Source organism: Muscardinus avellanarius (genome assembly GCF_963383645.1).
Source record: "Muscardinus avellanarius genome assembly, chromosome: 3".
NCBI lineage: Eukaryota > Metazoa > Chordata > Mammalia > Rodentia > Gliridae > Muscardinus > Muscardinus avellanarius.
In genome coordinates, this window is record NC_137788.1 from 59712215 (window position 1) to 59784303 (window position 72089).

The 72089-nt window shown below is 38.3% G+C and overlaps 2 protein-coding genes across 4 annotated transcripts in view; both read right to left on the bottom strand.

Annotated features, from left to right (window-relative positions):
- Positions 1–9819: 9819 nt before the first annotated feature.
- On the bottom strand, positions 9820–33410 carry RPE65 (retinoid isomerohydrolase RPE65; the record flags this gene model as incomplete). Its single annotated transcript, XM_080692656.1, has 14 exons — positions 33371–33410; positions 32676–32756; positions 29807–29957; positions 28040–28147; positions 27795–27936; positions 23621–23768; positions 22056–22137; positions 21685–21817; positions 21441–21580; positions 20467–20596; positions 11928–12042; positions 11741–11835; positions 11522–11633; positions 9820–9971 (listed from the first exon to the last, which is right to left on the bottom strand). Exons 1-14 carry the CDS (start codon positions 33402–33404, stop codon positions 9820–9822), a joined length of 1623 nt encoding a protein of 540 aa, XP_080548782.1. The 5' UTR covers positions 33405–33410.
- A 38091-nt stretch (positions 33411–71501) lies between these two features.
- Positions 71502–72089, bottom strand: part of DEPDC1 (DEP domain containing 1) — a gene marked incomplete at both ends in the record, with an annotated part of 18367 nt that continues 17779 nt past the window's right edge. For 2 of the 3 annotated variants that reach the window (XM_080691139.1, XM_080691137.1), the window contains one exon: positions 71502–71642. In XM_080691139.1, the coding sequence (XP_080547265.1) occupies positions 71502–71642 (141 nt within the window). The remainder of the gene's footprint in view (positions 71643–72089) is intronic. The other variant, XM_080691138.1, reaches the window with a different exon arrangement.

Here is a 72089-nt window from a genome sequence, read left to right on the forward strand (position 1 = left end):
TGTTAAGTATAGGTGAATATAAAATGTGGTAGCAAAAGTTAAAGCTTAGTGATAAGGGAATAATTGTGCATTTTATAAAGATATATGATATAAGTAAATTGTAACTTAATCAAGTAGAGAGTAATGAGCTGCATCATAAGTCTGATACCTTGCAAACTGATGCTGGATTCATGGGATTCGATGACCCCTATTTACATGTGGTCTTTGCTTCCAAACTCTGTTAGTACATTCTAAATACTCAGGTAAAAGAAAATATTAGGTGGAAAAGTTGAAGAACTTGTGGTTTTCTAGTCCCAGGGTCCGGTAGAATTAGGGAAATAATGGCAGAAAAAAATCTTAGAAATTATAAGTTATAATCTGGCCTTAGAAACGGTTTCTTTTAAAGAGTATGATGCAGTAGTGTGTAGCAGGTAGGAAAAGGGGAAAAAAAGAAAGGGGAGGGGAGGAGAAATTAAGACACCAATAGAAGCAGCATTTTAGCTCAATGTGGAGGAGCCCTGGAACTGGTGGTTCTGTGTAAAAACTCTGGAGCCAGATTGTGTTGGCTCAAATTCTAGCTAAGAACATTGTATGAAGTGAGTTTGTGTTAAGGATACCATTTTAAGTGTGTGTGTGTGTGTGTGTGTGTGTGTGTGTGTGTGTGTGTAGTGGTGGAGGTGGTGAGAAGGGCTGGTAGTCAAGGGATTTGTGATCTACTTTCAATGGTTTCCCAAGCAACCTTCATGAGAATACAAAAAGCTACTTTGAGTAACAAAAGTGACCTTCTTTGTCATAAGCCTCTAATTTATTTATTCCTTAAATCTTTTTTTCCTCAGTTTTTATTTTTAAATTACAAATTGACAAGTCATAGCTGTAGACATGCTTCTTAAGGTTTTTATTTAATTTTTGCTTTACTGAAAATGGATCCATTTATTACTCTCATAACTAACAGTTATATTATTTGAGTCAGTACTTGGCATTTGAATCCTTCTGACAGATCTACCAAAGATGTCTATATATGTCATCTCACATCTCTTACCACAGTCTTGGAAGGCTGATGTGGCAGATATTATTATCCCAGCACTGCAGTCAAGCTGCGAATCAGAGCATTCCTATCAGTGGTTCACATCAGATTACACAGTATGGGAGGAGCAGAAGAGTGCCAGGCTCAGGGTTCCTGACTATTTCTCCTCCACACTCTGCTGCCTGGTTTACTTTCAAGAGAGATGAAATCACAAACATGAGTGCATTTCAGCTTCTCCTAGAGCTCTCTCACCTGGACTGTGTCTTCACCTTTCTTTTAGTTTTAACTTAGATTCAGTGGAGAATTCACATGCAGTGAAGTATTCTTGATGGATTTTGAAATCAAATTGGTTTGAGTTCTAATCTCTCCTCCACTACTTCTTAGATAAATATATTTGGGGAAATTACCTACATTTCCTGAACTTTAGTTTACTCATTTAAAAAGTTTACTGTGACAACTATGTGTTGAAACTAGCCAAGCTCTTTATAAATAGAGTAGTTATTAGAACTAAGAAGTAGATGACCATCTCAGATAATGTTTAGGCATTCCATCTGATATCAAAAGATCTTACAGGGTGTTTATATACAATGAGTAAAATTCCATTGAAATCAATAAGTATGTATTAACAAAAACTTACCATGTGTCCCAAAATGTGATATACAAGCTCCTTGGTAGGAAGCCCCTGTATCTCTATCCCTTGAGATTTCCAGGGGGATATAGTTTATCAGTTAAATAAATGTGATTATCGAGACCCTGGTTGTCTGGCAGTGTATCAAGAATAATATAAAGGTGATTAAGATTTGGCCTTGGCCCAGAATAGGCAAAGTGGTTCTCAGCAACAAAAACCACGCAGGAGGAATCACAATACCTGACTTTAAACTACACTACAAAGCCATTGTAATAAAAACAGCATGGTACTGGCACAAAAACAGATACATAGACCAATGGAGCAGAATAGAAGACCCAGAAACAAGTCCACACACTTTCAGCCAATTGATCTTTGACAGAGGTGCCAAAAGCATACACTGGAAAAAAGATAGCCTGTTCAACAAATGGTGTTGGCAAAACTGGTTAACCATATGCAGAAAATTAGAAATTAATCCCACTATCTCACCCTGCACAAGAGTCAATTCAAGATGGATCAAAGACTTGGAAATTAGACCAGAGACTTTGAGGCTCCTTGAAGAGGGCATAGGTCCAACACTGCAACACATAGGCACAGATAAAAACTTTCTCAACAAGACCCCAAAGGTACAACAAACCAAAAGGTGAATCAATGTATGGATTGCATGAAATTGAAGAGCTTCTGTTCAGCAAAGGAAACTGTCAAGTACCTCAATCGAGAGCCAACAGAATGGGAGAAGATTTTTGGCACCTACTCCTCTGATAGAGGACTTATACCTAAAATATATAGAGAACTCAAGAAGCTCAACGCTAAAAGAAAAATCATCCAATCAAAAAATGGGCAAGTGAACTAAATAGACAATTCACTAAAGAAGAAATTCAAATGGCCAATAAATGCATGAAAAAATGCTCAACATCACTGGCAATCAGAGAAGTGCAAATCAAAACTACCCTGAGATTTCACCTAACTCCAACTAGAATGGCAACATTCAAAACGCGAACAATAACAAATGCTGGCGAGGATGCGGAGAAGAGGGAACTCTAAAACATTGTTGGTGGGATTACAAATTAGTGCAACCACTTTGGAAAACAGTATGGAGAATCCTCAGAAGAATGGGAACAAATCTACCATTTGATCCAGCAATACCACTTCTGGGTATCTACCCAAAAGAAAGGAAACCAAACTACCAAACTAATGCATGTGTATCTATGTTCATAGCTGCACAATTCACCATGGCCAAACTGTGGAACCAGCCAAAATGTCCATCAACAGATGAATGGATTACAAAACTGTGGGATATGTACGCAATGGAATTTTACTCATCCATAAAATAATACAATTGTGGTATTTTCAGGGAAATGGATGGATTGAGGACATTATGCTAAGTGAGATTAGTCAGTCACAAAAAGTAAGGAATCAGATGCTTTCCCTAATATGTGAAAGCTAGGGTGAATGGGGTCATAGGAGGAACTCCAGGTAAAAAAAAAGAGATCCTATAGAGGAACAAATAAGACAACCTAACTGTGGGGATGGGAGGTGGGGAGAGGGAAACTCCTTAAAGCACATGATGTACTTATTCATATCGAAGTCAACCACTAAACCAATCATGGGATGGAGGGATGGGGAGGGAATGAGGTGGGGACTGTGTGGGGGCTGGCTGGGTGATGTGTGCAATTATGCCTACACAAGTTTTTTTTTTTACCCCATTATGATGTATAAATACCATGCACCAATAAAAAATTAATAATAAAAAAGATTTGGCCTTTATCGTTAAAGTATTTACTTCCTAGAAAAAGAAATTCACATTTTTATAGATGAAGATATTAGATAAATTATCAAAATTCACAAAGATGAAAAGTGAAAGAATGTGACTAGTGTGACTGAGTAACTAAACATTTAACTTAATTTTAACTTAGGGAAATTTAAATGGTCACTTGTGGTGAGCGATCTCCACAGGGATAGCAGAGAGCTTGAGTTTGCACACAGCTGACCCTATTGTGGAAGCAGATTATTGAAGTAAAAGTACAGTGGCCCACACCTGTGATTCCAGCTGCTGGAGAGGCTAAGGAAGTAGGATTGCTTGAGCCCATGAGTTGGAGGCCAGCCTGAGCAACGTAGAAAAAACAAATAACTAGAATCAGAGCAGCTTTGCTGTTTAGCGAGCAAACATAGTCCATGCTGTAATGTCATCGACTTCACAAATAAGCCTTCAAAGTGCTATTTCCATCTCAGAATCAAACAGCATACCGCAACATAAGCACTCTATTTAGTATTTCAATATATTTAAAAATTTAAGCCTTTCAGAAATACCACAAGGTAGATGTTATGATTCCCATTTTGTCAACAAATATATCCAAAACATCACAAAGCTAATAAATAGAAGGAGGATTCAAGTCCATTTTCATCCAGCTCCATGATGTTTGTACTTGAGTGCAGAGAGCATGAGGGTACAGAAAAAAGAGAGGTCCGTAGAGACTGAAGCTCTGAGAGGTGGTTTCTTAGACTAAGATCATTTTGTGCTACTTCTGAAGAAGAGCAGAAACAGTGTTTTAAAGGAATAAAGAACAAAAGAATGAGCCAGGGCATGTATGCACCCCTTGATCCTAGAAGAAAGGGGGTTCATAAAAAATAGGGGGTATCTTTGGACCCTGTGTGAGGATTCTGGTTATGATGTGCTAGGATTGTAGGGAACTGCGGTCAGTCCTTCAACACACGAATCAAATTATTTACATAATGGCAAGCTCAGTTATTCTCTTTTGCATTATGGTTGGAATTATTATTTTAATAGAAAAATACAGAGATTATATTTTATAATGGACTCTCTCCCATGGCTATGAGTCATCACTGAAAATTTCCATAGAATAAAGAATATCTATGGTAAGTTTTTATAATCATTTAGGGATAACAAACGTATTGAGAGATCTTCCTTCCACAGAGCATGGTATATATTTGCATTGATTCTTTTATTTTTATTTTTATTTTTGGTAATACTAGGGATTGAACTCTACAGGGGTACTCTACCACTGAACTACATCCCCAACCCTTTTTAGTTTTAACTTCAAGATAGGGTCTCCTTAAATTGTCCAGGCTGTTCTTGAATTGATGTTCCTCTTGTCTCAGCCTCCAGAGTAGCCAGGATTATAGGCTTGTGACACTGCATCAGGTTTTGTCTTACATTTCTGAAACTGTTGGCAATGGCAAGAAAAGAAGCTAAGTGGTCATTTGTATTTTGCTTTCTCTAGACATTTGATTAGAATAGTAGCAAATGATGATGAATTGACATCACAGTCACCTTTTAAGAGTAGCCACTTTGTCAGTTGGTATAGTTACAGAAACCTCCTAGTTCTGTTTCTCCTGGATATTACTCCAAAATATTAACGTGTAGCAAGTCTCTCACACAAGTGCTGCTTTGAAGGGAAGCATTTATTTTATTTCTTGCTGTGCTGGCCATTGGACCCAGGGTCTTGTGCTTGCTAGGAAAATGGTCTACCATTGAACTACAGGATCCCAGCCCTGAAGGGAAACTTTTAAAAATGCTGTCAGCAGTTGGGCATGGTGATACATGCCTGTAATCTCAGTATGTGAGAGGCAGAGACAGGAGGATTGCAGGTTTGAGGCCAGCCTCAGCAACTTAGTGAGGTCCTCAGAAACTTAGAACTTTCTCTTTTCTCCCTCCTTTCCTTCCAGTTCCTCCCTTCCTTCTTTCCCTTTCTTTTGGTATCTAGGGCCTCATGCATGCTAGACAATACTCTACCATGAGTAGAGTATTGTATCTCCTAAACATTGTAGTAATATTGGATATGTATAGTCCTTTAAGGTATCTTTAAGGCAAGAATTTATATAAAATTATTTGTTCAGTAGATAAACTTATTTAAGTCAAATTCCTCTTGACTGGGTCTTATGAGCCTAGAGCTTTACATAGTAACTTAAAACCAAATTAAAATTTTTTTATTGGTACTAGGGTTTTTTTTTTTGTGTGTGTGTGTGTGTGTGTGTGTGTGTGGTACTGGGGTTCCTGGAAGCCCTTCTACCTCAGGGCTACACTCCCAGACCTATTTTGTTTTTGGAAACAGGGTCTCTTATGCCAGCGCGGCTGGCTTTGAACCTGTGCGATCCTCCGTTCTCCACCTCCCAAGCGCGGGGATTACAAGCGTGCGCCACCATGCCCAGCTGGTACTACGGTTTGAAGCCATGGTGTTCTACCTCTAAGATATACCCCAGCCTTCTTTTTGTTTTAAAACAGGGTCTCACTAAGTTGCTGAGGCTGTCTTCCTGCCTCAAATCTATAATTCTACTGACTCAGCCTCCCAAATACTGAGATTATAGATGTCACCACCATACATGGCTACAAACCAGTCTTGAGTAGAGGTTCCCAAACATTTTTGATTCTTGATTGTAGTCTTAAAGATCTCAATAATTTTTTTTTTTTTGGTGGTACTGGGGTTCCTGGAAGCCCTTCTAACTCCGGGCTACACTCCCAGACCCATTTTTACATTTTTATTTGGAAACAGGGTCTCCTAAGCCAGCGCGTGCAGCTGGCTTCGAACCTGCGCGATCCTCCTGTCTCTGCCTCCCAAGCGCGTCAATAATTTTTTAAGTGATAGATGTTGAACCCAGAGCATCATGCAAGATGCCCGCCAACTCTACCACTGAATCAAATCTCTAGCCCGGTATTTTTTGTTTGTTTGTTTATTTGGAACTCTGAAGCCAAAAGAACAACATAAGATTTTTTAAGAGGTTAAGTTGAAATGGCATAAAATATCATTGTCCTAAGAGCTTAGTACTTTTTAAAGCATTGCACAACTTCTCAAATTTTGGAATTAGATTGGTCATGCTGCCATCATTCTCTGTTGACTTCTTTGGGGGAGTGCAGTGGTTAGGGATTGAACTCATACATGCTAGGCAAGGTCTCTCTGACTGAGCTATATAGCTCCTACCCTTCCATGTTAATTTCTACATTGCACTTGCATTTTCTCAGCAACTACCAAAACCCAGCTTCTTATGATGCCATCCAGAGGAAGGAAGTAATTTAATATAGGCACTGTGAACTACATTAGCTGGTAGTTCACAGTATCCAACAGATACAGATGGTATTTGGAATCAGATCTCAGTTCTGTGTGAAAACTTGGCTAAGTTATTTAATTCATTTAGCTTTACTTTCTTCTCCTGCAAAATAGGATTATCAAGCCTATACACAGGGCTCTGAAGAGACTAATTGGTGGAATCCCTAGCATAATAAGTACTTGGAACATGGTAACTATTATTCAAGAAGAATTTTGGCCTGATAATTAATAGTGGGAGTTAGTGAACCATCAAAAATTTTATTTGCATATAGACTTCATCACTAAGTAGTACAATCATGGTTTTATTAAAAAAGAAAATTCAAATTAGTAAAAATATGTTAGGTGGTGTAAATTTTCAGGGAGAAAGTTTTATTTTCATGTAGATTCAGCTTAAGTTTTACTACTCAGAAATGTCACTTGACATCCTTTTCTCATCTTTAAAAGGATATGGGTACCATATGGGCGTAGTGTTAGGAATCAAAGTGCTTAGTACACAGTAGGCACTAGATAGGAGTAAGTGCCTTTACTCCTGCTTTTCAGAGCTTATTTTCCCATTGAGACTGAGTTTTGACAGAGTTGATGTTCCTTAAAGGTTGTGTCTATGCTCTTCTTATCAGGCTGATAGAAAAAAAAAACATGGTATTTTATTCCTTATTGTGACTGTGGGACAATGGAGTAATACTGCCACATAATTTTTGGAATATAAATTTCCTTTGATATCTATTGGTGTTTTTTGCTTTAGAATATAGTACAGGGATTCTAGATCATCTGCAAAGAGGTAGTTGCTAGTTACTTATTACCTTTTGATTAGTTATGTCAAAATCTTTATTCCCCTTTTCCCTGGGCTATGACAAATACAAGATACCTAAAATGGAGAAAAAAGTTGACTCTAAGTAAATTGTTATCTAAAAACCATTTATTAGCAGTTTGATTTACATTGATTCAATATAATTTTTTCCTTAAAACAGATTTATTTGCTGATAGATGGACATAGTTCTCCCAATCTCCCAGATGCATAGCATTTTTTTTTTTGTGTGTGTGGTACTTGGGGTGGAACCCATGGGCTTTTATAACTCCAGGCTATACTCCCAGACCTATTTTATAGTTTATTTGGAAACAGGGTCTCACTAAGTTGCTGAGAGCCTCGCTAAGTAGCTGATGCTGGCTTTGAACCTGTGCAATCCTCCTGTCTCAGCCTCTCAAGCTGGCAGGTGCATGGCATTTTTATGGATAGCAGGGATTATCAATATATTCAGTCAACTTATAAGTCAATCTCTTTTGCTTGACTTAAGTCTTCCTTATTTTGACTGAAGTTTTTATGTTCATGATCTATACTTGAACTTGTAAAGCAGCTTCAAAGCAATCTTACAATCACTGAAATAGAGAATTCCAATTTTGGCGAAATGGTATTGGTATAATGTTATTTTAGTAAGATCTGTTTCTGTCCCTTCGTTATACTGCAGTGATCTCAGAAGGGGGTCCTGCAATAGTAGGAGATATGGACACCTTGGATTGTGAGACTTGCTTCATGGAAAATGAGTGGGAAGAAGCCAGGGAGTGACTGATTGGCAAGTGCCGGAATTCTCTTAAATTCAGAGGCTAAGTCTAAAACTTAGCCAATTTTTAAGCAATTTATTTTCTATATTTAAAAAAGAAATGGAGATATGCCTTTCTTTGTGGAATTCTGTCCATGTGTCAAGTCTAGGGACTAAAAGCAATGGACTGATGTTTATCTGCAGTCACATGTTCCACCGAGTTCTCTGGCATTTCCCCTTTTCTTTCCTGAGATTGGTGTTTCTATATAGGAATTATTCATGGGTAAATATTGATTATGCTAAAAATCTACAAGAAGGAGATAACATGATCAGTATTCATATCTTAATAGTCACTGAATTTAGATGAGCACTTTGTAATTTTACTTTATAAAATCCACTTCCCTGTATTTTTAGATTTGCTTTGAAAAGTATGTTTTAATAGGTAGTTATAATTTAAAAATTATAACTTTCATTTTTTAAGTAAAGAAACAAATGGATATATAAAGTGCTGTAGTCAATCTGCTTCTTCAAGCTTTTCTTATCTCATCCAACATGATGCTGATAATCTTAAATAAGATGATATATTGTGCTTTTGAGCATAAAATAGATATGAGAATTGATATATGAAATATACTTTGTACATTTATTTTTATAGTACAAAGTCTGTCATTTTTAATCTTAATCTGTAGCAAAGAAGAGATTAATTTTAAAACAAAAATGCTTAAGATGTATTAATAACTGAAAGTTAATGAGTTAATTTTTTTGCCCTGTCATCAATCAGGTGGATACCTTTAACATTTAATTAAACAGAAGAGGCAACAAAATATAACCCCTCAGTATGATCCCATAATATAATTTTAAGTTGATAATATAGTTGTAAATATCTTATGCTCAGCTTTTTAAAAAATTAGTTACTATTATATGGACTTGTGTTGGTATTACACAAGTATTAAAATATAACTTAATCTCTGCAATGTTATCTGGTTAAGAGGCCACAGTTGGTGAGATATAAGTTTTCTCATTGCAAAATCAAAAACAGTAGCAACTGCCTATGTTAAGTAAAATAAAGTATGTATTTGAATAAAATGGAATAAAGAATGTAAAGTTGAGAATCTCTAAGAAGTTACAAATAGGCTAAACAATTTCTGTACTCTTATGTAATAGTCCCTGGTTTAACAAAAAGTTTGGGTTGACACTCAGTAATTAAGTCTTTTTGCCTTGACTCAGCAAAACTACACACAAAGCAGGAGTGGAAGACTTTGGTTTTAAATGGTAAAAGAAAGTTTGGAGCAGATAGCTATCTAAAATGTACTTTTATAATAGGAATAAAAACCAATAAGTCCACATTAGTTTCCTATTTGATTGCTAAATATTTAAAGAAATTTTTCAGTTTGTCTCACAAAGAAAGCACTTTTTTTTTCCTTAAGAAATTGCTTGTTCAACTCAGTGCTTTCTGTAAAACATTGCAAAATTTGTACATGTGCAAATTAAAACCATGACATACAGCAGGCTAAAATTGAGTAAAGTTTAGTTGCAGACCTGAAGTGCATTTTCTTGGTTTTGTCACCAGAAACATATCTTGCTAGGATATGATCAGGATTTTTTGAACAGTCCATGAAAGGTGACAGGGATATTAATCTCCACTTCGGCCCTGGCAACTTCACTCAAATCCTTGGCATTCAGGATCAGGAGATATGCAGGCTTCTGTCCTGCTCCAGGACTCACCACCACGCTCAGAACTACACCTGTTAATGAGAAGTAAACAAGGAAGTTTTGAATTTAAAATAGCTCAGACCCATCTATTATATGTCATCGTATTACCAAAGAAAGCCATATGACTTGCCTTTGGGCTCGGACTCTTTTACCACCTGGTTATGTGACCACCAGAATGGGTCTTTTAAAGCCCTTCTATCCTTAGCTATTAGCTTCAGGAAAGAAGTAACCGTGTCTGTCTTGCTTACTACTCTACCCCTACACCTTACTACAATGACTAGATCATTGCAAGCGCCCACAGGAACTTCACTCGGCCATAAAAAGGAAGAAAATTATGTCATTTGCAGGAAAATGGAAGGAACTAAAAAATATTACGGTGAGATACAGAAAATGAAGGGTCATATGTTTCTCTTACGTGGAAGCCAGAGAGAGATTGGGAAACAAAAAGGATTTCAGATAAATGGGGAAAGACACTAACAAAATACTGGAAGGGGATTAGGAAAGGGAGGTGGGGAAGGGACAAAAGAGACTTGATGAAATTGCAATTGAAAGAATGAAAAGGAAAAAAGTCAAATATGTTCATGTGTGATGTCGTCAGTAACAATCTCAATAATATGTTTGGGGAGGGGAGGGGGAAAGATCGGGGTGGAATCGAGTGAAATATATCAAGTGTGTTTCTATCACTCTGAACATCATTATGAGTTATAATTATAACTCACCAATGAAAGTATATTAGCAAGAAATACTTATTGAATGAGTGAATCTGTTTTGAAGAATATAACACATTGTAACTACTGCAAAAAAAGTTGTGATGAACAAGTGGAAACATAGATTAAAAGACTTTGAAAGCAACAAAAAATAGCACATCTAGAATTTCCAAGATCTATGTGGAAGCTGACTTTCTTCAAACAAAATGAGAATAAATCTTTTGTACTTTTGACTGAATGGACTGTGCAGGTAAAAATCATTTAGCATGAAGTGCTAAATGATTAGATATCTAATTAGTCATCTAATTTTTCTGTGATTTTTCTGGTTTTAATCCCAGAGAATGCAATATATATTTTCTTGTCCCAGCTCCTTCATGGTTAACTAAGAATGATGGCTGTAACTGAGTCACTCCTCACCGGCAGTGGCTCTGGGTCCCTTGCTTGCCTTCGGTTAACAAAAGAATAATTCAAAACTTAGAGCTACACTCTCCTGTTTATCTGCTAGAATACATCTTTTCCTTCCTGTAAGCTCTATCCTTTTTCATAAATATATCTTGGTCGGTAAGGCAAGCAAAGAAAATTAATGCTGGGTTACTTTTTTCTCCCTCTTTCCTTCATCTAGAGCAGCCGTGATGCTCTATCATGAAACCGGGGTGTGTGAACATTTTTTCCATGAGTAACCTGTAAGATTTAGTCATGAGATGGAACTTAAATTGAAGTAAGCTTAAATTCTTCAATTTTCTCCCATGTGTAGGAATCATTCTGAACATTAGAGAGCAGTCAACCTCTATTGAGCAGATGCACAACTCTCCTATTGAGCAGATACACAACTCTCCCGTAAAAAGAGTGTTAGACATAGTCATTAGTTTCATTACCATCATCTTCTTCCAAGGCATCTGGGTGAGAGACAAAGATGGGTTCCGATGGATATGAATCAGGCTCTTGCCACACCCACGTTTCTTTGGTTTTGACGTTTAGTTTACAGAGCTGTTTGTAAGAATAAAAAATTCCATTGATCATTTGGTCCCTATGTCTTACTCGATTAGCATAGGACTCAAAGCACTGTTCCGATGAGAGTAAGATGGGTTAATTACCCTGTCTGGAACGAAGTGATTCAAACCAAGTCCATACGCGTAGGTATAAGGTTTCCCACCGTACTTCTGGTAATTGATTTGAGGAAACTCAAATGCTACAAAACAGAGCACAAGCTTAGGAACACTCAGTTAATCTCTCGGTAGAACGGCTGTTCCCTTTTGAGTGACGCTCTCTAGATCAGCTTACCTTGGCGAGGCCCCGAGAAGAGAACCTCGGGTTCCAGCCAGATGGTCTCGTCACTGCACAGAATGGCGGTGGCAGTTGTGTTGGGGAGTGTGACTAAATTCTTTCCTGTGTCAGCCTAAGGAAGGAAGTAACAGAAACATCAATGAGAAGGAAAGAAAATCCAAGCAGCCAGAAATGCAGACTTCTCAAGTTTGGTGTCCTCAGTTTATTCTTAAATAAGAAAACACCCGCACTCCTACATGATGGGGGTGCGTGTAGAAAGCTTTAGAAGAGGGATCCTTGGACTGCCTGGGTAAATTGTAGGCTCCTGGGCCAGCTGATGGCTGTATGTCACTGAATTAGTCCTATAACCTCCTAATCTATTAGGGCCTCAAGTTTTTCATCCATAGAATAAGACTGTCCTCGAAGAAAATTTAGGGATCTAAGGAATGACCTCTGCAAAAAATAAACTATAAAAATAAAAAGATAAATTATTAATGTTTTTTGCCAAACAACAAAGATATCAGTCAACTATTTGAGGGATACAAGAGTGTTTATTTCTTTTATAGTTAAGGTATATTTTGGCTTTATTTAAAAACAATAACCCATGGAATTATGTTGACAAAAAATTAGAAAAACCATTAGACTAGATTTTTTTTTTCAGTACTGGGGAATAGAACTTAGGGACATTCTACCTCTGAGCTACATCCCCTGCCCTATTTTTTATTCTTTATTTTGAAACAGGGTCTCACTGAGTTGCAAAGGGCCTCACTGAGGTTGTCTGTGAACCGCCTCCTAAATGTGGGATTACAAGCATGTGCCACCACACCCGGCTGGCCCAAATTTTTAAAAGACCTTCTATTTCATACATATGCATGAACCTACACATACTACATATACATACACTCATACACACATATGAATTTTCTTATTATTTTATGAAAACAGTGGATACCATGATTTCTAAGAACACATCAATTTATCTGTATTTAATCACATACTTAATCATATGTTTTATTCTAGGCTGTATTCGAAGCATTCTAGATAAATCAGGGGTTGTAGCAGGGAAGGGATGATGTAGGAGAGAGGGGGGACCTGCTAGAGTGATGTTCCTGATGGGTGAGGGATGGAGAGAGCATCTCTGGATGGGAGATGGATAATTCATCCTATGAGTGCAAATGCTGGTGAGTAGTAGATGTGGAAGCAAGAGTTTATGGTTATTTTCTGATTTCTTTAATTTGTTTCAGAGGAATAGGAAGCACAGTCATCATGCGCTTATGAGTGTGAAGGTAGGAGGTGTTAAGAGAGGAGGGAGTGGAATCTTTAACAAGAAAAGAAAGACAAGAAAGACAGTAAGTGAAGCTGAGAAATGTAGCAGAATGGTTTGTGGTCATACATTTAGAATTAGAACACTTAACATTATTGTGTGTTTGTAGCACTGACGTTTGAACTCAGAGGTACAAACATAAAGTGAGTGGATATTCTAGCTGAAATAAGGTTGTAGTTTTGACAAATAAATCTGATAAAGTAAGAAAGAAAAGGAAGAAATAAGGGACCACGCAGGGGGTTATCGTAATTGTTGATTATAGAATTCAAATAGTGAGGAGGGAAGGAAAGTGCTTCAAGGGGGTGAAGGATAATGAGACAATTCTGTGTTCCATGAATTGGAAGCTCACAATGGAGACTGCATCACAGAAAGTGACAGAGAAAGATGAAGGGTGATGTAATGCATGGAATGGAGATTATAGAGGAGCACAGTCATGTGTAATGGCAAGACCAATGGCATGAGCTTGGCGGGTGAATGGTGAGATAGAAAATAAGATCAGTAGAGGTGGGCAAGGGACAAAGAGGTCAAATTGTCAGGAGAACCCCCTGAAATCACCAAGAATTAAAGGGTGTAGTAGAAGTAACATTGAGCCAGAAAGGAGAAGTGGTTAATGGGTGACAACAATAACAGGGCGGTGTGCAAGGGTATGCATACACGCCACCTGGCTGTGTGTGGAGCTGAAATTATATTCGGAAACAGAAGGATTTTTAGAGTATTAGGGCTGAATGGAGAAAACAACAATCTGGAAGCAGCAAAGCAGAAAAAGTTTACCCATCCTGACTCCAGACCTGGTCGTTCAAGGGCTGTACCTTTGTGCAGAAGAGAAATTGCCTCCTCTGGAAATTTCTGCTGGGGAAACTGGTGTCTTAAAAAATAAGCCAGATTTTAGCTATAAACAAATAAGCAAACAAACAAACCAAAAAACAGAAGGACTATTCTGAGGAGAGGATGTGTTTTTTTTTTCCTGGTAGTAACTAGTAGAAGATTTTGAGGGCAAAGAAGTGATGGGAGTTGGGGAGCAAATAGAGAAGATGGTTTTGTGAAACATGGCATCTCAAGGACCTTAGTGGTAGTGCTGGGGAGTGGTGTTCATGGTGCACATATTTATGTACATGTATCCAGTAAGCACAAATGTCTATGTCAAACCCATTGTGTGCAAGAAATCTGTAACATTATCTTTATTTTCCTCCACAACCCAGATCTTTCTTATTTTTGAAACTGATGCCTTTCTACTGAGACTCTGTCCTACTGATGTATTTGCACATATATAAAATAACATGCATTCAATGTTGCTTCTTGTGACATTATTTGTAATAGCCAAATATTGGAAACAATTCTACTGCCCAGCAGTATGGGGTTGGTTGAATAAACTGTAGTCTGTTCACACAAAAAAATACTGTACACTTGAAAAAGCAATCTATCCTATATAATATACTATACACTAAAAAAAATCAGTTTTTATTGTTAAATAATAAGAAAAGGTTTTGTACCTTGCTGTGAATATAAGAAGTGGATGGTAGATATAGAAAGATACGTTTGTGTAAATGAATGAGCAATGAAGATGATATAACTATATATACATTCACATTTGCATTTTCATCAATGTGTATAAACAAAGAAAAGAAAGCTATTAAGCATCATACATAGAAAGTAAGGAGGAACAGAATGGGCTAGAGAGAGACAAGGATTGGAGTGAGACTTCCACCCTTTTATATTATTTTGATATTTTTGATCATTTACAAAAACCATAGGGTCTATTCTAAAAACACAATTATCATTATCTTAATCAGTGTATCAAAACCTCACTCACTTTATGCTCTCCTCTTATCCTTTCTCATCCTTCCTTTAGTCTGTTTCTGACTTTTCTTCCCATAATTAATGACCTTTCTATTTATCCTTTCTTTGCCAATCCTTTGAAAGTATAGGCTCAGCAGCAGCTCTTCCCATACACTCACCAACCGCTGCTCTTGAAGCCTGGTTTCTGCCTCTCTTGCTCTGCACCCTTGGAAATCACCAAAGTTAGTGGAGGTTCTTAGTCTTTATTTCTTTTTAACCATCTGTTTATAGCTGTGGGCACTGTTAAAGCCCTTTCCTGCCCCAGCCTATATGGCATTTCCCTCTCTTAGTGGTAAGTAGGGCTCTCTGGAGGCTTTTTCTTTTTCTGGCTCTTCTTGTGTCTGTCTCTCTGCACATGGGTATTTCCTGAGCAATTCACCTAGTCTTTCTTTTTCTTCTCTCTTGGTATTCCCCAATAGTTGATTTCCTCATTTCAAAATCAAGCCAGTTTTTATGTTTCTTTAAAAATTATAAAATATGATTTCCCCATACTACCATTCTTATATTTTATTATATTTTGTATAATTTTCATATCAGTAACTATCAGCTTCTCTTCTGTTCAGAACCTTCACTGTCTCCCTATTACCTATCCAATAAAGTGCAAGCCAGTGATGATAGCCCCTCTAGAAAATTCCTTTCTTCTCACTTTGAAATATAGTTACTTAAATGATCCTCTCTTTCCTTAATTTAAAGATGATTGTGAGCCAGTCCTGGTGGCACATGCCTGTAATCTCAGTACTTGGGAGGCTGGATTGAAGGTTTGAATTCTAGCAACTAAGTGAGACTGTTTCAAGATAAAAAATAAAAATAGGACTGAGATATATATCTGGAGGTGGAATGTCTCTGGGTTCAAGTCCCAGTACCAAAAAAAAAAAAAAAAAAAAAAAAAAAAAGAAAAGAAAAGAAAAAAAGATTGCATTTTTACCATTATTATCAAGATAATCATTTACTCAAATCAATTGGCTCATTCATTCATTTGGATTTTTTTTTAGTGGATACTGAATTATGCAGGAGTAGGAGTGTGTAAGGTCCCCCACCTGATCACTCACCAGAATCTCAACTCAACTCCAGATCCACATACACTGATCACCTATTGAACATTTATTTCTTCTGAGATTACCAGTAGGTATTTTTAACTTGACATATATAAAACGAATCTAACTCCTTTTTCTGCAAACCAGCTCCTTCTGCTTCTGTGTTTACAATTTAGTGATTTATACCTTTATTCAACTGCTCAAGATAAGAACATAGAAGTCATTTTGAATTCCTTAATGTATATAACTAGTTACCAACTCTTGTGGTTCTACTTCCTAAACATCTCTTAACTTTGTCTTCCTTTGTGTTTCAGCTGCCATTTGCTTTTTCTTTATTTTATTTTTATATTTATTTATTTATTTATTTTGGTGGTACTGGGGTTCCTGGAAGCCCTTCTACCTCCGGGCTACACTCCCAGACCTATTTTTACATTTTTATTTGGAAACAGGGTCTCCTAAGCCAGCACGCGCGGCTGGCTTCGAACCTGCGCGATCCTCCTGTCTCTGCCTCCCAAGCGCAGGGATTACAAGCGCGCGCCACCACGCCCTGCATTTTTCTTTATTTTTGAAATCAGGGGCACTCTACCTCTGAGTTACACTCCAAAACCTTTCATCATCATCATCATCATCATCATCATCACCTTCTCTTCCTCCTCCTCCTTCTTCCTCCTTCTCCTTTTCCTCCCTCCTCCTCCTCCTCCTCCTCCTCCTCCTCCTCCTCCTCCTCCTCCTCCTCCTCCTTCTTCTTCTTCTTCTTCTTCTTCTTCTTCTTCTTCTTCTTTTTCTTCTTCTTTCTCCTTCTCCTTCTTTTCTGTTACTTGGGGTGGAACCAAGGGCTTTTCTATCTCTGGGCTATACTCCCAGACCTATTTTATAGTTTATTTGTAAACAGGGTCTCACTAAGTTACTGAGAGCCTCACTCAGTAGCTGAGGCTGGCTTCGAACCTGTGTGATCCTCCTGTCTAAGCCCCCTAAGTGCTGGGATTACAAGTGTGAGCCATATCTTGATTTTTAAATTTTTTAAAAATTTATTTATTTTTTAATTGGTGCATTGTAGTCATATATCAATCACATTGGAGTACTAGACTTGAGAGGATATACAAGCACACATCATCCAATTAGTCCTCATCCAGCCCCCATCCCATTCCCTCCCCCTTCCTCGATCCCATGCTTGTTTGGTGATTAACTTTGATACATTTGTTTATGTACCTCCTGCGTTTTAAAGAGGCTCCGTCCTCCACTATTCCATACCCTCTGATTGGTCACATTAGTTGCTTCACTATAGGGCCCTTTCTATAGCTCAACCTCTTCCTGTTGATTAGGGGAAGCATCTGATTTATATTTTCTGCGATATTTCTCTGTGCATGCCGTGTTGCAAGTACCGATCCCACTCTTGACGGCCCCAGTAGTGGCCTGCCTACCCGGTGGATTGATCCAGACCTTGCTGGCTCAAGCAGCGGCCTTGCCTCATGGGAGGCCCCAATTCTGGTCTTGCTGGCCCCGACACCAGCCTAACCCCTCAGCTGGCTCCGATCCCGGCCTCGGAGGCCACAGTAGTGGCCTTGCCTCACAGCAGGCTCCGATGCTGGCCATTGGCCCCGGTACCGGCCTAACCCCTCGGCAGGCTACAATCCCAGCCTTGGAGGCCCCAGCACTGGCCTAGCCTCACAGCAGGCTCCGATCCCGGCCTCTCTGGCTCCAGCACCGGCCTAACCCCTCGGCAGGCTCCGATCCCAGCCTCGGAGGCCCCAGTAGCGGCCTTGCCTCCTGTCAGGCTCTGATGCCGGCCGCTGGCCCCAGCATCGGCCTAACCCCTCGGCAAGCTTTGATCCCGGCCTCGGAGGCCCCAGCACCAGCCTTGCCTCATGGTGAGCTCCGATCCCAGCCTTGTTGGCCCCAGCACCGGCCTAACCCCTCGGCAGTCTCTGATCCCGGCCTCGGAGGCCCCAGCACCAGCCTTGCCTCACGGCAGGCTCCGATGACAGCCTCATTGGCCCCAGCCCCAGTCTAACCCCTCGGCAGGCTCCGATCCGGCCTCGGAGGACTCAGTAGCAGCTTTGCCTCATGGAAGGCTCTGATGCCGGCCATTGGCCCCGGCACCGGCCTAACCCCTCGGCTGGGTCTTATCTTGGCCTTGGAGGCCCCAGCATCGGCCTTGCCTCACGACAGGCTCCGATGCCGGCCTCGCTGGCCCCAGTACCGGCCTAACCCCTCGGCAGGCTCTGATCCTGGCCTCGGAGGCCTCCGTAGTGGCCTTGCCTCATGGAGATTTTTAAAATTTTTTAATTTTAAGACAGGTTCTCACTACATTGCTCAGGGCCTTGCTAAATTTTTGAAACTGGCCTCAAACATGAGGCCCTCTTTTTTCAAACATCCAAGCACTGGGATTATAGGTGTATGCTACCACACCTGGTGCCATGCCATTTTCTTTATTCATATATATATATCATTTTTTATGGGCCTATTGCATTCATACTCTAATAGGGCTTCTAGCCTCTAGCCTCTCCATCATCCAATCTATACTCTATGATGTGCAAGAGGGACCTTCCTGAAGTACAGAGCTGTTTGTTTCCTACACATCCCACACATTTAAAAGACTTCAGTGACTCCTTAATATTTATATATCATCCAAAGACTAATAAAACCCTTATAATATCACTATAACCTGTCTTTCAGTCTCTGAGGCTAATACCCTCTCCCTTGTATTTTTAATGAATCAGCTACAGGTATTACTTTTCATTTCCATAGTAAGTCTTTGTGTGTGTGTGTGTGTGTGTGTGTGTGTGTGTGTGTGTGTGTTTTGTTGGGAATTGAACACAAGGACAGTCTTCCTTTGAGCTACATCCCCAGCCCTGTTTTTAAAAATTTTTTATTTGAAAACAGGATCTGGCTAAGTTGCTGAGCCTGGTTTCAAGCCTGCAATCCTCCTGTTTCAGCATCCCACATACTAAGATGACAAGCATGCACCTCCATGTTAGGCTGTCTTAGTTTTTAAACCCCTTGCCTTTGGAGAAGCTTTTTGCTCAGCACTAGTACCTGAGCACAACCTTCACCCACCTCTGCCATTATCATTCTTCATAAAACTTATGAGTTTGCTTAAGAACCAGCCATAGTATCTGGCTCTAAGTTTGTTTTATTTTTCACTATGTCTGATATAAGACTTTGGTTCAATATTTTATATTTGGTTCAATGTTTTACATTCCATGTAGCAGCTTCAACTCCTTTTGTGGAATTAAGAAGCCTATGGACATAAAGGGAAGTGTGTGTTCATATATAAATGTTCACACACACCCCTCCACACACATATATAATTTTTAGTTCGGTATTTCTTTGGTGTGACTCTGATTATTCCAAGAAGATAGGCATTGAGCATGAGGAAGAAACAGTAGAAATAAAGAGATAAATGTACTAGAGCTCAGAAAACAATATCCCCAACTCTTGTACTTTAAACTGAGGCTATCAGGGGTGAGCAAAAGCCAGGTGCTCAAAGTTCCCTTATCTACCCAAAGACCAGATCAGCGAAAGAAGAATGCAACGTGATCAAATCTTCTTTCTAAAATTTCATTTTCCAGGGAAGATTAAACTCAGGTCACAGAGGAAAACACTGAAAATCAAACCCCACTCTGGAGCTCAGAGGAGCTTTCTGGCCATTGTTTTCTCCTAAAAATCATTTCTCCTTTTTTACAAGTGCATACAGCTCCTGCTTCTCTCTCCTCCATGAAAAGGGCATTTAATCCTCAGCTACTTGACCTTTCTTTGAGTTTTGTATTTTATAGAATTCCCATGTGCACATTAATAAATTTGTGTGCCATTTCTCCTGTTAATCTGTCAGTTTATTTCAGTTATCAAACCTTTAGAGGGAAAGTTTGAACTTTCCTATAATGGTCTAATCCTGTTAATAATTTTTGTCCTCTGCTATTTTCAGATTGGTAGAAAACCAAAACAATTCACTCCTTTCACTACAGGTTTTCAAAAGGGTACTTTCTAATGCCTCATTTCTCCAGAATTTCAAGTTATTTCAAGTACAATACTGACAAAAAATCTTAGGAATTGGTAGGTCTGCACCATTCACTAAGCCATGTATTTTAAATGGATTTTATAGCTGAAAGAGCAGGAGATTTAGAATCAAGAAACCTGGTTTTCATCAGGTTCTGCTGCAGTAGGCTTTGGCTAAGTCACACCATTCTTCTGAGCTTCGGTTTCCTTGTTTATAAAGTGAGGGGAGTTTTAATTAGTTTATTTTTAAAGTCCCTTACAGCTCTGAAATTTCAATACTTTATATAGAAACATAAAACCAGATGACCATTCCTGAGAGAAATGAACCATCCTAGGTATATCTGAAAACAGTTTAGAAGAAGGTTACCTTGTCAATATTCAAAGGGAGCACATATCTCCTAACTTCGGGTTGAGGCGCTTTACTGGCATTTTTTTTCACCTCTTCCCAGTTCTCACGCAAATTGGCTAAATATAAGTAATTATAAACAAACTCAAACCTGCAAAACAAGAAGTCAAGCATGCACATCACTACAAATAATTTTAGGGAGATGATTCATGACTTTGAAAAGCTTATGTTCCTTTTTCACAACGCAGACCACTAATGACCCAGGTATATCAGCATCATTTCCTACAGACTATGTTGGATCTGGAGTAAACGGCATGAGAAACCTGCCTCACAGAGATGTTTGAAAACACAGAAGACTTAGATATGTTCTGTTCCACTTCTTGTCACCATTATGTTTATGTCTTTAGGTGTTAAGTTTTTAGTGACCTGGCTAGTCTGGGGTGGGAATGGGGGAAGGGCTAAATGAGTGATGTGTGCATGTAGGCCTCTACCATCTTGTACTCCATTAAGATGTATGACTACAATGCACCAATAAAAAATTTAAAAGAAAGTGAGCCCAAAAGGAAACACAATGAATGCTATGTGCATGCATGTTTCTGTCATGCGGAACCTCAGTATAATCTATAATTATAATGCACCAATAAAAACAAAGCAAAACATAAAGTGTCTGAGTGAGTAGGTTCAGGGCTCCCTAGAGATACTGACAGGTTTAAGTCAAGTTTAGATTCATTTCTCAGGTCACAGAGCCTTTTGTTTTCAGGTCCAGTTCCTGATCCCAAGTAGCTTTCAATTATTAACTATAGTTTTGAGGTTCAGATTGTGTTTCTGATTATCTAAATTCCCTACTGCTTTTTCAATTATGTTTTTGAATCTTGCAGACCTCTTGTTGTGTTAGATGCAATTCAGATTAAACATTGAGAGCAGCATTTCTTTAAAATCATCCTGAATTCCAGAAGCAACTACAGAGGAAACATTAATCCAGTGCCGCTTCTTACCCTTTCCAGCAACAGAGATCCACAATCAGAAATTCATTGTCTTCGTAGGTGTTGATGTGATGGAAGAGGTTGAAAGAAGAAGTTCTATATTTATTATTGAGGTACTTTCTTCTTTTTTTGTCAGCAATATGCAGCCAAACCTTGAAATGTAAGAAATATATTTTGATGCATTTGAAAAAGGAAAAATGCACATTATAAAATATATCTTCTTTAGAATCAGGAACTTGACTGATAAATAACTTACCCCCATGGTTTCATTAGATTCAAAACAGTCCATGTAGTTGGCTCCCCAAAGACTCCATGAAGAAAGGAACTTGAACAGGTTAATTTTGACTGGTGTCTCCACAAAAACGATATAGTTGGGAGTCAGACCAAAACTATTCAGAAACACAAATGGGCTTATGAATGGAAGGGCTGAGTCTCAAGCTATAACTAAATATACATATACAAAGTACGCTTAGTTATGTGAATCAACAGTGCCTACAGGTAATTATTTATGTTTAAATTTAATTTTCTGCAAGAAAACATCGTGATCAGGATTGGTATTGAAAGGTAGGCAAAAGAGATCTTTAAACTGGAGTTTTCCTGGAGATTCATAGCAGGCCTTCAAGTTACCTATGGACGTAAGATGGCTTGAATCGATCGCTGCAGGGGAATTGTACAACGACCTCTGACTTGCTTATTGGATCTTCCTTGTCTGAAATAAAGTGGTTTTAAAAGGCTTTGGAAGACCCTCTTTTTTTTTTTCTTAATACAAAACATTTAGAACAGCTTATACAAGCAATGAAATACATTTTCAGATAGTGTTTTTTTTTCCAGTGTTTTCTCAGTCATTGGTTTATCTTAGTGAAATTTCATGTGGAGTTTCGATCACCTAAGAAAATCTAAATAGCAACAAAATTGGAAAAAGTGCACTCCAATAGACTTTTGCAAGAGTATAATGGAGTCACATCTTATAATAAATGGATGTGGGGTTTAAGTCAGAGGAATGAGAAAGCAAAACTTGTTCAAAGTACCTTTTGTAGTATCTTAAGATGTCTAAAATGATAACATAGATGAGTTTATATCAACAACCTTGTGCATTAATTCTTATGCACATATAGAGTTTTTTTTACTACCAAGTCAATGGCCTTCAAACCTTAGTGTGCATCAGAAAATAACAGAAATGACGTGTGTGTGTGTGTGTGTGTGTGTGTGTGTGTGTGTGGTTTTAGGCATTGAACCCAAGGGTGTTCTACTTCTGAACTATACCCCCAGCCCTGTTTGTTATTTATTTATTTGTATTCATTTTTTTTTTTGAAACAGGGTCTTGCTTGGTTGCTGAGAGTCTTGCTAAGTTTCTGAGGCTGGTCTTGGACCTGCAATTCTCCTTTCTCAGCCTCCTAAGACTAGAACTACAGGTGTGCATCACCATCCATGACTCATAAATGACTTCTTAAAATCCTGATGTGGGACCTACTCCCAGAATTTCTCATTCAGTCTGGTTGGGGTGGGGTCAATATTTCTATTTCTTATAGGTTCCCAGGTGATGCTGCCAGTTCAGAGACTACATTTCAAGTTCTATACTAAGCAATATTAAACAACAATCCATACTAATTAAAATAATTCTAACATCAAGATGATTATCAATGAACCTGGCAATGAATAGAAGATGAATAGAAAATTTTTGAGTATTCTTGCTCCTTTTTTTTCTAGACTTCTTTGTAGTTTTGGGAGTTAATAGAAAATAGTACATTTGTGTTTGTGTGTCTGTGTGTGTATGTGCGTGCACGCACACGTGCACGTGTCTACGCACTATTCTGTATGTATGTATGTATGTATGTATGTATGGTTATTTAATATAAATTTTCTTGGCATATTAGTAAGTGATTAATAAAGGTGTGCTGGATTTGAATCTAAATTGTATATTGTCAAATCCACATATACTCTAGAACTTGAACCATTGTAAAAGAACACTTGGCGACTTGCTTTCTGTGTTTTCAAGTTAATGTCTCTTGCTGTGGTGCCTTGGGCACAAGGCACCTGGTAGGGGACCAATGAGAGTAGCTGGTATAAAGCCTTAGAGTAATTAAACTATGCACATGATACTATCCTGCCATTCTGGTCTGGTATCCTGAATTTCCAGTAGCCTTTTGACAATATAGATATGTTTTCAGAAGAAGAAAGACTGGTCAACCCACCTGCTTGCAGTGGAGGGATCTTTACAATATTGTAGGCAATTGAAAAATTTTTCCCAAAGCAATTACCAATGTTGTAAACAGTTCCATCATTTTCAATGTGGGGATGGGCAGTGGCGCCATTGACTGAGACATAGTTGCAAAGATCCACCTATGGGAAGGAGAACAAATGCATCTACTTTAAGAGAAAGATGACACATTTGCCCCTAGTCTGGCCCCACTGCTAACCTGTGTACTCTGGCTTTGTCTTTCTTTCCATCTCTGGACCAGACTTTTTCGAGCTTGTCTAAAGTCTCACTTTCACTGCACAACTCTCCTCTGACCCCATGTTGAGTCCGCAGGTGTCTGAAATCTACAGTTCTTGGAGACTGTGCTCTTCATTTGATGTATGCCATAAATGGCTCTGGTTAGTCATTTTCTTTTTGCATGCAAAGGTTAATAATCCTAAACACTGGTAAATTTGAGTTCTGTGACTTCTTTATACTTCCTTTATTATATTGAATTTTATGAAATTGTTGTTATTTTTGGGTAGTACTAAAGATTGAACCCAGGGTCATTCTACCTCTGAGCTACATCCCTAGTCTTACTTTATTTTCAAATGGAGTGTCACTAAGTTGCTGAGGCTGGCTGCAAACCTGCAACCCTCTTGTCTCAGCCTCTTAAGTACTGGGATTACAGGTGAGTGTCACCAAGCTGGGCTATTCAATCATTTTTGATGAACAAGAATGACAATGTGGCATGGGACAACATAAATAGCAAAGCCAGTGTCTTGCACATATGACGCATTTGGAGCTAAAAGGAACTTCAGGACTCATCTAGTATGAAAGTCTTAACCTAAGCAGAAGCAGCATGAACATTCCAGAATTAAATTCAAATGTTTTTTGAATAAGGATTCAGAAATTTAACTTAATTCAGAGTCTCATAAGAAATTCAGAACCATACACTTAGCACAAACCTTTCAGTTTGCAGAAGAAGAAAAAAAAAAAACACTGAGGTCTCAGAGAAGTCAAATATCTTGTCCAAGGTTATTGGGCATATGTTGAAAACTCAGCCCAAGATTTCTACCTAGAACCTACTCAGTGAAGATTAATTGAATGAATAGTTAATGGAATGTTTATCAAAACAAAATTCTTTTTAAAAAACAGGCAAGACCTTCATCCACTCATTCATCCACTCATTCATCACTGGACTTCTAATCCATGCCAAACACTTGTGCCAGGGTCTGGGAACATCGAGAAGACCCTTATTTTCAAGGACCTCAGTCTATACTTAGGCAGTCAATATTGTAGGCGACACGTCAACATGTAGCATTTAAATGTGAATTAATTATAATCAGAATAGAACTTTAAATACAGTTCTTCAGTTATGTTAGTGACACTTAATGTGCCTAATAACACTTGAAAAATGTGATGATAGAGTATTTCTATCACAGCAGTAACTTTAATTAGACAGCATTTTATTAGATCTGTATGCAGTCATGTAGGGCAGCAAATGCAAAATAGGACATGTGGAGAAAAGCTAGCTAACCCAGACTGGGGGGTTGGGAAAGCTCCCTGAAGGCAGTGCCTCTAACTCATCCTGGAAGGGTTAGTAGATGTTTACCAGGTGGAGGAGGCTGATAGGGCATTCCAGGAAGAAGAAATCCTAATGGGAAGGCATGAAACTGTGGAATGGCATGTGCTGTCAGGATTACCAGTTAAGCAGCATGGCTGCTAATGAGGTGTGCCTGGAGAAGGGGATGTGAGAACAGCCAGTCCCTCTCATTTGGACTTTTTCTTGGAAACTATGGCCCTTAATAGAGTAACACATTTGCATTTGGATTAAAAAAAAATACTTCTGGTGCACTGAAAAAAAATACTTCTGGTGCACTCCTAATTTTACTTAGGTGAATCAAGCTGGGGGCAAAAGCACTGGGTAGGATGCTATGTCAATAAGTAAAAAAGAAAAATTCGAACTATATTTTCATATGAAGTCAGACTACAGTGCTGATCACAGTGGAAACTGACTGTCCCATAACAAAGTTTTCTGGGCCATACCCTAGCTTCTACTTTTCCATTTAAAGCACCATGCAATTGGGATATGGATTCACTTCACCGTCAAATGAATGTTTTAGAAACTTGGCTTCAGTTCTTCTCTAAATGATCTGACACATTTGAGCATGATCACACACACATCAACCAGAAAGAGCTGTTGCGAGTATGTGTTAAGACTTAGTTAATGGTCTGTGGAGAATTATACAAGAATTATACATCAGCACGTGATATTGAGATCCAGTGTTGGGACTATTTTTTTCCTTTCTGTCTCTATTACTACCATATTCAAAGATCTGGTCTTCTTTGTAAGAGTTATCTCTTAACTGGTACATAAAAGTATAAAATTATATATATCAGCTGGAAACTACATGTTTCAATATGTATATATTATATAATATTTAAATTGGTTTAAACATATCTCTCCTAACATTTATTGCTTATTAATGATGAAAACACTAAAATCCTTGAGCCCATTATTCAAACTCTGAGTTTCATCCTACCCTATGTCCCACCGTTCCCTTGATCCTACATATTCTAGGTGACTAGTTCTCCACTGGGAATGTCATTGCCCCCTCCTGGGAGATCTGGAAATATCAGAGGCGTTTTGCATTTGTACAGTGATTGAGGACATGACTAGCGTTTAGTGGATGGGGCCCTGCAAAAAGTGTAGGAGAGCCTCTACAGCGGCGAGTCACTCCCTACCCAATGCCTCGAGAGCCTCCACTGAGGAATAACGTGAGTATAGCCAAAGAGACTATTCTTAGTTTCCATGAACATATCCCTTATTTTCCCAACTCTGTGCTTTCCATTATCTAGAATATCTTTTCAGCAAATTTGCTGAAGCAGTACACTTCTTTAAATTCTAGCTCAAGTACAAGTCCTTTGAATTCTTGATCTGGCGCTTGCCTGATCCCACTACTGCCAGAAATAATCTCTTATCTGGGCTTTCTTAGAAGGTTTTATTTCCCTTGTTTTATTTTATTTTTGGTAATGGTGATTGAGCCCAGGGTTATCCTACCTCTGAACTATGCTCCCAACTCTTTTTTGGTTTTTATTTTGAAACAGGGTCACTAAGTTGCTGAAGCTGGTCTCAAACCTGTGATCCTCCTGTCTCAGCCTCCTAAATACTGGGACTACTGGGCATGTACCACCATGCCCAGCAGTTTTTCTTTTTTTAAAGAACTCATCACATTTATATTCTATTAGAGTTAATTTGTGTGCCTATTTTATTTTCCCATCTAGATGTTAAAGTTTCTAAGGATGAGAATGCTACCTTGCAAATAGATGTCAATGTGCCTGTTTCAAGGAATACTGACTGCATCGAGATTGCTCAAATTCTCAGAGAAATGTGTCCCTTTCTATTATAGTTGACATACATTTTGCACTATACTATTTAAGATCTCTCTCTCTCTCTCTCTTTCTCTCTCTCTCTCTCTCTCTCTCTCTCTCTCTCTCTCTCTACTATGCTTTGAACCCAGGTGTGTTCTACCTCTGACCTACACCCCAGTCCTATATATTTATTTACTTTTATTTTTTGAGACAGGGCCTCACTAAGTTGCTGAGGGTCTTGCTAAATTGCTGAGGCTGTCCTTCAATCTGTAATCCTACTGTCTCAATCTCCCAAGTACTGGGATTACAGGTATGCCTACCATGCGTGGCTAAGATATGTTTTTATTTATAATGAGTATAAGAAGGGACAAATTAATGCAACATATTTATCTAAAACCATGAATTTTCAATATTAAAAGCTGCAGTTTTTGAACACTCAGTACATACCAGGACCATGATAGCCTATATAAGCCCTGAAGATCAGGGACCCTCTTATCTTACTTACTGATATATTCCCTTGTATCTGTCAAAAGTTCTAGAACATGGAAAGCACTCAATAAATATTTGTGTCATGAATGAACAAATGAATGAACATGTGAGGCATATTTTGTGGTTTTCCTACAATCCATAAACACATTTAAAATCCCACAGATGTAAAAAATAAAGCTTGTCCTATGTTACAGAGTTGGTGACAAGGCAAGGCTCTGAAATTTAATCTGGCTCCTGTGTTCTTTCCATCAAATCCCACAGCTGATTTAATTCTCAGTTCCAAACTGGGAATTCTTGAGCAACATCCCCTGAGCCCTGCGTCCTACCTGCTTAATTGTCTCCAAGGTCTCCGGATTAATCTTGGTAATGAAGTTGGTTTCTGTGCAGGCATAGTAATCCTCCCCCACTGGGTAGATATTTACAAGGGCATTGTCAGTCACCTCCACTCCTCGAAAGTAAGAAAAAAATCTGCGGAAACAAATGAATTCTTCAGTTCAACAGCTCCCAGGCCACCAGAGAAAAGAGGCTGATGTAAAAAGACTTTAGTAACATGCAGCTCAGTTTCAATAACCTGGAGAATATGTTCTTGCAGGGGTCTGGGAAAGCACACGTGCCGAACTCTGTGATGACGATCCGTTTCTCAGTCATTGCACGCACGTAGGCATCGGTGCGAATGAACCTGAGGGACATGGAGACAGGGGAAGGGTCACAGATACCGGTCATCAGTGCCATGTAAGTGGAGCTTAGAATGGTTACTCAATGAGTCTTCAGCAGGGCAGAATCAAAAACCATAACATGAATTGTCAGTTTCCTTTCTTAGAGTGGCCACAGGGGAAAGAGATAGCAAGCCCTGAGCTTAAATTTAGTTTTCTAAACTTTATGGTGACAGATAAGGAAGTTCAGAGGAGTTAAGCGATTGGCTTATGTGGCCGAGCTTGGTTATGACCCAGGATGGCCAGAGTTGGACTAGCTTTCTGTATCGTGTAATACAGCCCCATGGGACTTCTGACTCCCTGTACTTAAGACCTCATGATCTATGTGTAGTAAGAAATATAGGATATGGTGTGCTAAATTATACTGCTCTCAATATCCCTCTGTCCTTCCTGTGTTTCTATTCAATTCTAGAATCTATTTCAATTTAACCGAATTTATTTTGTGGTACTGGGGATTGAACTAGGGGCATTTTATATCTACTCTACACCTTCATCCCTTTTTATTTTATTTTTTTATTTTGAGATAGGATCTCACTGAGTTGCTAACTCTCACTGTGTTGCGGAGGCTTTCCTTGGACCTGTGATCCTTCTGTCTCCACCTCCCTGATAATGAGATTCTAGCATGTACCACCACACCCAGATCATTCTGATATACTTTTAAAAGTATATTCTTCAATTCATCCTCTTGTGCAGGCAGATCTGCTGACCACATCCCACATGAGCTGGCCAGTATTGCCAAGGATTTCTCATGTGGAGAGCCAATTAAAATCTGATTTTGCACTTTCTCTTACGAACAGGCCTTTAGAAGGCATATGAAAGCTTCATCTGAACTCCAAAATTTGCTCTCACAGCTAAATTTTCCTCTTCTAGCACAGACTAAGTTATCCTGACGACTTCACATCTTCATTTACTCTTCCTTTTGATGTCACTTCAAAATGCCTGCAATGTGCGGTAATCAGCAGAGCTCCTAACAGGCCCGAATATTGAAACAAGGGACAAAGTCTTCATTGTGCTGGGAGCACTTCCTGGAGTGATATTAGGCTTTCAAGTCTTTACGTAATAACCCCACATTTGTAGAAAACTTCTCTTTCTGGTATTGGGATGACCTACATGTTCCTTGTGACACACCTTCTCCTTCCCAGTCCTCTCTGATTGTATAACAGAGAAGGAATCAAGATAGCCAGTACTATAATAATAATAATAATAATAATAATAATAATAATAACCATAACAACTTCTTTATGCACACGTGCTTCCTAGATGCTAGACTATGTTCTCATCTAAATTCTTGTAATGAACCTATCAAGTAGATTCTATTATTTCTCCTATTTTACAGAATGAGAGGTCCACATCTCAACAGAGGTCAAGCACTGAGGTGAGTGGTACTTGTGGATATAGGATTCAGAGCCAGGCATGTTGGGCCCCAGGCTCTCCGTTTTAGCTTCTTCATGATCTCATGGCTACCAGGTCTCTACATGAACATACTAACCCAGGAAGATGCTGAGAAGGACATGGTACAGAAGTCCTTTCTTGGGTTCAGGAGGCTAGAAAGCACATGGGAGGGAGAGCTAAGCTAGGTCCCACTTTTGGAGGTGAGGAGAGGGTGAGCTCCTGTTCTTCCTTACCTTCTATGATATGTGACATGTCCTTCTTTAAAGTCAAACTTGTGCAGGAGGGCTTGTCCATCAAACAGGTGGTAAAATGGTTCAGATCCAACTTCAAAGAGCCCTGGCCCACATCGAAGGAGACTGCCGGTGAGCCAGAGAGGGATGCTGCCTGCCATGAGGAAGACACAGAGCATCACTCCTTGTCCCTGCTCTCGGGCTGTGCTTCTGCCTCCTTTGTTGGGGTCATCGCACTAGCAGCAGGACTGAGCAGCCCTCACACCAGGTAGTGCTCAGAAGGTATCTACAGACTGGAGTCTCTTTTCCCTAGAAGACCAGGAGCTGAGAATTGTGCCAGTGTCCCTGAGCTTAGATAATGAGTTGGAAGGAGTGAGGGGAGGCACCTTGAGGTGAATGGACTTCTGTACCTAATAGACTTCCCCAGATACCAATCTATTCATCTTCTTTCCGTCCCACTTTTAGAACAATTCTCAAATTTCTTAATGTATTTGGTGTATTGAAGAGTAAAAGTATGAATAAAGAGCAGGTATCAAGACATTTAAATAAGTGTTGTATGTGTAATCCCAGGACTTGGGAGGCTAAGACAGAAAGATAACAGGTTTGAGGCTGTTCTTAGCAATTTGATGAGACCCTATTTGAAAATAAAAAATAAGAAAGTGCTGGGGGTATAGCACAAAAATAAGTACTGCAGAAGAAGAAGAAGAAGAAGAAGAAGAAGAAGAAGAAGAAGAAGAAGAAGAAGAAGAAGAAGAAGAAGAGGAGGAAGAGGAGGAGGAGGAGGAGGAAAGGAAGGAAGGAAGGAAGGAAGGAAGGAAGAAAGAAAGAAAGAAAGAAAGAAAGAAAGAAAGAAAGAAAGAAAGAGAAAAAAGTTGTGTTAAATTGGGTATGGTAGCACATGCTTTTAATACCAGATTTTGGGAGGCTGAGACCGGAGGATCATGGTTCATGGACAGCCTTGGCTACTTACTGAGGCCCTTCACAACTCAGTGAGATTTCATTTAAAAAAAAAAAAGACTAAAAAATAGGGCTGGAGGTGTAGCTCAGAGGTACAATGACCCTGGGTTCCATCCCCAGTACCACCAAAAAAGGTTGTGTTAAGCGCCGGGCATGGTGGCGCACGCTTGTAATCCCTGTGCTTGGGAGGCGGAGACAGGAGGATCGCGCAGATTCGAAGCCAGCCGCGCTGGCTTAGGAGACCCTGTTTCCAAATAAAAATATACAAAATAGGTGTCTGGAGTGTAGCCCGGAGGTAAAAGCCTTTCCAGGAATCCCACTACCACCACCACCAAAAAAAAAAGTTGTGTTAAATAAATAACATTTAAATAAAGTGACTGAATTACTAGTCTTTTAAAATTCTGAACCTCAACCCTCTGAGGATATGAACAAAATCCAGATGAAAGTCAACCTGCTGTAGCAGAAGGTACACAGAGATGGTGTACGGACCTGGACTCTTGCTGAGGATATGCCACATTCCTCTCTGGGCCTCAGTTTTCTTGTTTGCAAAATGAAGGGCACCGAAGATAGTTCTTAAAAACATCCCACTCTCACAGTGAGTTTGTGCCCTATTATCTTTGCAAAGTACAGCATTATTTGTGCAAACCCTACCAGGATTTCTTTCTTTCTTTTTTTTTTTTTTATAACAAATGGGTTTATTTCTACAGACCAATCTTAGCAGCTTACCCAATGCAGGATAAAAACGTGAAAAGAGAGCTTGGTTTAACTAGTTGCTGAGGCTGGCCTTCAATCTGTGATCCTCCTGTCTCAGCCTGCCAGGTAGTGGGAATATAGGTGTGTGCCACCTCATCTGGCAGCTAGGCTTAACTAGAAGCATAATATTAATTTTCTGATTATTAGCACCTAGCATCAGAATATAATTGAGAAAAAATATTTTCCTCATCCTTTTTATTTTGCAGAGGAGAAAGCTGGGAGGAAGGAGACTTGCTCAGGCAGTGACCCTTCCTACAACACCACATCATACCAAGCAAGGACTTGTGTGGCTCACACGGGGTTTTTAGACAAGGATGGTGATGGTGATTATAAAACTACCATCTATTGATTACTTTGTGTTCAATTTGGGGTGAATTATTCTATTTACATGATCTCATTTAATCTCCCCAACATCATCATGAGGTAAAATTTGGCCTTTTGTAGGTGAAAAAATTGAGGTTCAGAAAGTTTAAATAAGCCGGGCGTGGTGGCGCACGCTTGTAAACCCCGCGTTTGGGAGGCAGAGACAGGAGGATCGCGCAGGTTCGAAGCCAGCCACGTGTGCTGGCTTAGGAGACCCTGTTTCAAAATAAAAATGTAAAAATAGGTCTGGGAGTGTAGCCTGGAGGTAGAAGGGCTGCCAGAAACCCCAGTACCACCAAAAAAATAAAAATAAAAAAAAGTTTAAATAATACATAGGATTCACAGATGGTGAAATAATGGGGCTGTGACCATACCTGCCTGTCTCTAGAACCAACACTCTTCCAATATAATGGACATGAAAGCCACCACCCTTTATGTGATATTCCCAGACACTTCTCACCAGACCCTCTTGTATTCAGAGCCTGGCGGGACAGACATTTGCTTCTGAGGCATTCACTGTGTGACAGGTCCTGAGCCAGGTACTGATGGTTTGAGAACAACAAAGGTGTAGTTTTCAAGGAATTAATCTAGGCAATACTTATCAACATCAAGAGAAATGAAAGTAAATGTAAATGACAGAAAATGGATTCTTGGTATAAAAACCTGAACCTCCAAATTCCCCTCTCTATATCTTGGACAGGGAGCCAGTACTGAGTGATGCTAATGAATAGGAATCCAGAACAGAGAAGAGAAATCTCTCCCCCCAGAAGAGGAGGGCTTCAAGTCAGATGAGCCCTACCTGTAACATGGGCCGTGAGCGGCGAGGACAATTCCTCCACAGTTTCGAACAGTTTCTTGTAACCACCAGCAGGATGCTCCACTCTGAAATAGTGGGTAATGAAGAAGAAGCCCACATTGATACTCAAGAAATCCGGAGAAACAGAAGAAGTGCTCCAAGAGAGAAGGCATCTTGGTCCAATGTCCATCCACAACCACTAGTGGCAGGGAGTATGTGGGGCTCATGGGGAGAGAAGTACTTGGGGATGGAGGGAGTCCCAACTCAGGGCTCCTCCTTTCAGGTCAGGGAATTTCTCCTCTCTCTCTTTCTCTCCCTCCCTCCCTCCCTCCCTCCCTGTCTCCTTCTTTTTCTTCTTTCATTACTTGGTATTGAAGACAAGGGTATTTTACCTTTGAGCTATACCCCTATTCCTCCCTTTTTATTTGGAAACAAACACAGTCTCACTAGGTTGCTGAGAGTTTCACTAAATTGCTGAGGCTGTCTGTGAACCTGCAATCTTCCTGTCTCAGCTGCCCAAGTGCTAGGATTATAGGTGTGCATCACCACACCTGACATGATCTCTCTTTTATGGTAGTGGTCTCAGGGGCCTCAATCCTGCCCTGTGCTGTTATCTCATATTTTTGAAGACAAATTGATGAATCCTGCTGTTCTCTTTCTGAACTTGGATCGTACACAGGATCCTTCCCAAGAATTACCCCCGCTACTGACACTTTCAGCTGACCATATCATTGACTTTCTTGCCTAATGGAAAGATTAATTCCTCTGGCTTCTACAGATTGGGAGACAAGAACATTGAGAATGATATTAAATCTTTCTTTCTTTCTTTCTTTCTTTCTTTTCTTTTCTTTTCTTTTTCTTCTTTCTCTCTTCTTTCTTTCTGTACTGGGATATAACCCAGAAGCATTCTACCTCCAAGCCACACTCCCATCCCCCTTTTATTTTTTAATTTTTTACTTTGAAACTGAGGCTTGCTAAATTGCTGATGGTCTCTCTAAGTTGCTAAGGTTGGCCTCAAACCTGTGATCCTCTTGTCTCAGTCTCCAAGTACTGGGATTACAGGCATGAGCCACCATGCCCAGCCCATCATCTCATGTCTCCACCAATTTCCAAGAGCTGCAGTGCTTTTTTAAACTAGTCAGAGCAAGAGATTCAGGTTCTATATTGTTGCTTAATGTCTATATCCTCTTTTGCATCCATTTTATAACTTCTTAGAGTAAGAGCTCTGACCAGACTTCCTAATGATAATTATATTTTATAAAGCACATACTATGTGCCACATACCATAAAAGAAACTTTACATGGCACTAGCTGATTGGAATTTCACACAATTACAATGGGTATAAGTATCATTATACTCATCCTATACATGGAAAAAAAAACTTTAAAAAAGCTAAGTAATTAAGGCTTTAAAGAGTTAAGTTATTTTTTCCAAAGTCACACAGCTAGGAGATGAGTGGGTAAGAAGTGGAGCCCAAGTCAGCCTGATGCTCCAGTGCTCAAAACTACTTCCAAGCCCCAGCCTCAAGTCATACAAATCTTACCACGATTTAGACCCACATTCTATATATTTACTTCAATATAGGGAAAAATTCCTTCATCAACACTCAAGGTTTTTTTTTTTCTTCAACAGGTCATTGGTCAGTGCCTTCCCTTTAGGAAGTCTACATCACCGTCTAATGCCATCACTAAAGTATGTTTTAAAAAAAAAACTTCCCAGAAATACTTACTGGATAGACATGTTCTCTCAGTGCAGGATCGAGAGTTCTGGCACAAACCTCCAAATGAGGAGGCAAGCCCTCAGCCTGGGGCTTTTGTATGCCTTCTAAATCCTCCTAAAAGGAGCTGTGGCTCTGGGAGGCCTTCTCCACCCGTTGGCTGGGGCGGGGGAACAGAAGTGGCTTTCAGTGCTCAGAGCCTCCTGATGCTTGGGCATTATTTGGGCTTGCTGTTCCCATAACAGTTTTTTGGCTGTTTCCCAAAGACCTCGATCCTTCCCAAAGAGAATAAGAAGTGGATTAGAAATAAAGGAGTGTGTGGGAGTGGCCAGCGTCTGGCCTGAGCTGATCTCAGTCACCCCACTGGAACCTGGCACCTTCACTAGTGCCCACTGCCCTCTACCAGCTCTGCACTCTATCCTCCTCCACTTTCAATTATTCACTCACCCTCTTATTTTAAAAAATGCACTGTGCACCGTCTATGGACTCTACCTTGTCTTTCAGATCTTATAACTCTGTAAAGGTAAGAGAAAGCTAAGAAGCTATTCAATAGAATTTGGTTAGTGCTAAGATTGGAGACATATAGCACATTACAGGAGCTCACTGCATCATCTCCAGTGCTCTCTGGCCACTTACTTGATACCATCCAATGCCCAAATTCTTCCACCCAGCTCGAGGACTTTAACTATGTTCTTTTGTTTGCTTTGTTTCTCTTTGCTTATCACTAAGGCGTCTCAAACTCACCTTCAGTCCTCTGGTGTATGTTCTGTGCTCAAAAAGTACACAGCACTCTTCCCTTCACATTTCCACACCCTAGTTAAACCCAAATGGTCTTGCCCATAGGAATCTCTGGAAAACAGTCAAGATTTAGACACTCTGCAACTTTAACGTTTTTTTTTTTGGAGAAACTAGTGAATGATTAAAATTTTTTTTTGTGTGTGGTGGCACTGGGGTTCCTGGAAACCCTTCTACCTCTGGGTTACACTCTCAGACCTGTCCTATATACTTTTTTAAATTTGGAAACAGGGTCTATTAAGCCAGCGAGGCTGGCTTTGAACCCGCGCGATCCTCCTGTCTCTGCCTCCCAAGTGTGGGGATTACAAGCATGTGCCACCACGTGCAGCCTGATTTGAAATTTAATAAGGGTCTATAGCTGCTTATCTTAGAGCTGTTCTTCAACAAAACTGCATGGCAATTAATTTGAGTATTCCCAAAGATAAGTCACAGGAGCCTGCTTTTCCAGCCTGCCTGCAGTGGGGGCACAGGCCTGGGAGAGGAGCCCCAACAAGCACAGGCACTATCAGTGGAGTTTCTGCTCATCCATGGGAGTCTTGATATCTCCCCTGAAGTCACTTCATGGTGGAGCCTGGCCATTAATACTGGCCAAGTAACTTCCAAACTTCATTATGTAACAAAACAATAATAGAGATCCTGTCAAAACCTCTATTTAAAATACATATGCACTGCTTTATTTAGCTAGAACTGGTTGCACTATTTGTAACTAAAGGTCTAAAATATGATGATGACATTTGATAATCTGCTATCATACAGGAAGAATATCTATATTGGTGTTAGGGAGTCTCAGAAGAATGAGGAAGTATCTGTGCTGAGATAAGGAGAATATATAAGAGTTAGCTAGTCAAAAAGAGCAGGTAGAAGGGCGTTCAGGCACAGCTGGCATCATTCATGAACATTTACAAAATTTTTTATTGGTGCATTGTAGTCATACATCTTAATAGAATACAAGATGGTGGAGACATACATGCACACATCACCCAATTAGCTCTTACCCAATTCCCACTTCATTCCCTCTCCCTCCCTCCTCATGCTTGGCTTGGTGATTGATATAGATATGTTTGTTAAAGTATATCATGTGCATTAGAGATTTCCCTCTTCCCTCTCCAATCCCCACAGTTAGGTCACCTTATTTGCTCATCTATAGAATTTACTTCTTTGTCTAGAGTTCCTCCTATGACCCATTTTCTCTCTAGCTATTGCATATTAGGGAGAGCATTCGATGTCTTATTTTTGTGACTGACTAATCTCACTTAGCATACTATCCTTCAGTTCTATCCATTTCCCTATAAATGACATAATTGTATTTTTCTTTATCGCTGAGTAAAATTCCATTATGTGCATATCTCATACTTTTATAATCCATTCATCTGTTCATGGACATCTTGGCTGGTTCCATAGTTTGGCTATGGTGAATTGTGTAGTTATGAACATAGATATGCATGCATTAGTTTGGAAGTTTGGTTTCCTTTCTTTTGGGGATACCCAGAAGTGGTATTGCTGGATCATATGGTAAGTGAGTTCCAATTCTTCTGAGGATCCTTCATGCTCTTTTCCAAAAATGGTTGCACTAATTTGCAATCCCACCAACAATGTTTTAGAGTTCCCACTTCTCCACATCCTTGCCAGCATTTGTTGTTGTTTGTGTTTTGAATGATTGCCATTCTAGTTGGAGTTAGGTGAAATCTCAGGGTAGTTTAGATATGCATCTCTCTGATTGCTAATGATGTTGAGCATTTTTTTCATGCATTTATTCACCATTTGAATTTCTTCCTTCATGATGTGTCTATTTAGTTTCCATGCCCATTTTTTGATTGGGTTATTTGTTTTTTTTTTAGTGTTGAGTTTTTTTTAGTTCTTTTTATATTCTAGATATTAGTCCTTTATCAGAGGAGTAGTTGGCAAAAATCTTCTCCCATTCTGATGGCTCTTGGTTGAGGTTCTTGATAGGTTCTTTTGCTGTACAGAAGCTCCTCAGTTTAATGCAATCCCATGTATTGATCCACCTTTTAGTTCCTTGTGCCTTTGGGGGTCTTGTTGAGAAAGTTTTTTTTTTTTTTTTTTTTTTTTTTTTTTTTTTTTTTTTAATCTGTGCCTATGTGTTGCAGTGTTGGACCTATGCCCTCTTCAAGGAGCCTTAAGGTCTCTGGTCTAATTTCCAAGTGATATGAAATGGATTTAATACAAGACAAGGAAGTGAGAAGAGAGAAAAAAGAAAGAAAAAGGATAGAGAGAAGAGAATAAGTATGTATAAGGGAAGAAGCTTGGGAGAGGGTTTGGGAAGAAGGTAAAAAAAAAAAAACAGGCACACACACACACACACACACACACACACACACAAGAACAAAAAACCAAAACCAAACAACAAATTAATTCAACTCTACAAATAAATATATATTCAGCAGACTGGGCCTCTGCAGTCTCTTGCTGTATAGACACTGAGTGCCACTGACACCTTTCCTGCTGCAAGCCTGGTTCTCTGAGTCTTTCTCAGTCTATGTAGATGGCCAGTATCAATGAGGCTGGATCTAGTGTTAAGCATTAGATCTCCATGCTTTCCACAGATGTGGAGTCTCAGTTTCTCCCTGCCTTTGTAGGTGGCATATGCCTCTGAGACCGAACTCAATGTAAGAGTCTCTGTTCTCCACAGCTAGGGTGGGCTGGGCTGACTCTCCCCATTCACTATGACTTGGTTTATGGTGAATCTGGAGATCCTACTAGTTGGGTCTAGTGTTAAGCGTAAGTCTCCCCCCAGACTTTCCACTTTTCAGAGCCTGAGTCTGTCTATGTCCAATGGTAGGCTCCAACCCACCTTCTCCAGGTTGAACTGAAAAGTCTCAGACCCAGGGAGTTTATCATGGGTGAGTGAGTCCATGGGGGTGCTGTGCTGGGTGTTCTCCCATGGGGACCACAGCTTCAATTATGGTGTTGTTGAGCACTACTCTGGATTTCTGGTGGGCATAGGGAGCTTGGCCACCACTGTTGCAACTTGTAGACTGATCTCTACCTTCACAGGGTTGAACTGCAGAGTCTCAGACCCAGGGAGTTTATTGAAGCTGCATGAGTCCCTGGAGGCGCCAAGCTTCTGTTCTTCCGTGGGGACAGCGGCTTTGCTTACAGTGTTGTTGAGTGCTGGTCTGGATATCTGGAGAGTATGATGAGCTCAGATGCTGCTGCAAGTTGTAGCCAGTGTTTGTGCAGGAGGAACCAATGACTTAGAATTCTGATGATCTGCAGCTGCTTACTTCAGATCCTTGGTTGTTCTCCTGATCATTCCTGGAGTCAGGTGCAGTGAGGCAAGATGAAGCCACCATGGCACTCACAGCTGCAAGGTGGGAGGACTTCTTTTCTGGTGTTGAGCGCGGCTCTTGATCCCTGGAGAGCATGGTGAGCTTGGCTGCCACTGCTGGAAGTTGTAGCCAGTGTCTGTGCAGGAAGGACTGATGCCTTACAACTCTGATGATCTGCAGCTGTGCACTTCAGGTCCTTGGTTGTTTTTCTGTCTGTCTCTGGAATCAGATGCAGTGAGGTAAGACAGCACTGTGGCAGTGCCCGAGGCCCAAGGCAGGCGGGTTTCTTTTCTGCTCTCTAATCAGTCTTCTAACCTTATTTTCCCCTGCTGCCTTATACCTATCATTTTATTCCCCAACTGATAGTATTTTCTGGGTTTGTAGAATGCTGTTTTTAAGGCAATGGAGATAGGGTGTCAGTAGGACTGGTTTGTGCAGCTTCCCAGTCGCCATCTTCCCAGAAGTCTCCGCATTTATGAAAGTTTAAAGGTGAATGTTGTGTAGTGAACTAGCAAGAGCTGACACTTGACTAGAACTGATCATGGGTCAGGTGTTGCAGAACCTTGTGCCATGTAAATAAATCAAGACTCTTACCATGAGGAGAGGGAGATCACTGAAATGTTTTCTTCAGAAGTGACATGACCTGATTTGCATTTTATTAAGACCATTTTTGTAGTAGTGTAGATAATATATTGGAATGGGAAATCAGGGTATAATAAATTAGAGGGAGGCACAGGTCAAATAAGGAAAGGTGGCTGATGTAGTAGGATGCACTGGGGTGGATATAAATGGTCAGATTCAAGAGATATTACCTAGGAGGCCTGATCAAGCTCTGTGATTAATACATGTGTTGGGGAAATAGAAGTAATAAAAGAAGGATGACTCTAGGTTTATGGCTTATGGTACAATTTTTGGACATAGTGAATACCCAAAAATTGTGTGTATGTGTGTGCATGCATGTGCATATGTGCAAGTGGGCATGCATATGTGTATACTATTTTGGAGTATGCAGAGAAAATACATTTTGGTTTTGATTGATTTTTTTTAAAGAAAGAGACTTCTGTAAGCTGTAATAATTTTAGGGCCTCATAGCAAGGAAAAGTGAGTTGGACCCTGAACTACAGGCAGCTGGGTGTGAACAAAAAGGAGATGGAGAGGACATTGCTGGTGAAGGAGGCAGAGTGAGAATAGGCAGAAGAATAGGCAGTTGGAAGGGGCATGTTAGAAGAACTTTCTGTCTCCTGCACTTTTTTGTCATGTTTTATTTTCTTGGAAGTCTCTTCTTGAGAAGAGGTATAGTTCTCACCCACATATAGATATCACCTGTGTTGTGATATCTGCATGCAGTCAGTCCACAAAAGAGAAGTTCCAGTAATATGGACATACAGTAGCTTTTCTTTACTTTCACCTCTCCTCCTCCACTACAAGGAATAAGAGGAGAAGGCTTGTGACACCAGGTTCCTCCAAGCCTGCTCTAGCAAGTGACCGAGTGTTAACTAACTGTGCTTTGTACTAAAGGTCACTTTTGGGGAGATGAAAATCCAATCTTATCCTGGCTTCTGCCCATGTCTTTCTTAAGTATTTCTGTGCTCCCTTTGGTGGCCAGGGTCAGGTTCAACATTTAAGGAACTGATTTTTGTGATGTTTACATTGTTTTGCATTTTTGGTATCCTTTATATTTCATTCTATATAGATCCTACATGTCAGCTCCCTGAAAAATATTTCTCTATAAAATACAAATCATAGCAATTTATTCCTGAAGAGCTTGAAGATTGAGAACATATGAGTCATGAAGCTAGTATGCTTGGATACAGTCAAGATGAGTACTAATTTATGAGCATTAAACCTCACTGCATCCCAAGTTCCTTAATATAAGTCAGGAAAATATGCAAAATCATTTTGTATCCGAAAATACTTAATATAAATATTAAGCAAGTACTCCATACAAATATTAAGCAATCTTTACCAATGTCCATTCTCAAAAAGTTTGATTTTGTTTAATCTTGTGGCTAATACCTCCTACCTCAACAGTAGCCCATTTTCCCCTATCTTATCATTTTTCTGAAGTCAGAGATCAGTTATACTACCTCTATTTAAAATTTAGTTTTGGGGTTTTTTTTTTGGTATTGGGGATTGAACCCAGAGGCATTCTACTACTAAGCTATGTCTTTACCCTACCAATCTTTCTTTAAACTTTCAAGACCTTTGAAACAGGATCTTGCTAAGTATTGGGATGACAGATATGAACTACCACACCCGGCATGGACTACCTCTATTCAAATCATCATTTTGATGTCTTTGCTCCTAAATTCCACACACAGAACTCTTTTCCAGATTTACATGACTCTTCTGTAATTTCAGAGTGATAATTACATCTCCAAATAATTATTACTTTTCATTTTATTCTTTTATCTTATTCTTCACCTTATTGTTTTTGTCATTTGATAAAATCAGATCTTCATGTTCAATTTGATAAAACTGAATCTTCATATTAGAAAACAAACTCTTTTATTTTTTAAATTTTTTATTGGTGCATTGTATTCATATATCATAATGGGATAAAAATCTTGTGTAGACATACATGCACACATTGCCCAGTTAAACCCTATCCCATCCTCACCCCATTCCCTCCTCATTCCTCCTTCCCATGCTTGGTTTAGTGGTTGACATTGATATGTTTAAGTACATCATGTGCTTTAGAGAGTTTCCCTCTTCTCCCCTCCCATCCTCTCAGTTAGGTTGCCTTGTTTGCTCCTCTATAGGGTCTCCTTTTTCACCTGGAGATCCTCCTATGACCTATTTCTCCTTAGCTTTTGCATATTAGGGAAAGCATCTGATTTCTTATTTTTTGTGACTGATTAATCTAGCTTAGCATAATGTCCTTCAGTTCCATCTACTTCCCTGAAGATGATGTAATTGTGTTTTTTATGGCTGAGTAAAATTCCATTGTGTACATATCCCACAGTTTTGTAATCCATTCATCTATTGATCGACATCTTGGCTGGTTTCATAGTCTGTCAATGGTGAATTGTGCAGCTGTGAACATAGATACACTTGGATTAGTTTGGCAGTTTGGTTTGCTTTCTTTTGGATAGATACCCAGAAGTTGTATTGCTGGGTGAAATGGTAAATTAGTTCCTATTCTTCTGAGGATCCTCCATACTGTTTTTCAAAGTGGTTGCACTAATTCGCAATCCCACCAACAATATTTTTAGAGTTCCCACATCTCCACATCCTTGCCAGCATTTGTTGTTGTTTGTATTTCGAATGATTGCCATTCTAGTTGGAGTTAGGTGAAATCTCAGGGTATTAATAAAAAATGGGCAAGTGAACTAAATAGAAACTTCACGAAAGAAGAAATTCAAATGGCCAATAAATGCATGAAAAAATGTTCAACATCATTGGCGATCAGAGAGATGCAAATCAAAACTCTTTTGTTATGCCCAGGTACATTTACTGAAATAACACTTTATGAATTAAAATAACAGAACAATTTTCCACATGAAGATATTTCTGAGTAGTAACATATTCTATATTCCCATGAATAAATCATTTTCTAGAGTATAATAAAACCTTTGTTTTCATCATGGTATTAGGCAGACCACACCAAGAGCCTGTGGGTCATGGTGAAGAGTTTGGATTGTACTCTGAGAGCAATGAGAAGATATTAAAAGGCCTTAAAAGGAGAATGACTAAGATGATTTGATTTATGTTTTACAACAAATCACTTAGATACTTTTAAAGAAGGATTCTTGCCGGATGTGGTGGCACATGCTTGTAATCCCAGCACTTGGGAGGTTGAGACAGGAGGATTGCACAGGTTCAAAGCCAGCCTCAGCTACTCAGTGAGGCTCTCAGCAACTTAGTGGGACCTTGTTTCCAAATAAAATATAAAATAGGTATGGGAGTATAGCCTGGAGGTAGAAAAGCCCCTGGGTTCCAACTCCAGTACCACAAAAAAATAAAATAAAAAATGAGAGAAGGATTCTAGGAGTCCAGAGTTGAAGGAAAGGGAACACATCAGCTGGGATGGTGATGCTTCTTTAACTGGAGTAGAGACAAGCAGACGTGAGAAGCCAGTGACTTTGCAATCTGGTTCGTAGAAATAGTAGGACTTGTATCACAGATTGATATGTCTGGGATATAAGGAAACAGGGGAAAGAGCAAATCATTCTTCTCTTGCTAACACTGAAGCATAAAAATTAAATACCACTGGGCATGGTGGTATACACCTGTAATCCCAGCACTTGGAAGGCTGAGAGAGAAAGATCACAGGTCTGAGGCCAGCCGCAGCAACTTAGTGAGATTGTGAGACTGTTTCAAAATAAAAATAAAATAAGCTTGTGAGTGTAGCTCAGAGGTAGAATGCCCCTGGGTTCACTCCCTAGTAACACACACACACACACACACACACAGCCAAACCTCAGTGTCATACTACAATAAGTATGTGTTTTTGGTGTGTGTGTATGGTGATGGTGGTGGGAGTGTTGGCTAGCTCTACAGATAAAGCTAGACTTTGTTTTCCTAACTGGAATTTACCTGAATGATGGCTGATCAAGGTCTCACCTGGGACATGCAGGGTGACGAGAGTCGGTGTGTGACACATGCCTTCTTTAGAAGAAGGCTAGTCCAGGACGAATGGGCACTATTCTCCTGGCAGCAGTTCATCTCTCATTCAGAGATGAATGAGTATAAGTGGAAATACCAAAAGAACTGCTGCAGACCTGAGGCTCAGAACTGGTACACAATCACTTCTACTACCTTTTGTTAGTCAAAACAAGCCATGAGTCCAGCCCAGGCTTCAGTAGCCACAGGCTCTGTAGTCTTTAATGAAAAGAATTACTGTGCCATGTGGAAAAGGTCATAGATACAAGGAAAGATGAACAATTGGAGTCATTTTTGCAGTCTAGCACATGGGACATCCAAATAGTAGTTTTTGGTTTTGACCTGAGAAATTTGAAAGTGTCTTGCTATTTGTCAGGTCTAGAGCAGAAACAGTCGAATGTGAATGGCACATCAAGAGTTCCAGTTAAAAGTGAGATGCTGTAAGACATTCATTGTATCTCTCCTGTTGTTCCCCGATCCTTACTCCAAAGGAACTTGCTCAGTGGAGGTAGGATTCCAACGAACCTGATCTGATTCTAGAGCCGATGTCCTTATAGATATTATTTCCATCCATATAAAGAAGTTCTGATAAACAGGAGTCTCTATTTTGTTACATGCCCAATAATACTTTAGTGCTCCTTGTAGACAGGTGCTCTTAGGAGCTCTGAGCTAACTTCCCCCTAATATGTGTCTTTAACACTTCCCAGACATCCCACTAGAGGCTGTCCTTTTAATGGAAAATTGGATCTTGTCCCTTTGCTGAGAACTTCTCAAGGAGTCTGCTTAACTTACCAGATAAAGTCCAGGCACCTTAGCACCACTATAAGATCCTCCACACCCTGACCCTGTTTGCTTATCTGGGTCACATGCCACTTTCCCCTCCCATTTGCTCCAGTGGTACCCAGCAGTTTGCTGAGTCTCACAGATATATGTGGTTTCATGCCTCCCTTTCTCATTCAGTCTACCTCAGTTTGGTTGTCCCTTTCTTACCTGGTCCATCTGGCAAATTTCCAGCTTCTGACATGGCCCTGATATAGTACTATCTTCCTCTGATGCTTTGGAAAGAATGCAGCTTTGCTCTTTGCCTGAAAATTGTATATAATTCTATTTTGTATAGATCACATTATGTCATTTCATTTGTTAGCATGTCTGTTTTCCACTTTATTTATTTGTTAATTACTTGTTAATTTTTTTGTACTGGGGGAATTAAACTGACAGGCAGTCTACCTTTGAGCTATACCTTCTACTCTTTTTATTATTTATTATTTTTGAAATTTAAATTTCAAGCGTGGTGGTGCATGCTTGTAATCTCAGCAATCGGGATGCTGAGATCAGAGGATCGTGGTTTGGGGACAGCCTCAGCTACTTAGTGAGGCTGTCCGTAACTTAGTGAGACCCTGTTTCAAAAAATAAAGAATACAAATAGGGCAAAGCCTGGAGCTCAGAGGTCAAATGCCCCTGAGTTCCATCCCCAGACCCGCAAAAAAAAAAAAAATAAATAAATAAATAAAAATAAAAATAAAAGAGAGTCTCACTATGTTTGTTAGTGTCTTGCTAAGTTGCTGAGGCTGGCCTCGAATCCATGATCCTCCTGTCTCAGCCTACCAAGTACTGGGATTACAGGCGTGTGCTACTGTACCTGATTTGTCTCCCACTTTAGATTAAAAGCTTCTTATTGTACAATAATAAAATTGAGCCACCCAGGCACAATGATATTTGATTAAACTCTCCAATAACTGGCAATTCCCTAAGGGAAAACTAACAGACTAGCAAAAGCAGATATGTAACACCCTCAAAAGTCACCTTTTGTAGAGGTGTAAACCAACCTTCCTTGCCCCTTGTCATCTCCTCACCAGTGCCAGAATTTAGACCATCTTTGCATCATTCAGAAGTTCAATGGAGAAGAAAGATAAATACCCTGACCATGTATGCTCTCTTTATCTTTCTTCTCTTCTAGTGGACATTTGGGTGCCCTTTACTGGTGGGTCCCATCCCTTATTCAAGAACTCCCCACCCCGCTTGGTTTCCATATACCTATATGAGTAACAACCTCTGAAGTTACTTATGATCTCTGCTTGGGTGTAGCATATTTTGACACCTAATATCTTTAAAAGGTAGAGTGTGTCTACAGGCTGCCTACAACACCTTGCACCACTGTGCTTAGGGCATCAGAACAAGAGCTTAAAACTTGTTATTCATTGAACCCGGTTAGTAGAGGCCACAGGAAGAACTGCCTTACTGAACTTAGCAGGCCAGCATACACATTTTGTTTGTAAATGAATGCTTAAGAACTTGGTTTGTCTCCCCTAAAGAATTTGAAATATCTTATTTAACACTGCGATTATACTGATTTTTATTAATCAGCTTTGGATTCACACCCTTGAGAAGGCACAAAGAGGATTCTAGGTCAGCCCTATCTGATTAAGTGTGGCTCAGCCATGCCAGGCCTCTGGTGCTTATAAGTTCTCAAGTCCTGCCACTTGGGACAAATGCAAAGAGCAATGGGCTGTAACCAGTTAGAACAGAGGCCTCCCAGCTCCAGGACTTTGGGCAGGAGAACTGGTTCATTAGACAACAAACAAACAAACAAACAAACACCTCAAATGTGAACTAAAGCCACTTAACCTCTCACTGCAGGCATCATACAAAGAGCCATTCTAATAGCATTAGGAATCTTGGTTGAGCTGATCCAGTTTATGGAATTATTAGATTGCTTGGTAGATCCTTCACAGACAGTGGAAGAATAAGTTTCTTAACAGAAGGGAGTTGGGAATATAGTTGGCTGAATGTCCACACTTACCTCTATTTCTTTACAATCAAGTGTGTATTTGATATCAGTTTTTATGTTTGTTTCCTCAATTAGAAAGTTTTGTGAGATCAGTATTCCTGTTATATTTGTTGCTATATACATGAACCTGCTGTTTCAAAAGTAGTTATTAAGTATTTTAGGCTATTGTAAATAGTGTTGCATTTTGATTTGAATTTATTTTATTTTATTTTGCCAGGGCTGGGGATGGAACCCAGAGGCATTTGACCTCCGAGCTACACCCTCTGCCCTATTTTTTACTCTTTATTTTGAAACAGGGTCTTACTAAGTTGTGGAGTGCCTCACTAAGTAGCTGAGGCTGTCCGCGAACCACGGTCCTTTGGTCTCAGCCTCCCAAATGCTGGGATTACAAGTGTGCACCACCATACCTGGCTTACAGATTCTCTTAAAAATATGTCTTGAACTCCTTAGGTTATCATTTCATCTTTGAGACTTGGTAGTTTGGTTGGATGCCAGATATTTTTCTTTCTACCTCATTAGGTACTGGGTTCAATTTTGTCCCTTCAAATCTTCTTGGGCTTCATTCTGGAACTCAGTGTTGTTGGAAACAGTTTGTTTGTTCTTCTTGGGTTTTGCTTTCAAGATTTGTTAGGTGGGACTGAAGCAGTGCTCAGTACCAGTGCTGTATTTTTCCTTCAGTGCTATATTTTTCTCTAAGACTCTTCTGTATTCTATCAAGATTTCCATGAATCATGAGGGCTTTTTAGTTTGGCTGGTGGGAGCAGATACTATTCCCAGATCTGTGTGGATGCCTATAACTATACCTCTAGTTCCAGTTTCTTCACACAGAAGCTTCAGTTGGTATTCAGAAGACTACTCAAGGGGTATATTGTGTACATCTTCCACGTTCTTGCTTGGGAGCTTTTTCTCTGTTGTACTTTTTTCTGTAGATTTTAGTCACTTCGGTCTCTCCAGATTTTTAGTTTCGTCTCATAAACTTAGAGAGTCTCTCAGTCTTTATCTAGCTTTAATTTTTTGAAAGCACAGACTAGAAATGTTTCATGGCATTGAGGTGATGCAGTTGGGTGGTTCACTTCATTTAATAATTAGTATTTTTTCTTGGCTGATGTCTAGCATCTTGAACATAGACTATTGTTTCATTTATTAATTGGGTAAATATGATCTCTAATGCCCAATCTTAGTTGGAGGCTGAAGTTCACTGGTTGATAATAATGTTTTTAAAATAGGTTTCAGAGAACTGTCTGAGCTTGGGATAGAATAGGAAGGGACTTGTGAATTTTTTGGAAACTGGAAAATGGGATAATGAAATTTCATAAATAAAGCTATTAGGTGTGATATAATGGTAGTGGGAGTTAGACAATGTAGAAGGCAAGAAACTTTTAAAAAAGACAGATTTATAAACAATAGTGTCTGACATACACGATGTACATAGCAGTAAATAAGACAAACTTTATCCTAGTGGACAGACCAACAACATATGAAATGTGCTGCATCCTAATTTTTTGCTTCCCCTTGTAATTGCTTATAATTGGTGACTGGTTTGTTTCTTTCGCCAATCAGTGTGAGCTCCTCCATGGACAGAACTAGGAGGTCTTATTTAGCCTTTTGTCCACATTGTCTAGCAGAAAGCAAAGCATATAGAAAGTATTGGTGATCCTGAAAAACTCCTGGAATTGAGATGAAGCTAAAAATCTGGAGAAAAAAGTGACAAAAATTTACAGGAAAAATTACAAAGGAAAACCCACTAATAGGGCACTTGAAAGCTCTGCACAATGTACTCCTTGAACAGTCAGCTGAATACCAACAGGGCTTCTGTGAGGAAATTGGTATGAGAGGTAACAGAGGCATCCACATAGATCTAGAAATAGTGCCTACTCCCACCAGCCAGACTAAAATACAAAACAAAGCAAAAATACCTCTCATGATTCATGGAAGGAGAAATAAAGAAATGGATGAAAGGATGAATCAATGGTATGCATTTTCTCTACCAAGACTGACTGTCAAGGGGAGTTATTTTAAATAAGTCTTTTGGTTACTTTTAAATCATAGCCCTGATACTTATCATTCAAAAAAGCTGACACATTGATTCTCAAGTCAACTGAAAATGATATGTAATAATAACAATAGGTGACGTGACTAGTATATACTTCCTAAAGTTTTAATACTAATCTTCTAATGGTAGCATCAATAGGTAACATCATTAAACATTAGATAACATCATTTTAAAGTTTTCTGGCTTGTGTTTAAGCAAGTGAACAATAGTATTTCCTAAATTCAAAGAGGAAAGCTATTTCTGTGTCCACTCAAATTATTCAGTACTTCACAACATGGTAAAGACAGCTTTTCATGGCCAAGGATAAAAAAGGCACCTTGGCAACAGGATCCTTATATTTGTCTCTAGGATCTAGAAAAATGCCTAGAAATAAATAAATAAGTAGAGGAATGAATAGCATCTCATGGATTCTCAAGGCTAATTCCCTATTAGTAAAATGGTTCTGGGAGTATAGCTAGAAAAAGAAAAGGATGCACTATTTTTTATAATAGTGTCTCATCCGGACGTGGTGGCGCACGCTTGTAATCCCCCGCGCTTGGGAGGCAGAGACAGGAGGATCGTGCAGGTTCGAAGCCAGCCGTGCTGGCTTAGGGGACCCTGTTTCCAAATAAAAAAGTATAAAAATAGGTACGGGGAGTGTAGCCCGGAGATAGAAGGGTTTCCAGGAACCCCAGTACCACCACCAATAATGATAATGATAATAATAATAATAATAATAATAATAATAATGTCTCTATCTGATAAGAATGTTAGAATTATTTTCCAAAAGGAGGCCTCTAAGGCTTCCTGTTTAATAAAGTTGGTATTTTATAACAAAATGGACTTGAATTTCTACCGAGATTGGGCAAGCAGTTTGTTTTTTAGAATATCTGTGAAATATCTTTTAGCTCAGGCCAAGCTATTATAAACTATGATTTAATACCCTCAAATGCAAGTCAAGTTTGTAAAAGAGAAGTTATTTTAGAAACCTCTACAAGAATAGGTTGTTTTTCTTAAGCCTATTGGGGAAGAGGAGAAAAGTCATACATAAAAGGAAATGTGGTGAGGTCGTGTATAAGTTACAGGGCTTTAACTTTATTTTATAATTAAACATTTTGCCAAACATTTGATAAGGCATCAAATGCAATTATGAGAGGTAAAACAGCAGAAAATTGTCCATTAAAGATGCCCAAATCAGACTTGTTGAATTAGTTGTTTTCAGAATCTGCTTATCTTGCATATGGGAAAAAAACTGAAGAGAAAATAAAGCCAAATTAGTAGACTCTAATAGTTTACCATGCAAGCTTCTTTGAATAGTTTGCAACTGCTGATAACAGCACAAAAATGTGCATTAAGGATGTGAAATATTCCATGAAATAGCTATAATGTCTTTTCTTGGCATCTATCCATAAGTGCAGAAATTCACATTCAGTTCAAATTGCTAGCAATTTTTTCCCCACTGTAAAGCTTACATAATATTTCATTAGCACAGTTAATCATGCTACACAGGCTATGTACAGTTGAGGTAATTATCACAATTTTGGCCTTAAAAAACATCTCAATCTGTCATGTATAGACTTTTAAATGCATATCTTTTTTTGTCTGAGTTATCTACTGTTAAGTTCCCATTTTATTATATTTTATGAGGAAAAGTTTAAGATTCCACAAAGTATCATTTTTTCCTTCATTAAGTAGAGATATTTTGTTAAACAAGGACTTCTTTTAACAGGTGAATTTAGAAAGGTTCCAATGGCACTAAAATTTTAGCTGTTATATTTAAAAGAGCTACCTTAGGTTATTAGAACTGTAGAATTCGTAGATTTGAATTAATCAGCAAAGTTAAAAATCTGAAGGAGTATAAAAATAAACAGAGGTGCTATTTTTCCTCCTGAAAGGGATCTAATTGAGTATCTCTACTTTGGAATAGATTAAAAACTTTTAGCCAATCATTGGACCCTTTCAGGTGGTTTGGGAAGAGAGGTGAATAGTAAAGGAATGACAAGGAGTCTCTTCTTCCTCCTTCTCCTATATCAAAACTTAGATCTATCCACTGACCTCTCTAAGGATCATCTACTCTCTCTGGTAGTGCTGAGGATTGAACCCAGGGCTCTGTGCATGCTCAGCAGCTGCTCTGCTACTAAGCTAAATCTCTGGCCCCAAAGTTATATCGAATGGAAAATATTAGCTGTCTTTACAGAAACAAATGGATGTATTGAATTAACCAACTATAATCGATTCAATAAACATTTCAGTCATATCAAAAACTTGTCAAATTTTGTTTGACCAAACTGACTCTTAGAATTGAAGATCTTGGCATTTAAATGAGCTTGAAGATAATAATCCCAACATCCCATCTTAGTTGTTAGGAAATCAAACTTCAAAAATATTACTTATGCAACCTGTTAGTAAAAAGCCTGAGGTATCGTACATTACTTTTACTCTCAATTCTCAATTCAGTCAAAATTGAAGTAGCCTGTTTTAGGAAAGAACAGCTAGATTTGAGGAATAGTAAGGCATATGTTTTTATATTTACAGACTTTTTCCTCACCATCCCAATACCTAGAAGAGAATGTTTACATCCAACAGCAAATGTGTGGTTCACATGAATACCAGACAGCACTTTTCCATTTTCCTTTTAATTCAAGAGGATGATGAAATCTCTAGGCTTTAACTCTCAGTTAGGCTTATAGTTAACTTGTAGCAGAATGACCAGCCTGATGTGGTGGCACACACCTGTAATTCCAGTACTTGGGAGGCTGAGACAGAAGGATAGAAGATTTGAGGACAGCCTCAGCAATGTAGCGGGACTCTCAGCAACCCAGTAAGACCCTGTTTCAAAACAAAAATATATATGTATAAATGGCTATAAATGATATTTATATTTATATATAAAATATATAAATGGCTATAAATGACAATGTATCCTGGAGTAGAATGTCCTTGGGTTTAATCCCTTGCACCAAAAACAAACAAACAAAAAACAACAAAACTCAACCAACCAACCAAACAAAAAACCACCAGAGAGAGTTCCCAGTCAAACTTTACTTCCCACCATGAAAGCCATGAGCTCGTAGGCAGGCGTGGTGGTGCACACTTGTAAACTAAGTATTTGGGAGGCTGAGACAGGAGGATTGTGGTTCACAGACAGCCTAAGCAACTTAGTGAGGTACTTTGCAACTCAGTGAGACTCTGTTTCAAAATAAAGAATAAAAAATAGGGCTGGGGGTGTAGCTCAAAGGTAGAATGCCCCTAGGTTTCATCCCCAGTACTGTAAAAAACAAACAAACAAACAAAAGCCACATGATTTTGTGACTCCTGAACACAGTGTTATGGATTCAGGTAAGCCAACTGGAGCTTGATTGTAGATAATGTCCATTTAGTTAAGAGGTATGTCAGCATTCACCAAATCTATATGGTCATAAGGATCACCAGGTGTACTTGTTAGAGACAGAGATTTTCTCCTGAAGATTCCAAATGCTTAAGTCTGATTTGATGACTAGGGAAGATTGAGAATCACAAAATAGGGCATGTCAGTCAAGATGAGGTACTCAAAAGAGAACACAGGTAGCTATATCAGGGAAGGAAAAGTTTAAAAGGCAAGATCTAGACACAGAAGAGGACCTTGGTCTTCTTGGTCAGAGCATGCTTCATGTTGAGTAATATTAGTAGCTCTTAGGGTAGGCTCAATGTTCTAGAATTAAATAGTTGTGATCCCTCTAGATTTGTTTTATTAGTTGATGTTAATCTGGGCGTGTCAAAAGTCCTAAGTACCTGGTAGTACTTACACATATTGCTGTAAATAAAATTGCATGTTTTCCACAGGGATGACAAAGAAATATTATACAAAAGAATTCTTTCTGTCAAAGACTATTCTCAAGTGTTTTTTAATCATTGACTGAGATTGCAGATGTTCAAATATCTCTTTAACAATGGAAGGACACCTTCATTTTCTCTAGTGCGATAGCCTCTAAATTTTGAGAAAAGAAATGCCTTTTAATGTGACAAGAGGCTCTGTAAAGGAATCCAGGACCTCAGATTGTCTGTATTGACACTAAGTACTGGCTTAATTCTCACTGACATCACATATTTTACACTCTGAGGAAATTTTATTCCTGGCGGAAAGGCAATGATAATTATCTTCTCTCTTTGTCATCATTTCCTTATGTAACAATAATAATTATACTTATCTCAAAAAGTTCTTTTAAAATATAAATTATTAATGTAGGTGCTCAGAATAGCATCTGGCAACAAGTGCTTCATAAATTTGTTGCTGATAATTACTATTGCCACTTCACAGTGAGTATAGTTAAGATGCTACATATAAGAAAGAAATGAATCATTGGACCATATAGAAAATTGATGAGAGTAGAAGGCCTAATTTATACTCTTTCTGTATCCATGCTTTCTGCAATGTGTTCTGAGCCCCTTACTATCAACAGATGGATCCTATTTTTTCATTCCTTGAATCTGGCCTTTTGATTTCCTTAGACAGTAGAAAGGATGGCATGCCACTTCTGGGCCTATTCCTCTGTAGTTATATAGTTTCACCCTGAAAAATTTCAGGCTAGCCTGCTGGAGCGTGAGAATCATTTCAGCTGTGGCCATTCTAGATCAGCCAAGACCAGAGTATCTGTGCTCTGGGCCAAGATGAAACTGCTCACCTAAATTGTGAGACAAATTGATGGCCATTGTTTTAAGTCTCTAAATATAGAGGTAGCCTGAAAGATCAAGTTTCTTAACGGTCTGTATGCCCTACCCTATAATCCGGCACATTTATATAAATATGTTCTCTTCCCCCCCAAATTTCATGATATTGATTTTGCAGGAAGATGGGTCCTGTTTACCCCATGTCTTCCACTATGTCCTGGCATGTGGCCTTGAATGCTGTTGGACAAATATGTTAAATGAACTTGGCAAAGCAAAACAAACATGGTCTATACACTGACGAGTCGGTGGTTGGGCCTCAGGCCTCTTCCTGGGGCACCTCAATGGGAGTCTTTTCTACTCCACTCACTCCACAAACATTTGCTGAACACCTTTCATGTCAGACACAGTTCTAGGAACTAAGTATATAGCCCCATAATACAAGCCCCAGCTTTTGAGGCTGTATTAGTTTCTAATTGTTGTTGTAACACCATTCAGTGTGTGTTATCACACATTTAATGGCTTGAAACCATACACCTCTATTGTCTTATAGTTTTGGAAGTCAGAAATATGAAATGCTCCCATGAAATTGGCTTGTGCTGGAGTCTTCTAGGGGGAAGTATGTTCCTTGTCTTTTCCAGTTTCTAGAGGCTACGTGTGTTCCATGGCAGTTCTTTGAAACCAGAAGCACTGTACCTTTCTGCTCTAATTACTGCCTCCATCTTCATACCTTCTTTCTTTGACTCTCATCCTCCTGATCTTCCCTTAAAAGAAGCTTTAATAAGTCTACCAGATAATCCAGGAACAAGATCCTTACTTTAACCGCATCTTCAAAGTCTTTTTCTTAATCATAGAAGGCAACATAATTATAGGCGAATGTGAATTTTTATTCAATCTACCACAAAGATGTTTCATTTTAGTTAAGTTCATCTTTACAGGATAAAGTCCAACTCCTTGAGTATGGCTCAGGTAAATATTTATAATGTTCTTTCTTCCCAGCCCTGTCTCTGGTAATTCCCTGCTGCAAATATATGGTCTAACAATCCTGACCTGCTTCTATTATCCTCTCTCTCTGGCCATTTCTTACCCCTGTAATATACACTTGTGTGTGAGACACTACTTACCCATAACCCTTTCCAAATGACATTTCTATCTCCTTTGATTGGCAAAATACACTCATCCTTCAGTATTCATTATCTGTGTGAGATTGGTTTTAGGACCTCCGTAAATATCAGAATGTAAGGATTCTCATGTCCCTTGAATATAAAATGATGTGACATTGGCATGCAATCTATGCATGTGTTCCCATGTATTTAAATTATCTCTAGATTACTTATAATACACAATACAATGTAAATGCTTTGCACATAGTTCTTACTGTTTAGAGAATGCCAAGAAAAGTCTATACATACTCAGTTCAGATATAATATAAAAAATATATTTTTGTGTGGTACTGAGAATTGAACCCAGGGAGGTTTTACCACTGAGCTGCACTCCCAGACCTTTTTATTTATTTATTTTTATATTGAAAAAGGCTCTCCCTAAGTTACTATGTCCTTGGTCTCAAAACCGAGATCCTCCTGTTTCAGTTTCCCAAGTACTGGTATTGCAGGCCTGTGCCACTTTATGTGGCTATAAAATTTTTTTTTATTTTTTGTTCCTTGGTTGATTGAATACACAGACTTAGGACCTTTTGATAGGTCATATCTCAGAAATAATGCCCCTCCCATCTATTCTTAAGAGACCTTGTGTTGATGGGTGTGGTGGTATACTCTTATAATCCCAGTACTTGGAAGGCTGAGACAGGAGGATATCAGGTTTACAGCCAGTCTCAGCTACTTAGCGAGGTCCTCTGCAACTTAGTGTGGCCCTGTTTCAAAGTAAAGAATAAAAAATAAGGCTGGGGGGTGTAGCTCAGACGTAGAATGCTCCTAGGTTCTATCCCCAGTGCTGCAAAAAAAAAAAAAAAAATCAAATCAAATAAAGACCTTGCACTTACCTCTCCCATAGACTTTATCATACTACGTGGGTATTTCTTTGTTGCTTTTCTCTTCAAGAAAAGTTCTTCAAGAGTAGGTGTGTCAATCATTTTTCTCTAGCACTGTCACTCAACATAACCTGGTACACAATAGGGCTTAAGAAATGTTAAATGAATTAAATATAGTGGGATTGTTTATTGTCTAATTAGAAGAGGAAGAAAAGAGGCAGGGGGAATTGAGGGAGTTTTCATCTTGAGTTACCAAGAAAGTTTGGTGAAGTGTGGGTCTCTGCTGAGCTGGAGAAGGAACAGCAGACAGCAGAGAGATAAGATGAGATGCTCGGGACCAGCAGGCAGTGACGAGAACCAGCCCCAGGCACCAAAGCTCCAGGGCTGCACCTCTCAGTGCGGGATGCTTTTGATGTGCGGCTTCTTTGATCCCTGCTGTGTAGTTATGGCCCAAGATATTCTGGAATGAAGAAAAGTGACTTACACTTTCCTCTTTCCAGCACCGGGGTGTGATAGAGAAGCAGCACTTGGGTGAGGGGGCTAGCTTGTCTGGTAACAAAGTCATTTTCCATAGGTAATTAGTCTCTCCAACATGGTTGGGAGCTGAAGCAGAAGAAAAGAGGATGCAGAGAATCTCGGACTTGTAACGTGCAGCGGAGAAACACATACTGCAACATGAAAGCAGACTTGAGATAACATAAGAAAGTGCAAAAGGGCAGCAGCACTTGGGGGAGTTAGCAAAGCTGTTCTGTTTGTCCACTGAGCCATATGGGGAGGGACTCTGTCTGCTTCTAGGGCAACACGTGAGAACACAGCTGACACATCAGATGCCTTTAAACTGAGGTACAGGGACTAACTGGTTGGCAGACTACAACTGTGGCAAGAAGAGATACAGAAGCATTCTGCTGCTCTTCCATCCATGAGCAGCAAGTGCAACTCCCGTCTATGCAGTTTACTGCTAGAGGCATACATTCTGTAGTTATGTTCAGTTCAATCAAACTTAGTAACTATCTGAGCTATGGATGTAGTTTGTGAAATACAATGTCTGTTTTAGAAATCTTCTAAATGTGTGCAATAGCTATTTCTTATTGACCATCTCATAGTAACCTTTGTATATATGTTGTATGTAGGGCTAAAGGAAACTCCCCCCTGCCCCCCGCAAAGTTTCTAGCCTTCAAGTTTGCTGAAATACACTGTATAATATGGTCTTACATTCTTTTCTGTGACATGGTCAAGAACACGAAAGTTTCAAGTAGAGTTGACTTCTGTTCTTGGAGTCCTGCATCCCACACAGTGACCATAAAGAGTTCTTCTAGGCTCAAGGTGTGGTGTTTGGTTTCCAGTCTCTCTTCTGTGATATGAGTTTAATGCTCCTTGGTTACTCATATTTTAATTTTAAGAATATTTTAGCTGGGCGTGGTGGTACATGCTTGTAATCCCAGCATTTGGAAGGCTGAGATAGGAGGATCGTGGTTCGCAGACAGACTAAGCTGCTACTTAGTGAGGCCCTATGCAACTCAGTGAAACCCTGTTTCCAAAATAATAATAATAAAAAAAATAGGGCTGGGGGGTATATCTTGGAGATAGAGTGCCCTTGAGTTCCATCCCTAGTACTGCAAAAAAAAAAAAAGAAAGAATATTTTAATGGTTCTTTGTAGATCCAGTTAAGTAAAAAAACTTTCAGAGAAAAGCATCATTTAGCACCTGATAATTTCGAAATGCCTTTAAAATAATTAGCACACCAAAATGCCACATTTTGAGGTATTCTTTAATTTTCTTTTCTTTTTTTTGTGTGTACTGGGGTTCCTGGAAGCCCTTCTACCTCCGGGCTACACTCCCAGACCTATTTTTACATTTTTATTTGGAAACAGGGTCTCCTAAGCCAGCGCGCGCAGCTGGCTTCGAACCTGCACGATTCTCCTGTCTCTGCCTCCCAAGCGCGGGGATTACAAGTGTGCGCCACCATGCCTGGCCAGAGAGGTATTATTTTCTGAGCCCCATCAATATGCTACCCTAATCTTCCCAAGGGAAGGAGAGAGAGAGAGAGGGAGGGAAGGAGGCAGGGAGGGAGGGAGGGGAGAGAGAGAGAGAGAGAGAGAGAGAGAGAGAGAGAGAGAGAGAGAGAGAGAGAGTCCATTTAAAGAAGGGAATACATGTAGCAAGCTTTGGAGACACTGCTAGAAGCAAAATCAAGCACCCTCATGCCAAACATACTAAGCTGCTGAAGGAGTAAGCAGTTGGGCAATACTTGATCAAACATTTGGTAGTACCTGATTTAAAAAGGATATACTCTTCAGAATAAGCTATATATTTTATGGTTAAATTGTCTCAGCCTCCTATTCTGGTGTTTGATGGATAGATAGGTGAAGGTCAAAGTTCTATAATTTTTTTTAAGCCTGGCTTGGTGACGCACACTTGTAATCCCAGCATTTGGGAGGCTAACACAGGAGGATCGTGGTTCGTGGACAGCCTCAGCTACTTAGTGAGGCCCTCTACAACTTAGTGAGACCCTGTTTCAAAATAAGAATAAAAACATGGGGCTGAGGGTGTAGCTCGGAGGTCGAATGCCCCCTGGGTTCCAGCCCCAGCCCTGCAAAAAAAAAAATCTCTAATTTTTCTACAAAGGTTAAAATTATACAATTAAACACAGCAGAAGGCAGGGACTTTATCTGTTTTATTTACCACTAGACTAGTTTATGTACATCATGAACACTCAAAAGTACTTGACAGAATGAACACAAATGGAGAGGAGTTGAGATATTAAGTCTGTAAAATTTGTTCATGTGAAATTCATGATTGTCCAAAGACCTGTGCACCTCTGGGGCTCAGTGCTATGTGGTTTAATCCAAGAAGGAAGTTCATAACATGGATAGCTGGATATTTATTGGGTGTCCATTGTCTATTATATATTGAGCTAGATAATTTAGGTATACTATAATCCTCAGAATAAGTCCCCAAGGTACACAGTATAACCCCTGTTTTAAAATGGAGAAACAAACTGTAAACAGTTTAGTGTCTTCAAAGCTGTCAGCAAGTGGATGGCAGAGCAGGTCTGACTACTAAATAAAAGCTTTTATTCTTATTCTATTATCTCTAACAATATCTATTTTGGAATTTTTTCTTGTAATAAAATCATATTAGTGAATATAAATATGGAAAATTCAGAAATATGTAAAGGGAAATCATCTCTACCTCCCCTGTTTTGTAAATATGTGACCATGCAATCAATTCTCATTTTTCATAGTAGTTATGTCCTATCAAGTCACCACGAACACTGAATTAGTGGATACCAAATCTTTGTTCACAAGGGAAATACAAGGTTTTGTTTTTGTGAGTCTCTGGTCATACCAAATTTATTGGCTAATTAATAACAATCTTGTTTTATGTGTGTTTAAAGATACCCTATTTAATATGTAACATCGATTCATCAACATTAGACTCACAGCCAACAATGTAATAACTCATACTTGAATAAATTTTATCTAACACACATATTTTCTCCACAAGGCATATCACAGCCTACCTAGTGAAATCAGAAGGTAAAGGTGTGAGTACACACACACACACACACACACACACACACACACACACACAATGAGTGCTATACAGACTGTGAAAAGAACACACGTTTAAGGTGTGAGAGCTGAAACAAAATAGCAGAGCATCACCCTTGTTTGGCCTTACCTGGGAACATGCACATCAGGCAACAGACTGTACCACTCCAAGCATGCCTGTGAAGAGCCACGGAAGCACCACAAATATTGATCTGAGGGTTACAAACGCATCATAGCAAGGAGGCATGTTCATAGGTATGGAATCATAAAACATTAGGGTTGACTGTATTTCCTTCTGAGGAGTCAAACGCTTGTTTTGTGAAAATCATAGCCATTGTAGAAGAAGGCTTTTCAGAATCATTTGCAAAGCTTTCTCACAACATTAGAGATTTTGTTGCCCCAGGCCTGACACAGATCTGTCTCTGTCCATTCATTTCATTTAACATCTCTTGGGCACTTAGTTCTAGGTCTGTGATAGGCACTGTGATAAGTGCTGGGGATAAAACAAAGAACAGGACCATTCCTAGTCTCCAGAGACTCATGGTTTAGTGGAGACAGGCACATAAGCAAGTAATTTTAACAAAATGTGCCAAGTTCCATAATGGAAGCAACATGGGTCTTTTGGAAGCATACATAGGAGGAGAGCCACTTGGTCAAGGAGGTGACTTCTCAGCTAAGGACTAAGTAATTAGTTTGCTTTTTTTTTAAGGTGAATGGTGGGAGGGATTGGTGACTGAACAATACATAATCACATAGTAAGTATTAACAAAGGTTAATTAATTTGATTGATTAGTTTTTGGAAACAATAGGTAAATGATTAATTACCAAATTTTCAAGTCTATTATCTTCTAGATAGTACAAATTTTATAGTATCTCTTCTAGTTTAACCTGTATGTAATGGGTAATCATAATATAATTAACAGGTACACAATATCTTAAGTGTTTTGATAGGTCATAGATTTATCTTGTTGTTGTGTTCACCAAGGCAACTGTACTTAGCTGAGCTTTCCACATGGATGGTAACTCCCTCTAGGCAGAGATTCTGCTGAGTTCTTTGTAAAAAGGAAAGTCTACCAATAGAAATCATTATCTACTACAGAACACGGAATTAGCAGTTGAATATATTTAGCTCAGCATTTACTTCTTGAGATGATGGATCCTAGGTGGTTAATTCTATTCTGGTCAGTTTGAGGAAACTCATATACAAGTTTCCTTGAGAGTATATATTAAACCTTCAGAGAAAGTATGTCCAAAATCTGAACTGCTCAGGTAAGCCTTTTATTTACTGTCCTATTTCATTTTAAAGTAAAGATGTGTGTGTGTGTGTGTGGGGGGGTAATGACCACTCTTTGTTAAAGAAAATCTCAATTTTTCATTTGTGTATTTATTTATTTATTTATTTATTTATTTATTGGTGCACTGTATTCATACATCTCAATGGGGTAGAAGATGGTAGAGGCAAATGTACACACATCACTCATTTAATGTTGCCTATGAGTGATATTAAAACAGTACCAGATGTATATATATTATGAAAGTCTTCTTTATATCTCTAAAATCAGCAATAAATATTTATCAATTTCTTGCAAATATCTTCAGAAATATCTATGTAGGTACCAATATATATATTTATATTTAAATATTTTTTACTCTTATTTATAAGGGGAATATATTTAAATCTTAAGAGACATTAGAATAAAGAGAGAAGCAACAGGATAGACAAATTTCTTGGGAAGAAACTTCCTCTAAATTCAATTTTCTTCAGAAAGGAAATGATATATTTAAAATTCTTAAACTTATTATGTACATAGGCAATACATTGCCTTGAAATTTTTTTTTTAACTTTAAGGAAGAGAAACTTACTAGCTGATAGCATAGTGTATGCATATTCTGTGCTAAACACTTTATACATGTTATCTCATTTGAACTCTCAAGTGATAGAGGAAGTAGTGGCTACCTTTTATAAATAATGAAACTACATCTCAGATATTAAATAAGTTTAGTAGGGTTTAACAAAGCTGATAAGTAATGGTGCATCAATTAGAACCAATTCTGCATGGTTCTAATATTCACTCATTTCATGTGTATTCTAGATCCTGTATATTATGATATATAATACAGATTTTATGGTATCTCTTCTAGCTTAACCTGTACTTAATTGATAATCATAATATAATTTCCATATATAAAATATAAGTATTATAAATATTATTTAACATTATTCATATATTACTTAATATATTTAATAAAAATATTTTTATTTTGTGGCAGTGGAGATTGAACGCAAGAGCATTCTACCTCCAAGCTACATCCCTAGTCTTTTTTATTTTTTGTTTTTGGAATCAGGGTCTTGGTAGGTTGTTGAGAATTTCACTAAGCTGCTGAAGTCAGCATCTAACTTGCGATCCTCCTGTCTCATCCTTTCAAGTACTGAGATTGCACACATGCACCACCATACCTGGCTTGTTTGATATTCTGATTATAAATATGGATGTGATAGGTGATATTAGCTCAGTGTTAAAAATTCCTAACAGGAAGATGCATCTATAAATTTATACTTTTTTAAGTTTCAGGTTAATATCACTTTTAATTTGATATTAAAAGCCATAAATATTGAGTAGAGTCAGATTACTTCTAGAGATTCCCAGACTAAAAAAGAGCTGCTCCATAGGAGGCCTGCAGATGGCACTGCTGCCTGCGAGTCACTAAACAATTCACAAGTAGCTTTGTTATATTAAAAAACATAAATAATTACTTTAGGAATTACCCAATGCTAATTTTAAAACTTAAATTTCAATCAATATTTGAATTATTTATAAATTGTATAATTTCTCACAATTTATAGTTAGTGTTGAAGTTCAATTTTCAATTTAATGAACCACAAGTGTAATGCTTAATATCATTCCAGCCCAGCAACAGGTAGAATATTAATCCGGAGGTTGGGACACATGAATATCAATGAAGCAGGGGAAGGAAAATCAGTTGGATTCTTTGCTCAAGAATAAAGTGATGGTGGGGGTTAAATTGGTGATGTGTACATGTATGTACACACAAGGTTTTTACCCCAATATGATGTATGAATATAACAAACCAATAAAAAATTTAAAAAAATCTTCAGCAACGGCCGGGCGTGGTGGCTCACGCTTGTAATCCCCGCGCTTGGGAAGCAGAGAGAGGAGGATCGCGCAGGTTTGAAGCCAGCCGCGCTGGTTTAGGAGACCCTGTTTCCAAAAATAAAATAGGTCTGGGATTGTAGCCCGGAGATAGACGGGCTTCCAGGAACCCCAGTACCACCACCACCAAAAAAAAAAAAAAAAGCGAATTGCTTAGGAATCAGGACAATAAACTGAGCTTGATAAAATCTAAAGATGTATGAAGCCTTAAGAATTTCCAAGTTAAGCGGGGTGTGGTGGCACATGCTTGTGATCCCAACATTAGGGAGGCTGGAGGATCGGTTCACGGACAGCCTCAGCTACTTAGTGAGGCCCCCCTGCAACCTGTTTCAAAAAATAAAATTAATAAAAAAAATAGGGCTGGGGGTGTACCTCGGAGGTAGATGCCCCTGGGTTCCATCCCCAGTACCACACACACACACAAATATACAAGTTATAAATCGAAAGCTAATGAACACATGTGAATACAAAAGTCTAAAAATCGTAGACACTGTACATGAGCAAAAATAGCAAGTCCTTTTTAAAATTACTGCCTTTAGTGCTGTTATGAATGTTTAAGAAAAATATTGCTAATCTCAAGTCCAATCACACAAGCTTTAGAAGACAAAATAGCTAGCTACTTTCTCTTGAATAGTTTTGGAGACAAAGTTTTAGAGACAGAATATCAAAATTTTCATAGGGTAGGGTTGTGTATCTGGATGATAAGATAGGTGACTTAAACTGACTTTAATTTATAAATCATGCAAAATAGATATTTTATTAATAAACACTAAAAACATCTAAAGCTATAGTTATTGTTCCTTCTGTCTGTCTCTCTTCTTAGGGTATAAACACAAACTGCTTGGTTTCTTTTCATGTGGGGAACCCCTTGCTTACATGTGTTCTGCACAGATCCTCACTCAGTGCTGAGTCACTTGTTTTGTTTCCGCCACTGTCAGGAATACTGGCTACATATCCCTTTAGAATCTGCTGAGCCAAGGGCAGCTGCCTGACTCAAAGCTAAAGCTCTTACCAAGATTAGCCTAGATCCAGTGAGTGTTTTATATGAAGGTACAAAGATGTAGCTTTGTCACTTATTTTGAGACAACCCCAAAAGGTCATACCAGTTCCTATGGTGTTATCTGGGTTTTTGTCACAAATGCATTCCAGTTCAATTTTTTTTTTGCTCCAAATCACCTACATCACTTTCTTTTAAGTGTTGTTCCTAGGCAATCCTCTGCACATAAATATATATCTCAGTGTTATGGGAACATGACTTAATTCAGCACTAGCAGTAGTCTTAGGAAGCTGACATCAACTGCCAGCCAAGATGGCAAACCCAAGACAGTTATTGCTAAGTTGTTTTCTAAATTGCATAGGGCTTGGAAGGGAAAAAAAAGAATTAACATATACTATTGGTACTTATTTATGGAACACAATATTATAATTCATGTGCTCAATATACAATGATCAAATCAAGGCAACTGACACTTCTGTCTCCTCAAATATTATAATTTCCATATGTTATGAACCTTCAAAGTCTGCTCATCTAGCTATTTTGAAATTATGTTGTAGGTCATGGTTACCCTATTGTGCTATACATCGTCACTAATTGTTGTTGTTGTTGTTATTATTATTATTTTTTTTGTGGGTCTGGAGATGGAACCCAGGGGTATTCAACCTCTGAGCCATACCCCCTGCTCTATTTTTTACTCTTTATTTTGAAACACGATCTCATTAAGTAGTAGAGGGCCTCACTAAGTAGCTGAGGCTGTCCATGAGCCACAATCCTCGGGTCTCAGCCTCCCGAAAGCTGGGATTACAAGCATGTGCCACCATGCCTGGTATTTATTATTATTATTATTATTATTATTATTACTATTACTATTACTATTTTGTGGTGTTGAAGATTGAACTCAGGGGGCATTTTACTTCTGACTTACACCCCCAGTCTGCTTTTATTTTTTATTTGGAAATAGGGTTTCACTAAGTTTCAAAGAGTCTTGCTAAGTTGCTGATGCTGTCTTTGAACCTGAAATCCTCCTGTCTTAGCCTTCTAAGAACTGAGAATACAGGTGTATGGCATAACACTCAGCTCTGTGTATACACTATAACTGCTCTTCTCTCCCCCAGTAGTATTTTGATATATTTATTTTTTAGTGGTACTGGGGATGGAACCCAGGGGTTTCTCTACCTCCAGGCTACACTCCCAGACCTATTTTATACTTTATTTGGAAACAGGGTCTCACTAAGTTGCTGAGAGTCTCACTAAGTAACTGGGGCTGGCTTCAAACCTGTGGGATCCTCCTGTCTCAGCCTCCCAAGCACCGGGATTACAAGCTTGTGCCACCACACCTGGCTGTATCCCTTCCTCCAGCCTTCCTAACCTGTAGTGAACTCTAGTCTATTCTCTTCTATATGGTTAACTTTCCTACTGCAAATAGTGATGCAATGAACATGAGCATCTCTGATGTGTAGGTCTCTCTTTGATATAAATTAATTCCCTTTGGCTATATATTTAGTAGTGGAATATCTGAACATATATATGATAGTTCTATTTTTAGATTTTTAGATTTTTGAGGAAGCTTCATTCTGTTCTCCCTAAATAGTGTTCTAATTTAGATTTCTTCCCCCCAGCAGTGTATGAGTTTCACTTTCTTTACATCCTTTCCAGCAGATGTTATTTTTTGTCTTTTTTAAATAATAGCTTCTCAGTAGGATGAGATGATATCTCATGGTTTTGCTTTGCACTTCTCTAATGATTACTGATGTCGAACATTTTTCATATACTTGTTGGTGATTTGTATACCTTCTTTTGAGAAATGTCTCTTCAGATTGTTTGCCAATTTTTAATTGGATTTATTTTTTGGTATTATGTTTGACATTTCATATATCCTGGATATTAATCAATTGTCATATAAATAGTTTTTAAGTAGTTTCTCTCATCCTATAGGTTGTTTCTTATTATAGACATAAAATATCCCCTAAAGAGCTCATTTATTAATGTTTGGAGCTAATGTAATTAAGTATGAGTAATCCCTGCAGTGGACAGATCTATTGTAATGGATTTATCTGGTACAGTGTGGCTGGAGGGGGTAGATTCCTGGGGGTGTGACCTTGGGGGTTATATGAGATTTTTTCCTCCCCTTACTCCTATTTTTTGCTTCTGGCCTCAATGATGTCAAGATAGGCAGTTTCCAGCCTACCACTTGGACTAAACTTGAGACCAAAAGAAAATAAATCTTCTGTCCTTTAGGTTATGTGGTCAATATTTTATATTATAGCTGCAAGAATTCTGCCTGGAACAATTCTCAACATGAGAAGTAAGGCTCTATTTCATTCTTCTGCTTATGTATATCATTTCACCAGTACCATTCATTAAAGAGACTGTCATTTCTCCAATGTATGTCCTTGGAATCTTCATCAAAAATCAATTGGTTGAGCTGGGCGTGGTGGCGCGCACTTGTAATCCCAGCATTCAGGAGGCTGAGACCAGAGAATCGTGGTTCGCGGACAGCCTCAGCTACTTAGTGAGGCCCTCTGCAACTTAGTGAGACCCTGTCTCAAAATAAAGAATAAAAAAGAGGGTAGAGGTTGTAGCTCGGAGGTTGAATGCCCCTGGGTTTCATTCCCAGATCCGCAACAACAACAACAACAACAAAAAATAAATAAAAATAAATTGAACACTAGAAGATGGAAAGACCTTCCATGATCACAGATAGGCAGAATTAATATTGTTCAAATGGTCTTTTTACCAAAAGCGATTTATAGATTCAATGCAACCTCCAACAAAATACTAATATTCTTCACAGAACCAAAAAATCCCAAAACTTATATGTAAGAAGACTTAGAATAGTCAAATTAATCTTGAGCAAATAGAGCAATGCTAAAGGCATCATGATACCTACTTTAAAATTATACTATAAACCCATAGTAATAAAAGCAGCATACTACTGGCATAAAAACAGTTACATAGACTAATGGATCAAAAGACACAGAGACAAAACAGAGCTACAGTCATTTGATTTTTGACAAAAGTGTCCAAAACATACACTGGAGAAAAGACAGCCTTTTTAACAAATAGTACCAGAAAAACTGGTTATTCATATGTAGAAGAATTAAACTACATCCCTATTTTTCACTCTGTACAAAAGTCAACTCAAAATGAGTCAAATATCTAATTATAAATATAAACTTTGTGGCTGCCAGAAGTAGAAGAAACACTTCAACATATAGGCGCAGGTAAAGACTTCCAGAATAATACTCCTCCAGCTCAGGAAATAAGAGTAAAAATCAATAAATGTTATGGCATCAAATTAAAAACATCTGCAAAGCTAAGAAAATCATTAACAGAGTAATGAGAAAAAAATCTTTGTCATCTACTATTCTAACAGGATCAATATTCATGAATATGTGTATATAAAGAACCAAACTTAACATTGAAAGTAATTCAATAAATAAATGGGAAAATGAACTGAACAGACACTCAAAAAAAGTACAAATGGCCAAAAATTTTATGAAAAATTGTTTTACATCCTTAACTATCAGAGAAATAAAAATCAAAACTATCCTAAGATTCCCTATCACTCCAGTTAAAATGATAACCTTCAAGAAAATAGTTAACAGTAAATGCTGGCAAGGATACAAAAGAAAAGAAACTTTTATATACTGTTGATGGAAATTAAATTAGTACAGCAACTGTGAAAATCAGTATGTAGTTTCCTCAAAAAAGCTAAACATAGAACTACCATATGATGCAACTATACTAGTCCTTGGTATTTAACCTAAAGAATTAAAGTCAGAATAATTTAGAGATATATGCATACCCATGTTCATTGTAGCACAATTCACAATAGCTAAGTTATGGAATCAGCCTAGGGTTTTCATCAATAAACAAATGGAAAGAGAGTTTTAGTTGGCATAAAGAATAAATTATATTGTTTGCAAAAATATGGCTAAAACTAGCAACAATTTTGCATGAATTAAGTCAGACTCAGAAAAGTCTGTGAAAGTCAGAAGGAAAAAACAGGGAAAAAAAAAAAAGAGAAAAGAATGCCATAAAAAGATACCCTAGAGTATAGGAAGGGAATTGGGGAGGAAGAGAGAAAGGTGAGTCAAATATTAGGGAATGAAATTGATCAAATTTTATTTAACATATAAAATGAAAATTCCATGGTGATTTCTACCATTATGTATAATTAACATGCACTAATAAAAAACTCAAACAAAATATATTGGTGAATTCCTATAGTTGCATCTACTCAGGAGGTTGAGGTTCACACAGTTTGAGGGTAACAAAGCAAGACCATGTCTCAAAAAAAAAAAAAAACCCAACTGGCTATAAATACATGGATTAATTTGTAAGTTTTCTATTCTGTTTCATTGGTCTGTGTCTTTATTATGCCAGGACTCCAATATTTTGATTACTATAGCTTTGTAGTATGTTAAAGTTTAGTATTGTGATGCCTATACTTCTCAAATGGGATTGCTTTGGTTATCCTAGGTCTTTTGTAGTTCCATATACATTTTTTACTTGTCTTTTTCTAGTTCTGTGAAAATATGTCACTGGTATTTTGATTAGAATTACACTGAATCTGTAGATTGGTTTTAATAATATAGTATAGACATTTCAACAATATTAATTCTTTCAGTTCATGGTATCTTTCCATAGTTTTGTGACCTTAATTTTTTTCATCCATTTTATAATTTTTATTGTGAAAATATTTCACTTCCATAGTTATTCTTCAGTATTTTACTTTTTTGTATGGATAGTGTGAATGAGATTGCATCTCATTTTTTCTTTCTTTCCTTCTCTCTCCCTCCTCCTTTCCTCTTTTCTCCTCTCTTTCCTGCAGTTGTAGGAATCAAACCCAGGACCTTGCAAATGCTAAGCACACACTCTACCACTGAGCTACATTCCAAGCTCTGCTTTTAAAACTACATCAGCCAAATTTTTATTGCTGTTTAAAAAGCTTCATTTTTTTGCATGTAAGTTGCATATGTGTGTGTATATATTATTTGTGTATATATATGTGTATACATATATATGTGTGTGTATATATATGTGTGTGTATACATATGTATATATATGATAGTACTTTCATTTATTGGTTTGTTTTTCTCAAAGTTACTTGCATTTCTATGAGTTTATACTGTTCATCATATTTAGAAAAAACTTTAGCCATTATTTTTGGTCAATAATTGTGTCCCACATTTTTATTCTCTCTTTTGAAGCCTCCAATTGCATTCATTATTCAGCTTCATATTTTCACACAAGCTTAATTTTTTTCTGTACTTTATTGGAATAGAAGGAATGTATTTCAACATCATTAAGGCAATATACAACAAACTCAAAGCCAACATCATATTGAATGGGAAAAAAAACTGCAAGAATTTCCTCTAAAATCAGGAACAAGACAAAGATGCCCACTAACACCACTCCTTCTCAATATAGTCCTTGAGACTCTTGCCACAGCAATAAGACAAGAGAAGGAAATCAAAGTAATTCAAATAGGAAGAGAGGAATTAAAACTATCCTTATATGCAGATGACATGATCCTTTATCTAGAAGACCCAAAGAACTCAACCAAAAGACTGTTGGAGCTGATTAACTAATTCAGCAAAGCTGCAGGATATAAAATCAACCTAAAGAAATCAGTTGTTTTTCTTTATGCCAACAATGAATCCACAACGAAAGAGATGAAGAAAACTATTCCATTTACTATAACCTCAAAACCAATAAAATACCTAGGAGTAAACCTAACCAAAGATGCAAAAGACCTCTACAATGAAAACTATAAAACATTAAAGAAAGAAATTGAAGACGACCTTGGAAGATGGAAAGCTCTCCCTTGATCATGGATAGGCCGAATAAATATAAAAATGGCCATTCTGCCAAAAGTAATTTACATATTCAATGCAATTCCTATAAAAATACCAACGGAATTCTTCATAGGCCTAGAGAAATCAGTCATGAATTTCAGATGGAGAAAGAAAAGACTCAGAATAACCAAAGCAATTCTCAGCAATAAGAATCACACAGGAGGCATCACAATTCCTGACTTAAAATTATACTACAGAGCAATAGTAGTAAAAACAGCATGGTATTAGCACAACAGGCATACAGATTAATGGAACAGAATAAAAGGTACAAAAACAATCCCACACTCATAGTCAACTGATCTTTGACAAAGGGGCCAAACTCATACAGTGGAGAAAAGACAGCCTTTTCAACAAATGGTGCTGGGAGAAATGGCTATCCATTTGTAGAAAGATAAAACTAAATCCTTACCTCTCACCATGCACAGGAATCAACTCAAGATGGATCAAAGACTTGGAAATTAGACCAGAAACTGTGAAGCTATTAGAGGAGGGCATAGTTTCAACACTCCAACATATAGGCACAGGTAGTAACTTCCTCAACAAGACCTCCAAAAGCACAGGAAATTAAAACAAGAATTAACAAGTGGGATGGCACCAAACTAAAAAGTTTCTGCTCATCAAAGGAAACCATCAAGAACCTACAGAGAAAGACTACAGAATGGGAGAAAATCTTTACCAGCCACCACTCTGATAGAGGGCTAATATTTAGAATATACAAAGAGCTCAAATGACTTCACACTAGCAAAACAACTCAATCAAGAAATGGGCAACTGAATTGAATAAACACTTCACAAAATAAGAGATACAAATGGATGTAAGAGATACATTCGAATATGTGTTTAAGTGTGAACGTAACATGGTTACTGTGAACACTCATGAAAAAATGTTCAACAGCATTAGCCATCATGGAGATGCAAATCAAAACTATGCTGAGATCCCATCTAACCCTAATCAGAGTGGCAAGCATAACGAAATCAAATAACAAATGCTGGCGAGGATGTGGGGAAAGAGAACCTATTTTATGCTGTTGGTGGGAGTGCAAACTAGTTCTGCCACTATGGAGATCAGTGTGGAGTTTCCTTAAAAAACTGGGATTGGATCCATCATATGATCCAGCTATACCGCTCCTGGGCAGCTTTCCAAAGGGATCGAAATAAGAGAACTACAGCAACATATGCATATCCATGTTCATAGCAGCACAATTTGTAATAGTCAAAACATAGAAACAACCTAAGTCTCCATCAACAGATGAATGGATTGCAAAATCAGGGGAAATACACACAATGGAATTCTACTCAGCAATAAGGAAGAACAAAATTATGTCATATGTAAGAAGATGGAAAGATCTAGAGAACATGTTGAGATCAGCCAAGCACAGAAAGAGAAGTGACATGTTTTCTTTAATATGCCCAAACTAGGAAGTATAGGGATATCAGAGGGACTCCAGATAATGGCAGGTAAACCTCAGCAAAGCTAAAAAGAAAGGGTAGGAAAAGAAGGTTGAGGTTGATTAATAGAGGAGCTACATTCGAATATGTGTTTAAGTGTGAATGTAGCATGGTCACTGTGAACACTCATTTTTGGGAGGGGGAGAAGAGGAAGTGGGGGGGGGGGAATGGTACCAAGCAGTGTGTGAATGTATGGCCTTTCCAATATGATCCACATAAAAATAAAAAAAAGGAAAATGATAAGTAAAAAAAATATTTAAAAATTAAGTAAAATAAAGTGTTAAACTATGCATTTCATAATCTCAATTACATGCAGACTAATGTAAGTAAAAATTTAATTTTTATATTTATATATTTAATGTCAATAAATACAAAGGAAAAGTAAATAGTTATAAAACCCACAAGTAATTATCTTAATTTGCAACACAATTCACATGATCACACATTTTTAAACAGGAATAATTTTAGCATGTAAACACTTTGCAAAGAGTTTTAATTGTTATTTTGGTACAATAATTTTATAGCTATGGTTTTTGGGCTAAAGGTATTTGTCATTACTTTGTTTAAAAGATAGTTACTCTAAGTGGATTATTGTCATTTTATATATCCAATAATATAAATTGAGAAATCCAAATAGTCATTAAATATTAAGAGTATATTGGATGTATCATATCTCTATACTTAAGGAAGAGTTATTAGTCAATCTTAAAGTTAGGAAAAAAAGAAAAACTTGCTTCAAATTTATACCAAGTCAATCAAGTAGAAATCTGGAGAACATTGTATTAAGATGAAAGGCATTTATCCTTGGCATTTTCTTCCAATAAAAAAAATAAAAGCCAGTGTGCCATCATCTTGACATTTACTTAAATGTTTATAAAAAGTTTATAGGGCACTGATTCTCAGCTGAATACTGGAACCACAGTGATTTAAAAAAAGCATTAATGCTTATGCAATACCCCTAAAATATAAAAGTAATTGGTATAATGTTGGGCACTGGACATATTGTTCTATAATGCCTCAGGTGATTCCAATTTGTAGCAGTTTGAAAGCCAATATCTTAGAGTATTCTATAATCACAAAAATCAATCTTCATAAGATATTTAAGTATATACTGTTATTTTAAGCATCTGAAAGATATATCTCCCATGATTACAAAATAAATATTTTAAGGAAGAGATTTGGTTTCATTATCATTGTCACCACATAAAAGGAACAATGAGAGGCACAAAGTAGTTGTGAAATAGTGTCTTTTAAATGAACACATGATTGCCTATACTTTTTTATCTCCATCTTCTAGTAAATTACAAACAGAAGAATTCAAAATTTATGGATAAAAATAAATGACTGAAGCAACTTGGATAATGTTTAAGGCAAAACAAAAATCTTATAGAAATATATTTTAGCGACACATATATAAATATAAATAGATCAAAAGTGAAAAAGATTATACAAAAGAATGTAACATTTAGCAGTTGAGAATTGAGCTTTCAAATATTCTTCACATTCTTACATTTAGAAATGAAGTAATTCTAAACAGCTGGTTATTTAGCTTATTTAGCTAATATCCATGAACACATGTGCAGATGTTTTCTTTGAAAAACAGAATGATACCTTAATCTTGATGAACACAACTTACTTCAAAATTCAGTAAATGAAGATTTAGTACAACCATGATAGTGTTTCCAGATAGTTGTATTAAAAATAAAAGTTTGTTTCTGGTTAAAATATTTGGCATTGCCTATCATTATGTCCTCTCAGTTGAGATCCAGGAGCTTCTTCAGTCTCACATTGATAAACTACTATTTTGGCACATCCGTACATAATGTGTTTATTTAGAGAAACCTTACTAATAACAAATTCCTTTTAATAACTAAATTCTCAGATATGGCTTCACTTATCAATGTTCCACAAATATTAGAACATTTTAAATTCAGTTAATATCTTAGATTACGAAACTTTGGTTTTCTTAAAACCAGCATTGGTTGCTTGATTGTAGGTTTGTCACCAAAAAGTGCCGCTTCACTCTCTGAGGTTGGAAATCTTTTCTGATATATCAAGGGATATTCTTTCTGAAACTTAAAGTGAGACAAGAAGTTATTTAACACATTCCTCTTGCTGATGTCAGTGTTCAACATTTTCCAAGAATTGATGAGTGCTTTTCTTAAAGATGGATCACAGAGGCAAGTCTCTTTTCATTTTCTCCTTCCCTCTTGCTTTTCACATTTGTGAACAGTATACTGGATGGTTTCTTAGATCCTATTAGAATGAACATTCTAGGATTCTCTTCTAATGCTAATTATCCCCCTAAATTCCAGAAAACCTATGAAGGTCACAGGGATCTGGTATAGTTTATATTTCTTTTTTATTTTCATTTTTGATGGTACTGGGGTTGCTGGAAACCCTTCTACCTCCGGGCTACACTCCCAGACACCTATTTTTTATGTTTTGTTTTTTTTTATTTGGAAACAGGGTCTCTTAAGCCAGAGAGGCTGGCTTCGAACCTGCGTGATCCTCCTGTCTCC